Source organism: Octodon degus, unplaced genomic scaffold (genome assembly GCF_000260255.1).
Source record: "Octodon degus isolate 3935 unplaced genomic scaffold, OctDeg1.0 scaffold00214, whole genome shotgun sequence".
NCBI lineage: Eukaryota > Metazoa > Chordata > Mammalia > Rodentia > Octodontidae > Octodon > Octodon degus.
Genome location: NW_004524790.1, coordinates 1,229,210 through 1,292,402, shown reverse-complemented (window position 1 = coordinate 1,292,402; position 63,193 = coordinate 1,229,210). Strand labels below are relative to the sequence as shown.

Sequence of the window (63,193 nt, the reverse complement as noted above, 5' to 3'; positions counted from 1 at the left end):
GGAGGAGGAGGAGGAGGAGGGAGGAAGGGGGGGAGGAGGAGGAAGATGAAGAAGAAGAGGAGGAGGAGGAGGAAGGAAGGAAGGAAGGAAGGAAGGAAGGAAGAAGAAGAAGAAGAAGAAGAAGAAGAAGAAGAAGAAGAAGAAGAAGAAGACGACGACGACGACGACGACGACGACGACGACTACAATGACGACGACAGCGGCTCAGAGGCCAGCAGTGTGCCCCTGAGGGCAGTGTGTGAAGCTGTGAATGTGAAGCCAAAGGTGCGGTGGAGACCCCAGAAGTTTGGAGGAGCCAAGAACATGTATCATCTGAGGAAAACTGCAAGGAGGGAGCAGAGCAGAGTGGGCCCAAGAGGGAAACCGCGGGAGTTAGAACCACCAGCAGCGCCATAGGGGCAGAGCGCCCAAGCCCTTGGGGGTCACATCTTGCTACCGATTGCTTCAGATGCTGCTCACGGAAAAGGAAGGGGAATTTGGATTTTGTTTGGTCCATTCCTTTGTATCTCCCTATTTGTAAGTTTTGGAACGGAAATGTCTATCTTGTGCCATGGCCTGTTGGAAATATTTAATTTTCTTTTCACTGATACAGGGGATCACAGCTAAGAGTTTGCCTTACATCTCAGGGAGTTGGAGCTTGGGTATTTCAGCAATGCGGAACCTGTTAGGACTTTGGCAACTCTTTGAGATGGACTAAATGCCTTTTGTATAAAGGAATGTATGAATCTTTGGGGGGCAGGGGCCATGGTTTCTGTCTAGAGGTCCCCCTAAAGTCTCACACAGTCATGGGGTGGCTGAACCTAGAGTTTGTGATTGATTCATGGCCCAATGCTGGGATTAACGGTGGGTAGCCTGGATACAGTACAAGGGACAGAAAGAGGCTTGCCTCTCACTCCCTGGTTGATTTTGCTATCTGCTGTGCCAGGAGCTGTTCTATGCCATGCGCCGCCCTGCCTTGGAGCAGCCAATTAGGGACTGAAACCTCTACAAACTGTTAGCTAAATAAACCTTTCCCCCCTTAACCTTGGGTGTCAGGTATTTTATCCCATCAACAAAAAAAGTAACTAAGATGCACCCAAGACAGTCCTACTACCCCTGCTCTAGAAGCACCCACATACAGGGCATAGCACCCCTTCTCCATTCAGCCTCTGAAAATGACAGCCAGGCTGGTGGACAACACCTCCATGCCCCTTGGATGGGACAATCGAAGGCGCCCTTTTCATCCACACCCAGAGATCCCCAGGAGAATGGAGCCCGGACCGCCCATAGCACTGCCCTGTCCCTTCACTAACAATAAACTGCCTTCCTTGTCCTCCTCCTCCCAGTATCACTTCCTCCTTCCCTCCCACCACCTCCCAGGTTCACCTGCATCCAATTCCCCCCCCTTGGGCCTAAGTTCTGAAGAGCCCAAACTCGATGGCACCCATGGGCCACCCCTCCCCTATTCACTGGCTGCCACATGCCAAGCACTCGTTCCACGGGCTGAGGATGCCAGATGCTGAAAGAGACAGGCAACCCAACCGGGGGCTGTTGTAGTCTCCCTAGTCAGACTCTTGTGACAGTAGAAGAGACGGGTATCCAGATGCTCTCTGCAGTATGTGATTGCAAGCAGACCACCAGGGAATGGATCCCCAGGACCCACTGGGAAGAAAGAAAAAATGTCTTTTTGCTGGCTACTACCTGGATTTATTGTAGCCACAGCAGTTTGTCCCAAACTGACATCATTGTGTTCCTTGTTTTGTTCATGGGACTGATGTCTGTGTAGAACAGAAACTCTAAGGCTGGGGGGTGTGGCACTTGCCTAGGGAATTGGATTCTCAGCCCTGGACCGAACACGAACACACACACACACACACACACACACACACGTATTATACACACTCAAGTTAAATCCTGAATCCTTAACACTCAGGAGAGGCTAAGGCAGAAGGATCACTACCAGTTTGAGCCCATCGTGGGCTACACAGTGAGTTCAAGGCCAGTCTGAACTATGCAGTGAATACTCTCTCAAAAAAGAAAAAGAAAAAGAAGAAAAGACAAATAATTTGAAAGTGTGTTTTTGGACTGCCTGAAGAAAAAGTCTTGGTTTAAGGGATTCCTCAGTCCTAAAACTGTCCAGTCTCACAGCTGGGAGCAATTTCTTTCCCCCAGGATGGGAGGGTCACTCTCTTATCTACTTCTTCCATTAGTGAGAGATTTTCAGGCCATAGGTAGATTCAAACCTATGAAGAGGGGTAGTGGCACACACCTGTAATCCCAACACTTTTGGGAGACTGAGGCAGGAGGGTTGCTAGTTTGAATCCTGTGTGAGCAACTTACCAAGACTTTATCCATAAAAAATAAAAAGGACTGGCGATAGCTCTGGGTTCCCCAGTACCACCAAAACTTTTAAAAGTTCAAATCCAATTGCCTACAGGTGGACATGAATGCCTCTTAGCTCTGTGAGCCAGCCCAGTCCTAGGTGATGAACATCCAGACCTGGAAGCCACCTGCTCGGGGCAGGCCGGCGGGGACACTCGGGCCAGCACTCCACCGGAGCCCTAAGGCCAGCACAGGAGACAGGAAGCCCTTTCCTCACCCCACACGAGATCCTGGTCACCTGTTCTTCGACTGGGCTTGGAGGCCAGGTGGCGGCGCCTTAGGGAGCGAGGAAGGCTTCCACGCGCTCCCGACGCCGCTCCAAAGCTGCGCTCAGGTAGCTGTGGGAGCCCCGCACTCCCGCTCCTCCGCGTCCCCACCCCCTTGCTCGCGGCTCCGCAGCCGGGCTTAGGCCCCTGCCTGCGCGCCAGGAGGAGGGGGCGTTTCCACCTGGGAGCGCGGGGGCGAGGCGGGGCGGGCGTCCGCAAGGCCTTGGGGCGGAGCGGCTCCGCAGTCCTGCCCCGCCCACCCTGAGTCACCCTCTCCGGCCCGCGCCCGCCCTGGAGCTCTCCGGGAGTCCCGGCCGCTCCATACCCCGGGACACAGGAACTTGACTCAACATCCACCCCGCTGCGGTGAGTAGGGGCTCCCCACCCGCGGGGACGGGCCGGCTAGATGGGGGTCTGGCTGGAGCCGGGTACGGCCCGGAGGAGGATGGCTCAGGTGCGCCTGGCACTGGCTGGGCGACTGTCCCGGACACACGGGAGCTGGGGGTGGGGACAGGGGTGCACAAACAGGCCCCGCCTAAGGGGCACCTGCGCCGGGAGAGAGAGCCGGCAAACGGCAGAGGTCCGTGCTGGGTATCCCGACTTCGCTGCCCGTCCTGGGCTGGGAAAACCGCACCGACTTCTCATGGTGAGCACCCCAAACCCTCGGACCCCGCCCTCGGAATCCCGCTGTGCGTGAACTTCTAGACTCCGGAGTTCAGGCAGGGGCAGCTTGGAAAAGTGGCGGCCTGGCCAAGATCTGTGCGTCAGGGGCCACCCTCCCCGTGCCCCGTGCCTCAGTTTCCCAGTTGTGGAAAAAGCAAGGCTTGGACTTTGATTTGAGGCTGAAAAACTTGGCTACTTCTTGCTGCACCTTTAGCATGCAGGCCGTGGGTGGGTGATGGGCTGTGGGTGAGGAGGAGACTGGGCCAGAATCGCCCTCCACCTCCGCCTAAGCAGGAACTGGTCTGCCATGTCTTGGGAGGCAAACAGCTTGATGCCAGCCTGAGAGCGAAGTGGAGGTGAAGCGTAGATGGGGGAGGCGTGTGGTCCTAGGTTAACAGGGCCCCTCAGCCTGGCCTTCTGGAACACCCCTCCCAGGTTCTTCTGCAAAGACACTACACTTCAAGCACACCTTGATCCCAGCACTCAGGAGGCTGAGGCAGGAGGATCCGCAGGAGTTCAAGACCAGTCTGGGCTACATAGTGAGTTCAAGGCCAGGCCAAACTACATAGTGAAAGCCTGTCTCAAAAAAAAAAAAAAAAGCAAAGATGCTGTAACAGTAAGAAGAGCTTTTCCTACACAGACCAGAGTGGATGGCACCAGACAGACAGGAAGTGAAGGGTAGACAGTCTGGGCTCAAATGCCACCTGGAACTGTACCACATGTAAGTTATGCCTGTGCCCTCAAGTCTGGAAAACAAGAGCCCCAATGCCCCAGGCTCCCAAAATGGGAGCCGCGGCGTGGCGAGCACCCAGCACCACACTGAGCCTGGTGTCCATTGTTGCCCGCCCCTGCCCAGTCTTGGATGTCCCTTTCTCAGAGCCCCGCCACCAGTTCTGCTCAGACACGGGGTGGGGGCAGCTCCAAGTCGGTGGAAATTTAATGGTCGGTTTGGACGATCACATTTGAGTCATGGAGACAGTAATGATAGTCCCCCATGTCCTCCCCTGGCTCTATGTGTATACATACACCTTCCCCCGCGAGCCTTCGGCTGTCTTTATGGGACCTCCTTCCTGGGACTGCGTCCCTGGGGCCATGCAGGTGGGTGGTGGAGGTTAGACCATTAGGAGGTGGGTCCAAAGAAGTTGCTTCCAGCTTGTCTGTGTGATGTTTTTGCTGTCCCCCACAGTACTGCTTTTTTTCCTTTTGGATCGCTGAGGCTTCAACCCAGAGCCTCCTGCATGCTAGGCGAACACTCCAGTCTCAAATTGCCTTAAACTCACGATCCTCCTGCCTCAGCCTCCTGAATAGCTGAGATCGGAGGGTTTACCACTGCACTCAGCCCTGGCTTACTGTTTTTTGGTTAAAAGAAATCTACAGTGCCCCTTCAAAGTTAAAGGAACAGAGCAGTGGGCCAAAATGTTTCATCAAGGCCGCCCTGCGCAGCTGGAACTCAAAGCAGATGTTACACACACACCCCCTTCCCTCTGCTCTGTGCATGTTTGCACCGGCACCCTTGCGCATGCGCCCAAAGCCATGTTGTCGTGCTTCCCCCCCTCCCCCAGTCCCATTTGGTTGTCATGTGTGCTCATTCCCTGAGCTGGGCTGTCGTAGGCTTTTTCTACCAGATTAGACACTGGCTGGCAAGGAGGCCAAGCTCATTGTTACTTGGCTTTATGTGTAGCAGTGAGCAGGGGGGGACCATGAGGTATCCCATAAGAGATGCTGGATCCTGGGTGCTCCTTGACTACAGACACCCGTATTGAGACGCCAGCCTTGAGGGGCTGAGGGGTACAGTTATGTGGACTTCAGGCTTAGCCTGGTGAGCAAGGTCTGTGCTATGCAGAATGGCCCACGTGCCTACCTTGTCCGGACTCAGGAGTCTCCCCTATGTCTCTGGGAAACACTGGGACAGATATGGGGGCACAGAAGTGTCACAGCAGCTGGTTGAGGTTCAGGACAGAAGGGTGGGGTTTCCTCCTGTGGAAGAGGCCAGGCAGGCCATATGGTCCTGTGCCTGTGACCAAGGTGTGGCCAAGAGGCGCCTAGAAATCTGCCTAAGAGACAAGGGATGAGGCAGGGTGGAGCCTGGGAGCTGGCAGAGGTGGGTAGCCCATGCCCCCCCCCTTTTCTCCAGCCTGAATGAGCAGCCCAAGATCAGAAGTTGATGTCCTGAGAGTGCCATGCCTTCCCTGTGGGACTTGGGTTTAGCCCATCTGTAGCTGCAGTAACAATACCTTGATCAAAAGGGAAACCTGGGACGCAATGGGCTGCAGCCCAAGAGTCTGGCAGCCTCACGTGGTGCCAGCCGCCTGTAGGTGCCACTCTGAGGTTTCCTTTTGCAGACGCTCCACCCTTCACATTCCAACGCTCCATGCCCTCTCCAAGCCTAGGTGGATCTCAGATTCTGGCCTCCAGAACCCTCTGGTGGAAACTCAGGTGTCCTGGTCACACCCCCCAGGGCTACTAGCCTTCAGCACGGCCACGCCCTAAACCCTGGGGCCTGGGTAACCAAAGCACAGCCCCGCTCCAGCCGGCTTTTCCGGTTGGAGGTTGTGCCCAGAGTGCCCCTGAAGGAGGGGGTGGGGGCACACCCCCCCCCCCAAGTCCTGAGTCCTGGGACAGGCTCTGGTCCCGTGGGTTGACACCTGGAAAAGAAATCGGGATACCTTGGAGTAGGTGTTTGGGGGCTTCTGGCGATGCAGCAGGGGGAAGATCCCTGATTTTTGTTTTGTTTTGTTTTGTTTTTGGTGGACTCAGGCCCTTGCGCTTGCCAGGGAAGCACTTATTCTACTGAACCATCTCCCAGGTCCCTAGATCCCTGGGTTTTGAAAGGACACATGGGAAGCCAGGGACAGGGACAGTGAGCTGCCATGCCTCTCCTGTGCTCTGAGCTCCAGGCAGTTGGGCAGACAGGTGGGGACAGGGGCTCGGGAGGAAGGAGAGGAAGCAAGATCAGGAGAGGTGAGGCCTAGCATGGGACAGGCAGGCAAAGCTCGAGCTAAAGAGGAAAAGGGGACAAACTGTAGGTTCTGCCAGACTGTGGCTGGGCCAGAAGTGGACAGGGATCCCCAGGCAGAGACACTGGCAGATTCCTCGCGATCTCTCTGCATCCCCTTCTCACTGCTTCCAACAGACAAGATGATCCCTGTGGCCGAGTTCAAGCAATTCACGGAACAGCAGCCTGCGTTCAAGGTGCTCAAGCCCTGGTGGGACGTGCTGGCGGAGTACCTCACGGTGGCCATGCTCATGATCGGGGTCTTCGGCTGCACGCTGCAGGTGAGGGGTGGGGCCGTGGGGTGGGGCCAGCCTGCGGAATCCCCGAGGGCAGCGGCTGCCAAACCCCGCTGGGCCACTCCCAGCCCCCTTCCGGCCCCTCACCCACCACCGCTGGCAGCTGGCAGCTGCGGCGTCAGAGTCCTCCGCAGCGCTATGGTGTTTCTTACTATTTTTTTTTTTTTCTTGCTGGGGATTTCGGTGTCCTGGACAGGGTGGGAGGCAGCCCGGGCCTGCTGGGCAGAATCTTTTCAAAACTTTCTCCTGCACTCTTTTTTTTTTTTTTTCCATAATTTTATTGAGAGACAAATAGCAATGAGACAGTTTCAAATCAAACTGGTAGGACAGTTTCAATAATTAACACATTGCATACTCTCTTCCTAGTGGTTATTTGCTGTACAAGATTTTCCTGCACTCCTGACAACTCCAGATGTTCTGTCTTCTAGATAGCATGTTTTTTTTTTTTTTTTTTTTTTTAATGTATTTAGTACAGGGCCTCATTGCACACATCAGACTCAGTGATCCTCCTGTTTTCAGCCTCCCAAGCGCTGGGATTACAGGTGCAAGCCACTGTGCCCAGTCTCATTTGCTGTCTCAGCATGCTGGGGGATGGGGTGGGTAGCTCTAGCTCTTTTTTTGGTTTTGTTAATTTTTTTCTTTGAGACAGGATCTCACTAAATTGCCCAGGCTAGCCTTGAACTTGTCATCCTCCCACCTCAGCCTCCTGAGTAGCTGGGAAGACAGATGTGTACCACCATCCCTGGCTTAAATGTCCCCTCTTTGTAAGGACAGTTCCAAAGGATTAGAGCCTATCCTAATGGCCTTACCTTGACCCAATTACTTCTGTAAAGACCCCTTTTTTCCTATTTATTTATTTTTGCGGTACTGGCGATTGAATTCGGGACCTTGCACTTGTCATGACGGCAGGCACTTTACACCACTGAGCTATAACCCTAACCCAAGACCCTATTTTCAAATAAGGCCACATTCACAAGGTGGAGATTTCAACAACTTTGGGGGTGGGAGGTACAACTTGACCCAACTCCTATTTTCAGACAAGGACTGATGCTGAATTTTTAGCAACTGTTCCCCAAATCAGCCGGCTGCCAGCTATCAGGTTGGGGTTTCCCAGCTCCCCAGCCTCTCACTGATTTTGCCATCTAATACACAAACCATAACACCATCTTACCATCACCAGGTGACACAGGACAAGATCATCTGTCTGCCCAGTCATGAACCCCGGGAGAACTTCTCAGAGGCCCCATGCCAGCAGCTGTTACCTCGGGGGGTCTCCGAACACATGGGGGGCCTCCGGGAGCTGAGTGGCCTCAAGAACAACTTGGACCTGCAGCAGTACAGCTTTATTAACCAGCTGTGCTATGAGACAGCCCTGCACTGGTATGCCAAGTACTTCCCCTACCTGGTCGTCATCCACACGCTCATCTTCATGGTGTGCACCAGCTTCTGGTTCAAGTTCCCTGGCACTAGCTCCAAGATTGAGCACTTCATCTCCATCCTGGGCAAGTGTTTCGACTCGCCGTGGACCACTCGGGCCCTGTCTGAGGTCTCCGGAGAGAACCAGAAAGGCCCAGCCACTGGGCGGGCCACAGTAATCACGGTGGCTGCAGCAGGGACCGGGTCTGGGAAGGCAAGTGAGGGTGAGAAGGAAAAAGTGTTAGCAGAACCCGAGAAGGTGGTCACTGAGCCTCCAGCTGTCACCCTGCTGGACAAGAAGGAGGGTGAACAAGCCAAAGCCCTGTTTGAGAAGGTCAAGAAGTTCCGGGTGCACGTGGAAGAGGGGGACATCCTCTACACCATGTACATCCGGCAGACGGTACTCAAAGTATGCAAGTTCTTGGCCATCCTGGTCTACAACCTGATCTACGTGGAGAAGATCAGCTTCCTGGTGGCCTGCAAGGTGGAGACCTCAGAGGTCACTGGCTATGCCAGCTTCTGCTGTAACCACACAAAAGCCCATCTCTTCTCCAAGCTGGCCTTCTGCTACATCTCCTTCGTGTGCGTCTACGGGATCACCTGCCTGTACACGCTCTACTGGCTGTTCCACCGGCCGCTCAAGGAGTACTCCTTCCGATCTGTGCGTGAGGAGACGGGCATGAGCGACATCCCCGACGTCAGGAACGACTTTGCCTTCATGCTGCACCTCATTGATGAGTATGACTCCCTCTACTCAAAGCGCTTCGCTGTCTTCCTCTCCGAGGTCAGCGAAAGCCGCCTGAAGCAGCTCAACCTCAACCATGAGTGGACACCAGAGAAACTGAGGCAGAAGCTGCAGCGCAACTCTCAGGGCCGGCTGGAGCTGGCTCTCTGCATGCTGCCTGGACTGCCTGACACTGTCTTTGAGCTGAGCGAAGTGGAGGCCCTCAGGCTGGAGGCCATCTGTGATATCGCCTTCCCCCCAGGACTGTCGCAGCTCGTGAACCTTCAGGAGCTCAGCTTGCTGCATTCCCCGGCCAGGCTGCCCTTCTCTTCCCAGATCTTCCTACGGGACCGCCTGAAAGTGATCCGGGTCAAATGCGAGGAGCTCCGTGAGGTGCCCCTCTGGGTGTTTGGGCTTCGGGGCTTGGAGGAGCTGCACCTAGAGGGGCTTTTTCCTCCAGAGCTGGCTCGGGCTGCTTCGCTCGAGAGCCTCCGGGAGCTGAAGCAGCTCAAAGTGCTGTCCCTGCGCAGCAATGCCGGGAAGGTGCCAGCTAGCGTGACCGACGTGGCAGGGCACCTGCAGCGGCTCAGCCTGCACAATGACGGGGCGCGCCTGCTTGCCCTCAACAGCCTCAAGAAGTTGGCAGTCCTTCGGGAGCTGGAGCTGGTAGCCTGTGGGCTGGAGCGCATCCCCCATGCCATCTTTAGTCTAGGTGCACTGCAAGAACTTGACCTCAAAGACAACCACCTCCGGTCCATTGAGGAGATCCTCAGTTTCCAGCACTGCCGGAAGCTGGTCACGCTCAGGCTGTGGCACAACCAGATTGCCTATGTCCCAGAGCATGTGCGGAAGCTCAGGGGCCTTGAGCAGCTCTACCTGAGCCATAACAAGCTGGAGATGCTGCCCAGCCAGCTCGGCCTGTGCTTCAGCCTCCGACTGCTGGACGTGTCCCACAACGGGCTGCATTCCCTGCCACCCGAGGTGGGCCTCCTCCAGAACTTGCAGCACCTGGCTCTCTCCTACAATGCCCTTGAAGCCTTGCCAGACGAGCTGTTCTGCTGCCTCAAGCTTCGGACATTGCTCCTGGGCTATAACCACCTCTGCCACCTCTCACCCCTTGTGGCAGCCCTCAGGGCCCTCAGCCGCCTGGAGCTCAAGGGCAACAGGTTAGAGGTGCTGCCAGATGAACTGGGAAGCTGCCCAGGACTGAAGAAGGCAGGGCTGGTGGTGGAGGACACCCTCTACGAAGGGCTGCCCGCTGAAGTTCGAGAGAGGATGGAGGAGGAATGAAGTCGGGGAGCAGGCTGAAGAAGAGGACTTCGGATGCTTCCACCCCGCCAAGGGGCTCCACCAGGAGAGGAGGAGTGAATGTGTCAGCTTTGTGGGGTTCAGACTAGATCCTGAGACTGGTTTGTCCAGGGAGAGACAGGAAGCTGTGGATTTGGGGTGGAACTATGTGGAAATACTAACACAGCCATAGAACCCTCAGATCAAAGCCACACCTGTCTTTGGCTGGCTGGCCTGCCCGCCCTCCAGGCATTCCAGCTCCATTAGTGTTGTGGATGGCGGTGGGACCACATCCCACCAACCAAGCAGCCCACATGTGGTTCTCTCCCAAGGAGAGGACACAGACAGAAAGGACAGGGGTTCCCACTCCTCCATCCCCACTTGGATGCTTTTTTCTGACTTAGAAGTAGTTTGCTGCAGATCCCTGTACTTATGATTGGCTGTTCACCGAAATCCACTGAGGAGCGAGGGCAGAACAAAACATCCGACCCCACCCCTAAAAGACTGACTCAGGAGCTTTGGATGGTGGCCAGGAACCCGATTGTAAATAAGCATGCCCAATAACTCATGATGGGTCTTAGGACCACATGATGGCAGTGGCTGCCCTAAAGAGCACGAGTACCTGAAAGTCTAGATTCTGAGCCCCTTTAGACTTTGAGAATCTGATGGAAGCTGGGCACCTCCTCCTTCGGTAAAATGTTCATGCACCATACACACAAAACCTGCAGACCACTTCCAGGTGGTCCACAGGGCTAGCCATGGGCTTCCTAAGGTTGGCTGACTCCAGGTTAAGAACACCTGTCCCGTAGAGTACGTTTTTCTGGAGACAGTGCAGGGCTGTTGTCTTTTGGGTGTTCCCTGTGTGAGGGAACATACAGCAGTGGGCGCTCAATAAATAATTATGGGGTCGGGGATATAACTCAGCGGCATAAGTGCCTGCCTGGCAAGTGCAAGGTCCTGAGTTCGATCCTTGGTACTGCAAAATAAATAAATAAATAAAATTAAATTCTGATTTCTCCTGAGTTCAATCCCCAGTACCCAGTAACGCAAAAAAAAAAAAAAAAAAAAAAAAAATTTATTTTTCCAGGGTTAAAATCCCCCATCCCCATTAACAAAAAAAAAAAAAAAAAAAAAAAAAAAATCTGATTTCTTCTGCGAATGCCTCCTACTGGGCTCCATAGCAAGACCCTGTCTCAAAAACAAAACAAGAAATCTGCATTCCTTGAGCTGTGCTGATATTCTGGGGTAGGAGCAATGGCGATGCCGCATCCTAATGTCCCACGCAGGTCTGGCTGGCACAACGACCTTGACCTTCACGCTATCACGGAGCTCAGGATCACTTCACTGGATCCCCAAAGCCCTCTTTCCCACCAGCTCAGCTTGCCTGGACTGGGTGAAAGAGAAAGGGATTCCCATGGGTGCCCAATTATGGTGAGGAGGCGGCACCGCGCTGCCAGCGGGAGGTAAGGCAGCAATTAAGTGTAACAGGGATTTTAATATCCGAGGTGTGGAAGCCAGGGTGAAACCATCCAGGAAGACCGAGAGAAACCTGGGGATGCATCAAGTTGGAGACTTCAGATGACATGCCGCGGAAGGGTTGTGCCTGCATAGCAGAAGGCGCGCGCGGGACCCTGTCGGTCCGTCTGTGCGCCTGCGCACCACCACTCTAAGGTACGTGGGTTTCCACGCAGCGCCCCTCCGTGGCAGGGTCAGTCACCCACGCATGCGCACCACGGAGGTGTGGGGACTGTGGAGGCACTGCACGTTGCCAACCGCGAACTCTAGGTGGCATCGTCCCTCAAGCTGCACCAAAGCACGCACGCGCGGAGATTCGCACGCGGACGGGGCGGGCGTGCGTCGTGGGCATGCGCCTTGCGGGACTAGACGGAGGCTCGGTGGGGTCACCCGAGCGCAGGCGCAGTGCGGTGTTTGTCTGCCGGACTGACGGGCGGTCCGGCGGTGCGCGGTGGCAGCGGCGGCGGGGAAGATGGCGGCGTCTTCCCTGGAGCAAAAGCTGTCTCGCCTGGAAGCAAAGCTGAAGCAGGAGAACCGTGAGGCCCGGCGGAGGATCGACCTCAACCTGGATATCAGCCCCCAACGGCCCAGGCCCAGTAAGCACGGCGGCGTGGGGGAGGGGGCGGGCGGGGCGGGGCGCACGCCGCAACGGGCCCCGCCCCCGCCGCTAGGCCCCGCCCCCGCTTCCGGGGCGCTCCCGCTCTTCCAGTCCTCTCGCAGCTGTGGGCTCTGGGGGAGAGGGTCACGGTGACCCGGGGGGCGTGGGGCCGGCGGGCTCCTGGGAGGCCCTCGGGCGTGGAGGTGCTTAACAGCCCCAGGCTCCAGAGCCTTGTCACCCCGCCGCGGGGGACGACCCACCACGGATTGACCCGCCTGGTCGCTGCGATTGCGAGAGCTTGTCACCCGCGCTAAGCGGGACTCACGACCTCACGCCACCGTGACCGTGACAGCTTCCCGCAAATAGAACCACATCCCTTTTGACCTCCTGACTCCACTCTCTCCATCTCGGTGACTGTCAGCCATCGCCTCCACTGGAGACACCTGGGGGTCACAAAACTGTATATGACCTCACACATACTCCATCCTACCCGACCCGACCCGTTGGACTGATTCCACTATATCTGTTGGTCCATCTCCCCAGCTTGGAATGATCTTGTGATTTCGCTTTATAGACCCTTCCGCAGTCATAGTCCTGACCATCTCATACCCTTGTGAGTAGCTTGGGTACTATCGTGGAGGGGTGCGCAGCTCTCTAGCAATACACACCCACCTCCCAGCCTAGTGACTGTTCCCTTTTTCCCACCGGCACTTAGCCCGAGGACACTTGAAGCCAGTGTGAGTATATCTATTGTCCCTCTGCCCACCCCCAGCGTCCATACCCCTCTGTGCTGGTCTTCCCATCTTAGTGCCTGCCTCCCTGACATCTGGTCACCCTGGATCAACAGCTGGTGACATCTTGTCACCCCCTTCATACACATCTGGCCAGGGACCACTGTGACTACATATAGCTGCCTCGTTGTGCACCACAGACCCCTGTTCCCAAGTTTTCAGAGCTGAAGTGTGATGCAGTTCTTCTCCCCACAGACCCTGTGACCAGCCCCCCCATGACCCTTTCTGTATCTCTCGGCCCAAAAACTACCCTAGTATTTCCTGTGGTGTGAACCCGTGGCTAGTCCCGCATATTTAGACATTCTGTGGACTCTCTAGTGACCTCACCTGACCTCCCTGTTCCTGTTCACTCCCGTTTCCCCCTTTTGTGACTTGGGTCAGTTTCAGGGAGTCTCACATGGGCCCAGAGAAATGCTGGAGATGAAGCTGCTGTTGTCCGATGCTGCTGGGCATAGTAGCCCACCAAGACCTGGATGGTCCCAGCCAGGCTCTGCAGGGCTGCCCCCCTCAGCCTGGGACAGCTTGGGTCCTGGCATCCTCTAAATGCAGAGCCCTCGAGGGCTGGCGGGCCGAGGTGGGCAGGCCCAGGAGCCCCACAGGCATCTGTGTCTCAGCTCCATCCCGTCCTCCCTGCCCTCCCTTCTCTGTCGATTTCTACCCATCTCTGCAATGTGGTGTCTCATGCCTACCCCCCTCCTCATTATGATTTGATTTCTTTTCTGTTGGACGAACCAGCCATTTCTGTTGTGATTTATCGTGGTGTTGTTTTTTTTCTTCCTTTCCCATCCAGTTATTGTGATCACTCTAAGCCCTGCTCCTGCCCCGTCCCAGCGAGCAGGTACCAGCCTTTTTATCATCGCTGCTTGGACGTCTGCACCACTGACCTAACCGCTGCCCCGGCCGCAGAATGCCCTCCCTCCCCATGCTCTGTGTGTGTGCTGTCTGCTGTCCCTTTTTCCGTGAGAGCAGTGTGGACTCAGCTCCAGTCTCCTCTGTGTCCTCTCTCTTAACTCTCCACCCTCCCTTGGCTTCCGTTTGGATTCCCTAGAGGAGAATCGATGCCCCTAATGAATGGGGAGTCTGTCACCTGCTGAGGGGGCGTGTGCATCGATGTGTGTGTGTGTGTGTGTGTGTGTGTGTGTATAACAGAGACAGTGGGGCCTGGGAGGTGCAGGCCTACTCAGTCTGTCGCAGCACTTGGATGAGGGTCACGCCTGAGTGTTCCCTGCCTGTTCTCAGCACTGGGAGCACAGCAGTGACCAAAGAGGCCAAGCCACTGCCCTGGGTGGACAGTGAGCACATCCCTGTATAGAGGACAGAGACCACATTCTGCTCACTGGGGGGCCCACCGTGGGTCTCCGAACGCCTCCAGGAGAAATGGTCGTGAGGCCTGGGTCGACCCTGCTGAGGCTCTGTGCTGGCAGCGACGTGCTTTAGAAACAGACTTTCGGGGCCCTGTGGGTTCCTAGGCGGGGAGAAGTGCCTGTCTTGGCAGTTGGGAACAGGTCTGGCCATGAAGGTAGTTTTTGTGTGGCAAGGTAGGGTGTTTGTGTGTACCCACTCCCGTGTGGGTACACGCGTGAGCACGGGTATGTCTGTGTGATGGCAGGGGGAGGGGGAGGGCCTGGCTTTGCCTGCCTGTGTGTGTGCACAGGCCTGCATGCAGGAGTGCATGCCTGGTGGGCTGGTGGCTGCAGCTCCAAGGCTCCTGTGGGTGGCACAAGCCCCATGCTGGCTCGCATTCATTCATTCATTCATCCATTCGTTTCTTTTTACCTTTTGTTGTGTCACCTTTTTACTTTCTTCCTGCCCTCCTGAGCTGGTATGTGCCTTTCACCACCTCTGTGACCTCCGATTTCAGGACCTTTGTTTATCTCCATTGTTTTCCTGCTCCAGCCCCCTTGGGTCCCCACCATCTGTGGTATCTGGGGCTAGCAGCTTTTTGTGCAGGCCTGGAGCAGCCCAGGAGGCAGTTCAGGGAACAGACTGATAGGATGTGTCTGGTGACAAAGGGGCGGGCCTGGGTACCTGCCCTGCCAGGACAAGAGCTGAGCAGTTCCTAGAGAGTCCAGATGAAGGAGGGTGAGGAGCACAGCAGGTCCCTCGAGCCTGCAAGGGAGCTGTGCCGGGACAACTCGGCCACAGCAGAGCAGAGGTGCAGGGAGTGTCACCACACCTGCTGTCCTCTAGCCACAGGGCCAGGCTCTGCTTGCCTTCTCTGGTCCCAGGGCAGCAGCCCACCCAGGCCAAGTCTCCAGGAGTTATAGATGTGTGGTGAGACAGGGTGAGATGGGTATGGTGAGAAGGGACAGGTGTGGTGAGAAGGGAGAGAGCCCTGGAGAGTGGCGGGCTCTTGGGGTACAGACCCTTGGCGATGCTTCTCACCCGTGGCCTGGATACAGTGGACCCACAGAGGGCAAGTCCCTCAGGAGCCACACCAGCCCCTGGTCCAAGGATCCCCCGAACTTCTCAGGGAACCTGCTCTGCTGTCCCAGGCCCCTCTCTGGCCTGTCTTTGCACACTGCTCTGGGCGTCTGGGCCCCAGGCCTTGGCTCTTGTTTGTCTGTCTCCTGCCCCCCATCCCTAATGCTGCCTGCCTGTCTTGAGGTGCCTGCTGCCTGCCCACCCGCCCACCCACCCGCAGCATGTCCGAGCTGTCTGCATGCAGGCCGCTGGAGAGTACTGAGCCCTGCCTGACCTAGCACCCACTCCCTGCCCAGTCCTGCCCACCCCTGGCAGAGCTGTACCCTGCTGCCCCTGCCCCTAGGCCCCAGCTCTGCAAACCTGACTCAGAGGTGCACACAGGGCCCACCTGACGAGAGGGCTGCTCCCCCAAGCCTGACGCAGAACATGGGCGAGGCACCTGGAAGCCAGGGTCCTACATCTAATGTGTACCCAGGGTGGTCCTTGCTTGTGTTTGGCCACCAAGTGCAGTGCTGGCAGCAGGGCCTGGGTCTAGGCTGCTCCTGGCAGGCGTCCACCTACCCTGGCGTGGGCCAGTATGGGCACTGTGGTTGAGGGCCTGCTTCCCGGAAAGGGACAGCCAGGGAGGCCACCTGACCCAGAGCCCCCATCAGGTCCCCCTCCCCCCTTGTTTCTCTGCCAGTGTGAACTTGGGACAAGCCTTTAGCCTCTGGGGACCATCCCTCCCCTCCCAGCCCAGTCCATCTCCTTCCAGGTCAGCAGGACAGGAGGAGGAGCCCTAAGGACGGCTTGGGGTGGGAGGCAGACCCTAGCAGCAGGGCAGGGGGCTTTGCCAGCCTGGCTGATGGATATGGGTGGAGGGTGGGAGTCCCACTCCCCCAGATGCTAGGCCCAGAGCTGAGTCCAGCGGATGTTCACCCCACCACTCTGGTTCTCAACCCCTAGCCCTGCAGCTTCCCCTGGCCAATGATGGAGGCAGCCGCTCACCATCCTCAGAGAGTTCCCCGCAACACCCTACGCCACCCGCCCGGCCACGCCACATGCTGGGGCTCCCGTCCACCTTGTTCACACCCCGCAGCATGGAGAGGTGAGCTGGGTGCCGATCATCAGGGACAGGTGGGGAAGCACTGCTGTGCTGGCCCCTAGGAGTGTATGGAGAGGTCTGTGGGCCTCCAGGTCACCCTCCGGAGGCTTAGGATCCCCTCCACTGGCTCCACCTCTCTGTCTCGTAGCATTGAGATTGACCAGAAGCTACAGGAGATCATGAAGCAGACGGGCTACCTGACCATCGGGGGCCAGGTACCACTGCTCGGCGCCTGGAGGGGTGAGGGCCAGGTGGCTGGGACTGGGCTGTGGGCCACAGAAGCCCAGGGACCTTTTAGCCCGTGCTTTCCCCCCAGCGCTACCAGGCAGAGATCAATGACCTGGAGAACCTTGGCGAGATGGGCAGCGGTACCTGCGGCCAGGTGTGGAAGATGCGCTTCCGTAAGACCGGCCACATCATTGCCGTCAAGGTGACCCGAGGCCCCATGTGCCGGCCCCTGCCCCTGTTCCCTGGCCTGTGGCCCTGAACATCCTTCCTGTTGACCCTTCTGCAGCAAATGCGGCGCTCGGGGAACAAGGAGGAGAACAAGCGCATTCTCATGGACCTGGATGTGGTGCTCAAGAGCCACGACTGCCCCTACATCGTGCAGTGCTTCGGGACCTTCATCACCAATGTGAGCCGCCCCGGGCCCAGGCCATCTGCCCTGTCGTCCCTCCTCCTCCTCCTCCTCCTCCTCCTCCTCCTCCTCCTCGGCGCCCGCCCTCCGTGGGTCCTCTGTCACCTCTGCCCTCCCTCCGCAGACGGATGTCTTCATTGCCATGGAGCTCATGGGCACGTGCGCCGAGAAGCTTAAGAAGCGCATGCAGGGCCCCATGCCGGAGCGCATCCTGGGCAAGATGACAGTGGCGGTGAGCAGCCGGGCTCCCCTGCCGGGTGGGCGGCCCCAGGCCTGGGCCCCTGTCACGGTGCCCTCCCTGTCTGCTGCGCAGATCGTGAAGGCGTTGTACTACCTGAAGGAGAAGCACGGGGTAATCCACCGCGATGTCAAGCCCTCTAACATCCTGCTGGATGAGCGGGGCCAGATCAAGCTCTGTGACTTTGGTATCAGTGGCCGCCTGGTGGACTCCAAGGCTAAGACCCGGAGCGCTGGCTGCGCAGCCTACATGGCGGTGAGCAGGCAGGCGCGCCTGGTGGGTGGGCCAGCGGCTGGAGGCTCCCCCTACCCTCATGCATCCGCTGCTCCCCCGGCAGCCCGAGCGCATCGACCCCCCAGACCCAACCAAGCCCGACTACGACATCCGGGCTGATGTGTGGAGCCTCGGCATCTCTCTGGTAAGTTGAGAGTAAGACCTTGTGGGCTGTGGGGTGGTTCGGAGAAGGGCCAGTGCCCTCCCCACGCTGCCTAGCCCTCCCGTCTCCCTCCCAGGTGGAGCTGGCTACAGGACAGTTTCCCTACAAGAACTGCAAGACGGACTTCGAGGTCCTCACCAAGGTCCTGCAGGAGGAGCCCCCGCTCTTGCCCGGGCACATGGGCTTCTCAGGGGACTTCCAGTCCTTCGTTAGAGACTGGTGAGCACCCGCCGGCCTGCCCTCTGCTCAGGAAAGCCCGGTGGGCTGGGGCCAGCAGGGGGCCACAGATGGGCTGCTCGAGTCCTGAGAGGTGCACACGCACTTGTGGCCCTGTGTGTCCTGCTGGGGTGAGTGGGGTAGAGCTACAGGGGCCCACCATGAGCCCCAGTGGGGACCTCACATCTCAGTTCAGCTGCCAAGCCAAGTCTGCACCTTGCCACCCAAGGCCAGGAGGCTGTGGATCATGCAGCCTGGCAGGGGCCCTCACAGCATGGGGCCTGAGGACGCCGGCACAGTGTGGAAGATGCCTGCTTACGTCTCTTCCCTCCCTCTTTCTCCAGCCTTACTAAAGATCACAGGAAGAGACCAAAGTATAATAAGCTACTTGTGAGTATCAGGGCCCCTCTGTGCCACTTGGGAAGCCCCCCAGGCCTGAGGACAGGCCAGGAAGGGACACCCTTCATCCTAAGCTCCCTTCGGGCCCACAGGAACACAGCTTCATCAAGCGCTATGAGACACTCGAGGTGGACGTGGCGACCTGGTTCAAGGACGTCATGGCGAAGACCGAGTCCCCGCGGACTAGCGGAGTTCTGAGCCAGCCCCACCTGCCCTTCTTCAGGTAGCCGTGTGGCGGCGGCCAGCCCCACCAGGCCAGGGGCATGGCCACCGGCCTCTTCCTGCTCTGGCCTCCCAGCTGCCCGCCAGGGGAGCCCCAGGACCTGGATGGCCACCGAGGGCTGAGGACAGAAGTTGGGAGGTGTCCACCACCCCGATGCTCTGCCCCCAGCTGTGGACACATAGGCCTGCCGGGCTTCAGCCCTTCCTGCTCCCGGTCAGCCAGCCGTGCGCTACCTGGACAGACACTGTGAACGGCAGACAGCAGGCCGCCCGCAGACTCACTATTTATTCAGTTGTAACCTCTGGGCTGGGGCGGCCCTTGCCAGGAGAGGCCCCCTTGCCCCGTGCCCCTGCCCCCACTCGCTCGCTCTCTCTCCCACTGCCTTCCCTTCAGCGGCTGGCTTTCCCAATTCTCCTGGCCCAGGCCTGGGCTCAGCCAGCCTAGCCGCTTGTCAGAGCCCAGGGTCTGCCTCAGTTTCCTCCAGTCCTTGGCAGGAGAGAATGGCACTCTTGGACTGTAGCTGGCCTGGGACTGGTTTCTCTCTTTTTCTCTTTGATCTCAGGGGGTCTTTTTTGGAGTTTATTATAGTATCCTACTTGGTGGGGTGTTTTGGGGAGGGGAGAGGAGAGCTCGTCCTCTTGGGGTGTGTTGGTACCTTCAGAAACTTTTACCAAAGTCACGTATAGCTGCTTTTGGTGGGGTGCCCACCAGCTGCCCTCGGGCATTGGGGGACAGGGGTTGGGGCTGGGCCACTGCTCCTTGTCAGCTGCCCACCTGAGAGGCCCAGGGTGGTGAGGCTCCAGGGCACCGCCTCCTGGGGCTGAAGGCTGGGTGCAGCGCAGCTCAGGGTGAGCTGAAGCGCTCAGGTCGGGGAAAGGGGGCCTAGGTGCAGGGAGCTCTGGGGAAGCTGGGCGAGTGGCATGGCAGGTGGCGAGGAAGCGGCTGGAAGGACTTGGAGATTGTGAGGGTGGGGTGAGGAAGTGGGTGAGGGCTGAGGGGAGCAGGTGTGTAGGTCTGAGCATGTGTGATAGCGACAGGGCGGACGGGAATGAGGTGGCTTCCCCCACTGTGGATCCAGTGCCCTTCAGTTTCCCTGGAGCGGGCTGCCAGCCCCAGCCTGCCCGGGAAGGACCCAGTGTCCACCCAAGGGGGCCTGCTACTGTGGCTGAGCAGGAAAGAGTGTGTTTCTTTTTTGTTGGTAATGCATGCAAATCAAGAGGACAAGAAAACAAAAAAAAACAAAAAAAAAATATATAAAACCACAAAAACCAACGCCAAAGGTGAGGAACCTTGCTGGATGTAGCTGAAGCAACATAGGCGTAGATGACACTATGGCCTGTTACCTATCTTACTGTTACTCCTACTATATTCACAATGCCGCATGTTTAAAATGTAATCAAGGTCGTCTTCTCTACCTGGAGAAGCCACCTTCTGCTCCCATCTCCTTTGTGAGGGGGTGGGGTCGACCCAGCGAAAGGCCTTGGAGGGTCACTGGAAGGTTGCTCTGCTGGTCCCAGGGCCAGCTCTGGCCTGAGGCTGGGCTGCCTGGTTTCCTTTTTATTTAACTTTATTTCCTTTGGTGTGAGTGTGTCTGCCCAACCCCCACCCTTCAGTGTTAAATGGGAGCCTGGGGGGACCCTCTTCTGCCTCCCTCCTTTCCAAGATCTCCCCTGTCACCAGCCATCCCTCTGGACCAGGCAGAGGGCAACGGGTCGGCAGCGGCCTGAGGTGGCCTGGCCCAGTGTGCTGGCCTATGGACCCTCACGCCGCCAGTATTGCTCTGTCCCTTTTTAAAACAAGATGCCCTCGTTTGTAACTCCGTAGATGCTTGAGAATAAAGCCCCTCCCTTTTTGTCCGAGTCTGTGGTGCATCCTCAGCCTGGCAGGGAGGAGTGGGGGATTGCCCAGAGGGAGAGCTGAGGCGGCCCTGGGTGCTGCCCAGGGTGTTTATAGTGATGAGACCTTCCTTAGGGACACCTGTCCAGGCGTCTCAAGTGCCCCTGGAGAGCCACGGTAATCCCTGGAGGCCTTGGGTGAGAGCTCTCGTGTCAGCGCCTCCGCCCCCGCTCCCTGCTTCCTGGGCTAGCTGGCTCGCCAAGGCCAGTGCTCCCTGCCCACCTGCAGAACCTGGGTGCAGCCCACGCAGGTGCCTGCTGCTGCCCGCAGCACTCCGACCTCGGCCCGCGCAGCATGTTGGGCACCGTGTTCCTGCTGGTCTTGCTGCCTGGGACTTGTGCTGGGCCCCTTGGTATGTAGACGGGAGCCTGCGCTCCCACCCTCAACCTCCTTTGTCAGATTTACTCTGTCTGCCCTACCTGGACTGGGGATAGGGTGGGGTCGCTGCCTCAACTCCAGGTGGGAACGTACCTCGAGTCCCCAGCAACCGCCGTGGGACAAAGGCTGTGTGGATGAGGGCGCCTGTACGCATAGTTTCCCGATCTGAATGTGGAGATGCTGTATGACAAGGACCCTAGCTGAGTCCCTCTTGAAAACTGACCTCTGGGGGGGAGGTTCAGGGCCTGCTCATGCGCACACGCGGTCGTGGAAGACTCCTGACCTCTGATATTGCTGCGGCCCCGATCTGGAAGTGAAGTATGGTCCCTGACGAACTGAAAACCCCGCACCTTGGGGTGTGCTGGATTCCAGTTGTACCCAGAAGAGCCTCTAGGTTGTCATACTCCTGTCCCCTTGATGCCAGCACCCACATCCCCTTACCAAGGTGGCCTCCAAGCCTAGTACAGTAAATCTCTTGAGCCCGACCTGGGTGAAGGCGAGCGCTCTAGTTCCATTGTGCCTCACTGGTGCGCCATGTCGTGCTCCTCAACTCCTTACTCCCCAGGACTCTCACCTGCTCTGCGGGTGGAGAAATAAAAGGTCAGGAAAGGCAGGATCCGCGCCAGGGCGGACAGCTGTGCGTCCTGGCCTCAGCTGCTGGCCTGGCTGGGACCTCTGGGGGTCGCTGGATGGCGCAGCCTGGTGACACCACCCAGTGGGGATGAATCGGCCACCAGAACCTCATCCCAATGCGGGGGGGGGGGGGGGGAGCTGGGGGAGGGGAAGGGTTTCCCAGAGGACCTTGGGAGCGCGTCCTCCTCTAAGACTCCTCCTATCCACACCGCCAGTGCCCCCGTTTTCCGGGACACCTGGGCCCTGGCTACGCAGACCCCTGTTTCATCTGGAGCTGTCAGATGCTGAGGATGCCTTCCCGCGCCGCGGGGGGCCACTTGAGGTGCCGGCAGACAGCCAAGTGTTCGTGCAGGTGCGGCGCCAGGGTCCCCGGTGGAGGTGGCTGGGGTAGGGACAGGCCTGGCTGACCTGTCTCCTGCCCCCAGGCGGCCCTGGCCCGGCCCTCTCCGCGCTGGAGCCTGGCCCTGCACCGCTGCTCGGTGACACCGTTCTCGCACCCAGCGCCTGGGCCAGCCCTGGTGCTGCTGCGCGGAGGATGCCCCGCCGACACTTCAGTCACCTTCCCGCCGCCGCTGCCGCCAAACCCAGGCAGTGCCCGCCTGGTGCGATTCAGTTTTCGCTTGCGCCCGGTCTTCAACGCCTCAGTGCAGTTCCTGCACTGTCAGCTGAGCCGCTGCCGCCGCCTCCGGGGAACCCACCAGAGGCCCTCACCCCAGACCCCGCAGCCACCGCCGTCGCGGGTGCGCAAGCACAGAGCCGGACATCTGTTCAAGCTGGGGCTGGGCCCTAACTCTCTGGCAGCGGGAGGGAGGAGGTTCCCATTTGGGGGCCCAAGACAAGGGTCTCGGGGGCGGGAGAAGACACCGAGTCTCAGGCTGGGGTCAAGGTGCTTAGCTCCCTCAGCGACCCATGGCATTCCTCGGTGGAGGAAAAGCGACGACTGGATTCCCTCGTGCCCAGGGCTCTAGGACCCTTTGGGTGGAGCTCTGAGGTTGCTCCACAGCTGGGAGGTTGGGTGGGTGAAGTATGCCAGGGGCCAGTCTGGGGGCACCTGGGATGGAGGCTTCATGGGTTAGGTACTGAGTGGCTCTGGCTTTTTTTGAGGGGAGTGGACCCCAGGTCCTACCTTGCGGCCTTCCCAGCCCTTTGATCAACTGACTCACTGAGACACGGACCTGTTAACCCTGCCAAGGAGGTTACCCAGGCTGGGCTCAGACCTTCGGCCCATGGCCTGACCTCTGAGGTCCTCTCAGGCTGGGTACCAGTTGGTTACTTATAGGCTGAACTCAGGGACTCTTAAGGAGCCAAATTTCCAGGACTCCCATGGTGGCCTCCTGGCTGCGGTGGGTAGCTGGGCACTTAGGCCTCTTAGGAGCCCAGGAGACCAGACCCAGGATCGCTGGACCGTGACCTCCCGGCCATCCCCTTCCTCCAGTGTTGGCCTCAGGATGAGGCATGCACGGGCAGCGGCGAGAGCCTCGGCGCTGACGGCCCCCACCTGCACACGCTAACACTGCCCATCGTGGTCACCGTGCCGCAGCCGCCCCCCAGTACGCACTTGGTCCTCCTCCCAGGATGCCCTAGGGCCAGGGTGGGCATCAGGATCCTGGGTCCAGATTCAGCGTTGCCCTGCCCCACACAGGGCCACCCAAGAGCCTCCCGGGGAAGGCAGTGCGCTCTGAGCCACCCGCGCCTGCGCCCGCAGCCCTGGAGCCCGCCCCCGTGGTAGCGCTGGTGCTGGCGGCCTTCGTTCTGGGCGCTATGCTGACTGCCGGGCTCGGCCTCGTGTGCGCGCACTCAGGTACCGACCTCTGCCTGCCGGGTCCATCCCCTCGCGTTCTGGAGTCTGTAGACTCAAAGTAGACCCAGAGTCGCTACGATCCCAGCATGCTGGAACTGCCCATCCCTAGACCAGACTCAAGGTAACCTGCAGGGGGCGCGCTGATCCCAGCGCAGCACTCCATCACAGCCACACTCCCTTCCAGCGCCCGGACCCCCCAGCCAGCCGGCCAGGGCTTCGCCCAGCGGTCCCCAGCCGCGGAGGCCCCAGTGAGGCAGGTAAGAAAGGGGTGGCGCGGGGTGGTCTGGAGCAAAAGCTGAGGCCACAGATGATGGTGAGGACTCTATAGCTTCACCCGCATGCTAGGAACGTGCTGAATGATGTTACACACATAATCCTAACAGCCTACAACTAGACACTTATAATCCCCTGGAGAGGAGAAAAATAGAGGCTCTCCGTCAGTGTTCTTGTCAAAGGTCAAAACAGAGCCAGGAGCGATGCTGCAGGCCTGTGACTGTGGTACTTGGGAAGCTGAGCAGGAGAATTTCCAAGCGTTTGAGGCCAGCCTGGGCTACATAGTGAGTTCAAAGCCAGCCTGAACTGCATAGTGAGACACTCTCTCAAAACAACAAAAAACCTGTCATATTTGGTTAGTGGGACTCGAAATCAGGGACTAGGGTCAGCCTCAGATATAAGGCTTTAAACCTCAACCAGGCACTAGCTAGGTGAGAATCTGAAGACCCATTTCCCCCTCTCATCCTGGCATAGACTGATGAAAGCTCCCCGCCCCCCCGGAAGGCTGGGAAGGCAGGGAAGGCAGAATCCTGCCTACTCTCCCCTCCCTTCCCAGCAGTGGCAAACCCCCACAGGACTGAGATGCAGCAGCCAAGCCGTGGCTTCAGACCAGGCGGGCCAGGACCGGGCTCACTGCCTTGGAGGCCACACTCTGAGAACACAACCCCTTCCTCCCTTTCCACCATCTCACCTGGGCTCAAAATAAACCTCTGGACTAAGCCCGCTACGTTCTGGTGGAGTCAGTGTGTGATGGCATGGGTGGGGATGCTCAGCAGAGTTCCTGGGAGCATGAGGTGGGGGACCTTGGGGCTGGGAAAGGTGTGGGCTGGAGGGCTAGGCCTTGGGGATGGCCTGCTAGCCCATAGCTCAGCGGCATTTTGTCCCAAAGTGATGCCCAATCCTGCCCCTTTAAATTTAAAGTTAGGGGCTGGGATATAGCTCAGGGGCATAGTGCCTTCTTGATAAGCACCAGGTTGTGAGTTCAAGACCTGGTGTGTGTATGTGTGTGTGTGGGGTGTCTGCTTCACTTGTGCTGCCAGTCTGTTTTTTGTTTTTCTTCTTTTTCCTTTGGAACCAGGAATCCAAACTCAGGCACTGTGTGGATGAGTGACATCCGCAGTGCCTCGCCTTTATTTCTCCAGAGGTGACTCCCTTCCTTCCTGCCTCTCCCCACTCCTGCACCAGCCAACCTGCCTCATCCCCCTTCCACAAGCCTGGCTTCTCTGATGACCATTTCCTGCCTTCCTCAGGCCCCTCTGTCCTCAGGTGTCCCCACTGATCTGATACTGCTACACTCCTGTCTTCTTGCCTCATCTAGTAGTCCCTTAAATCCCTCCTTGCCTAGCATAGTGGTACACACCTGTAATCCCAGCATTCAGGAGGCAGGAGGACCACCATGAGTTCGAGGCCAGCCTGGGCTACACGTGGCATCAAAGCCAGACAGAACTGTGTAAGGGAGACGCTGTCTAAACAACCCAAGCAAACAGATCCCTTCTGCCTGAGCTCCTCTCTGCTGTGTGCACAGGCAGGAGACCACAACCCCCTTTATAGAGGAGGAACCTGCAACTTGGCAAGGTTAAATCACTTGCCCAAGGTCGCCAGGGCTCTGTGACCGCAGGGCTCAGGCTCCTGACCAGGGCTGGAAATCTGTCTTTAAAAAGCAGAGCACACAAGGGCCAGCGAAATAGCTCAGTGGACTGAGCACTTGCTTAAGGCAAGTACAGGGACAGGGCTTTAATCCCTGGCACCACATGCCGCGCTAGCCCCACCTCCGGCACTGGGGAGGCTGAAACAGGATCACTACCGAGCTGTGAGACCCTATTTTTTTTTTTTTTTAAAGCAGAGCACACAGTAAGACTTTCATGAGACAGCCGGGCATGTGGGCTGAGCAAGAGATGGAAGGTCAGTTCCAGCTCATTAATGAGATACAACGCAGGCCGAGGGGGGGTCTCATGCGCCCTGCTTCACTAGCGCTGCCAGTCTCCCTGTTACTTTTTCCCCCCTCTTTTTTTTTTTTTTTTAAATCAGGAATCTGAATTCGGGACCCTGCGCTTGCCAGGCAGGCGCCATGTGGATGAACTATATCCCTAGTTCCTCCCCTTTATTTCTACGGAGCTGACTCCTTTCTGTCTACAAAGGCAAAGGCAGAAGCACAAGCGCGAAAGCCACGCCCTCCTCTGCTTCTGCCTTCGCACTGTGCTTACTGGCCTCGGCAGCTTCCGTAGCTCCGCCTATCAGGGAAGCGGCGCGAGACCAACGGCGCCTCTTGAAAGCAGCATGAAGCCACCGCAGCGGCGGCGGTCGGCCCCGGCGCGCTATCTAGGTGAGGTAACCGGCCCTGTGCCCTGGAGCCTTCGTGAGAAGCGCCAGCTACTGCGACTACTGATGACGCGGCGGGGCCAGCCGGAGCCCAGCGCAGCCGAGTTGGCCAGGGAGCTGTGGAGCCGGAGCGAGGCTGAGGTGAGCTGTGGGTCCGACCACAGAAGAGAGGCTGGGGGCGGGGCCTGCCGAGGAGTGGGCGCGGCTATGTGCACTGGGGGCGAGGTTGGGGCGGGGCCCCTAGAACCAACCAACGTCGGGAATGTGAGTGGGCGGGGCCATGGTGGGCGGAGCCACGTCGGCCGCCTTGGGCGGACTTGAGGATTAGGGTCGTACCGGGCGGGGGCGGGGAAGGCAGGGAGAGGCGACCTGAGCGTGACAGGCTCTGGGGCTGCGGACCCTGTGCTTTCTGGCCGGTGGGAGTGAGTAAAGAGAGACTTAGGAAGTGGGCGGAGTGGAAATGAGCTGGTTAGTTCGAAGCGTCTGGCCAATACCTCTTTGGGTAGTGGGTCACACCCTGCAGTCTATCTCCCACATCTCTGAGCTCACAGCTGGCTTCCCACTCTCCTCCCCAGATCCACGACTTCCTGCAGCACCTCAAAGGCCGAGTGGCCCGCGAGACCAGTCAGAGGGTGCATGCAGGTGGCCCTCAGGGTCCAAGGCGCTCACAGGCGCAGATCCTGGCCCCCATTGAGGTGAGGCGAGTGGGCAGGGGAAGGGAGGGGGTCTGCGGGTCGGGACCCCCAGAGGCCAGGGTTTGGGGGAACCCCGGGCTGCCCGTGTCCCTCTGGCTTCACCCAGGTGTGGACGGATCTAGCCAAGAAGATAACAGGCCCGCTGGAGGAACCTCTGACGGCAGCCTTCTCTCAGGTACAGCCCTCCCTGGGCAGGCCAGGGGGGCCCCAGGAGAGAGAGGGTTCTCGAAGTGGGCTGGGGGAGTCTGTCAGTGGTAGAGCACTTGCCTATTGTGCACAAGGCCCCGGGTTTGGACCCCACCACTGCAAAATCCCACATCCTAAAAAAACAACAACATTGTCCTCGGGTTCTTGCCAGCTCTGTGACCCTAAAACTAACCAGCCAGCCCTTAGACTCCTTGAGCCTTAGTGTCCCCGCCTGCCCATCACAGGGTGTCCAGAGGATTTGGTGAGAGTGGGAGGGCGCACTTTCTTTGCCTGAGGGCTGTACCTGTTTGTCTGCCAGGCGCTCACCATTGCAGCCACAGAACCCCTCAGTCTCCTGCGCTCCAAGCCCCCGAAGCCTACAAAAGCCCGAGAAAAGACACTGCTCTTGAGCGCCGCCAGAGGGCAGGAGGACCGCACCCCTGAGGCCTCGGGTCCTATCGCTGAGGTTCCTGGCCCCACACCCACCCTAGTGGCCTCTGGTCCCTCCCCTAATGTCTGTGACCTCTCCTTTGGCCCTACACCTGATGTCTCTGTGGTCCCTACCCCAGTGCCCTTTGGTTCTGTCCCTAAGGCTTCTGGCCCCGCCCCCGAGGTCCCCGGGCCTGCCCCTAATGTTTCTGGCCCCGTCCCTGAGACCCGAAGCTCTGCTCCTGAGGCACCTGCTGAGTCCCTGGCAGGCCTCCTCCCTGAGGGAGACTTCACCGTGGACTTCGAGAAAATCTACAAGTACCTGTCTTTCTCCTCCCGGAGTGGCCAGGGCCCAGAGCTCTCTGGAGCTGGTGAGAGGGATGGCGAGGGCAGGGAGTGCATGATGAATGGTCCCAGGCACCAGGTCATGCCCTCCACTCACTGCTGTCCCTTTCCTTTGTCACCAGAGTCAGCTGTGGTTCTTGACCTGCTCCTGTCACTCCCGGAGGAGCTGCCCCGCCTCCCCTGCACAGCCCTAGTTGAGTACTTGACCGAAACCTATGACCGCCTGATGGCCCCAGAGCCCAGCCCCTCTGGTGGGTGCCCTGGGCCCGGAGCTGAGAACGAGGGTACTGATGCCAGTGTGCGTGAGGAGCCCGGCCTGGCCTCGCCTGGGTCCCCTGAGCACAGTGTGCCAAGTGCATTGAGATCGAACTGGCAAGCAGCAGGTGTCTGCCCTCTGAACCCATTCCTCGTGCCCCTGGAGCTCCTGGGCCGGGCGGCCGCCCCTACAGTGTGAGGGCATGGCAGTGGCAGATGCAGAGCCCTGGACCCCAGGCTGGCACTGGATTGTTGAGGACAATCTTGAAGGTGGATGAAGGACCCAGTTGTCAGCTGCAGGTGCAGAACTTGGATGCTGCATGCAGGGGGTTGGGAAGTGGAACACCAGTGGTGCAGGCTTCCCAGGGGCAGCTGGGCAGCTGGGTCATAGGCCCGGGCATCAGGCGACAGATGGGCTGGTCCCCAAGCCCAGCTGTGATTGCTCTCTGCTTTTGGGGAGCAGAGCAGCACCCCCACGCACCTGTGCTTGGGCGTACCCCATCTTCTTTCACCTTTCTTGCACCTGGGGGCCCGCTGCAGCTGACTGCGCCTTGCCAGGCCCCTCCCGGACTCCCATCCATCATCTGGAATAAAGTTCTCTCTACTTTCCTTCTTCCTATGATCTAAAGGTTGGGAGGGTCATGGAGTGTCACAGCTTGGGGTCACAGAAGCAAAAATTGCTCCTTGGAATGTCTTTGATTTGGTTATGAATGTCCTTTGACTGGTTGGCAAGGGAAGAGTAGAGCCGGGCACAGCTGGCAGGGACAGATGTCAGACAGGTTTTCAGAGCGGGCCAACACACACTAAGGCGGAAGGCAGAAGCCAGTAGAGATGGAGGCCACCAGATGGGAGAAGCCAGAGCCAGGCTCGAAGAAGGATGGGGGAGGGGCAGCAGGAAGCTGAAGGGTCCCAAACCCCTAGAAGTGGGGACAACGAAGGCAGAGCCAGGTAGGGTGCCAAGTCCTGGGTCCCCAAGGCCCCATATTCCTGGGGCTGCTGCCAGGCTTCCGGGCATGGAGTCGGAGGCAGGTCTGAGACCAGGGCTCTTGGCAAGCCGCATGTCTTCCCACGGCCCGCCTTCCCCCCGGCCTAACTAGTCGTTTGAGGGTAAATTCTGTCCCCAGCCAGCGCCTTCACACAGCTTTCCTTTTATAGAAACGCTCGCTTCTCCCCACACGTTGCACACGGCTCCTCTGGGGCACACAACACATCTCCCGGGCTGGCGGTGGAGTGCAGCCAGCCCACACCGTGCTCGCGGCGCGCAGTGCCAGAACCACAGGTGCCAGGGCGCACGCAAGGATGGGCGCGGGAAGTCGGGCTCTTGGAGTCAGTCTATTCCAGTCCCCACAGCCCGCAGCGCACCTCAGGTCAAGGCAAATGGGAGCGGGGAGTCTCAGCTCGTGTAGAATGGGGTGGGTGGGGGTGATCAGCTACCCCCACAGAGCTGGTCGACAGTGCGCACGCACTGGGCAGTGGTCAGAAGCCAGGCCTGCACCCATTTCCAACTAAACAGTAGCCCTGCTCCTAAGGGCACGTCGTTACAGCCGCCCAGACCTCAGTTCCCTTGGCCTGTGATACGGGGACACTCAAGGGGCCTGGCTCATTTCCCCATCCCAAAGAGGAAACAGGCAATGAAGAGGGGTGCAACCTCAGGACACTGCTTGGCATGCAGTAAGCGCTCAATAGTAGCTTTTATTATCACCACCAACACGATCATCACTTAGAGACAGGGCGAAGGGGAGCGGAGGGGTGTGGGTATAGCTGGGGAGGTGGTGGGGCCCATGGAAGCAGAGGTGTGCCTGACCTGGGGGCAGAAGGCACCGCGCGTCTTGGGGGCACAGCAGCCACGGTCGCTCTTCGGGGTCCGGGTCTCAGGTAGGATGTGTAGGGCATTATTGGATGCAGAGTCCTGCCCAGCAGGACGCAAAAACAGGCTCAACACTCAGCCATGGAGACGAAAATGGGAAAGAGGAAAGAGGGGGAGATAGCACGTATCCACTCCCAAGAAAGGATGCACGGCACTCATGCCTGGCACAGGACAACAGCAGAGCCACTTAGAAGCTGGGGTGCAGGGTCGGGGCTCAGAGTGTGCACAGAGGAAGGGAAGGGCCTGACAAAGGCACGAGGTGGGGCTCAGGCCCGGCCGGGGGGAGATGGGCGGGCCGAAGGGGCTGGGGTGGGCCAGCTCCTAAAGCCGCCCGCCCGGGTTGGGGCAGGGCGGGTCCTGAGCGCAGACCCCGGCCCGTCACACCAGCGCGTAGTCGAACTGCCCGCGCTCCAGCGCCTCCTTGTGGTCGGTCCAGGATGAGGCGGGCATGCGGCTGTAGGGGTCCAGCAGGATGCGCACGCAGCGCACCATCAGCAGCACCAGCACCACGAGCAGGCAGAGCACGAAAGCGAACACCGTGCGCTGCTCCGCGTCCAGGCCCGCACCCACCGGGGGCCCTGTCGACGGCGGCAGCGGCTCCGGCGACAGCGTCCACGTCGCACTCATGGTTCACATTGCCGCACGCCCTGCAGAGGAGTAAGGGGCCGTCCGGGCGGGAGGCTGAGGCGTCGCCCCTTCCTTCCTGTGAGCCCCGCATAACCCGCACCACCCGCACCACCGTCCCCCTCCCTGGGCGACGCCCATGCCCGGCCCGCGTGCTCGCAGCCACTGTCACGCAGGGACCAACTCCGGCTGTGCGGGCGGGCGGGGGGCGCTGAGCCAGCCCGAGAGCCCCAACCGCCCGGCCCGCGTCCAACAGGTGCGAGCGCGCGGCCCGCTGCCAGGCGGCACGGCCAGGTCGGGTCCCGGCGGCCCCCAACTCGCGCGCACCCTTTGTTCCCGGTCGTCCGCCCCTTCCCCCACCGCACCGCCCCCGCTCTGGCCCCGGCGCGCCCCTCACTCTGGCCTGCACCGCACGCCGACGGGCTGCCTGGCGGCCGCGCTCCCCTCAAGACCGTGATGGCTTCACGCTCGGCCTCTCTGCAGGATGGCAGCGGCAGCGGCGGGCCTGGTTCAGCCCACCCCACCCGCCCCTGGAAGCAGCGCAGACCGAGGCGGGCGAGGCGCGCGCCAGCCCGGGCCGCCGCGGCTGTTCCCATGGTGACGGGGGCGGGGCCGCGAAGGGGCGGGGCCGCGAGGGGGCGGAGGCTGTGCAGGGAGCGACCCAGCCCTAGCGCAAACTGGCAGAGCCCACGCCCCAGCACCTGCGACCGACACAGGGGTGCTCCACAAGTACCAAGGGGTTCACCAAGGCTGCCATTCCCCCGCTACCAGCGCCTCGTACGCCCTCGGGCTGACCTCCGAGCCGCACGCCCATTCTCGGCGCCAGACCCCTTACCCACTTCCTGAACACTGTTCACGTGGGTGTCCAGGCTACCCCAGCCCAGAGGACCCTCACTCCAAAACACCCTTAGGCAGCACCCCCGGGCAGATCCCTACTTGTTGGTCTCCTCCCAGCCCCCTGGCAGGGTCCCGGCCGGAGGAAGGCGCCCCCCCCCCCAGCTGGGCTGTGCGTCCAGCTGACCTTGCCAGCTGGCCCCGCCCACCGCCCCCTGGACGCACATCAGACCACTTCACACAGCCTGGCTGTCTGCACTTTGGTGTTTATTACTCCCAAATCTCAGGCTTACAGGAAGTAAGAGCACTGAAAATAAAAACGTCCTAGAATGGCCTGCTAAGGCTCGCCTGCCACCAGCCTGCCCCGCCCCACCCGGGGAAGTCCTGAGGCTGGGGCCTCTGGCACTGTGTGGCCATCGCCTTGGTGTCCCCGCAGCCCTGTGCAGAGCCTCTGTCCCTGCTACCGGGCACCCTCAGCAGCCCGGCGCCTTCCTCAGCCAGCTGGCTTGGTGGCTGCCACGGAGGACAGTCCTGTCCCCAGAGGTCTGGAGTCGCTGCGGGTGGTGCCCGTGGGCACCTGCCCCACCACAGACCAGCCCTGGAGCTCCTGGTAGGGCCGCTGCCTCAGAGGATCTGCTCAGTGCTGGAGGCAGAGATGTCCAGGAGGCGCCAGGCTGCGTAGGGGTTGAGCTCCTCCTGGTCCCGGCACAGCGCCCACACGTACAGCATGCGCAGCACCTTATCCTGGGGAGACGCGGGGAGGGTAAGTGGCTGTGCTGGGAGGTGGGGCTTGAGCCGGGGCCTCCAGCGCGGGGCAGGGTCCTCATGCAGTCCTCCTACCTCTGCCTAAGTGCTGGGAACACAAGTTTACACCAGGCTGGGACCAAGGGTGTCTACATGGCAGGGGGACTCCAGAGCTCTGGGAGGGATAGGGGCCTAGATGCCTGGCAAAGTCCCCCTAGGTCACTACTCTGGACTTGGTAGAACTACACAGGGTGGCTGGTCTCTGCATCCCTGGCTCTGAGGTGGGTCGCCCACTCACCGGGTCGCCCTCGACCACCTCTCCCTTGGGGTTCCGGATCACCATCACCAGCTGGGCCTGGAAGGTGATGATCAGCACCGGGCCCTGCTCCATCATCTTGCCCATGGCCAGCTGCAGGACAGTGGGCGAGGACATCATATCAGGGCAGCCCCGGAGGTGGACACCCAGGGCCGCATCAGGGTGGGCCAGGCAATGGCACAGCTGTGCTGCCACGCCTGGCTAGAGCCTGCCCTCTGTTACTAAGTGGCCACCTCTGGTGCCCTCCCTCCTAGTCACCCCCCAGACACTCACGTCGATGTTGTCAATGTCAAGGATGTGGGAGTGGAACTGGAGGCCCAGGGCCTTGGCCTGCTGGATGGGGTGGGCCAGCTGGCTGTATGTCTGCAAGGAGAGGCCATGGGCTGGGTGGGCAGCTGGGCGGCCAGGCCCGCACTCGACTCCCCACGCCGCTGGCACCCGCCCCCAAATCCCGGCGCCTGGGAGTGCAGTGCCAGCAGCAGCTGCAGCAGCCGCCAAGAGCTCCGGGCCAAGTACAGGGCAGGCGCCACCCGGCTGCCGGCCTGGGCTGCACATTAGCTTCTCATTATGGGAAGAGCAAGAGCCGGCAATGGGCCGCGCTAGCACCAAGTGGTGTCAATGGGCCGAACAGGGCTGTGCAGGCCCTGGCTGACCTTTGGTGCCATGTCTGCCTCCTGTGAGGCCCTGAACTGGAACCCAGCACCTTTTCTAGGCTGTCCTCACCTTGTCTCAGAGCCCACCCCAGCAACACCCTCTAGCACGCTGTCCCCAAGCGCAGGCACGGGGCAGGAGCAGCCTCACAGGATTTCAGTGTCCCCTCTCTGGGACTGAAAAGGCACTGTGGATGGGAGATACTTTCTCAGAACAGCGACTGTAGAAATCACTCATCCACCAAAAATAAATCCAAGAGCCAGTCTTGCTCTTTTTCCTTTATGGTTCTAGGGATCAAACCCTGAGCTTCACCACACTGAGCTACCTCCTGGCCCTTACGTTTCTTTTACATTTTGAGACGGGAATCTCAAATTCGTGATCCTCCTCTCTCAGCCTCCCAGATAGCTGGCATGACAGGCAGGCGCCACCATACCTAACTCACCTCTGTTCAGGGGTTCAGGGTCTCACTACTAGATCACACTCACAGTAATCTGCCTGTTTATAGCCTCCCAAAAGCTGGGATTACAGGCACGCGCCATCACACCCAGGCTCAATTGCTGTCTCAGCGGCCCGGGAGTGGCCCACACAGCAGGCCCGGGATCAAACCCCCACCCCTGCTTGCAGGAGTTTTAATCTGCTGAGCTATTTGGCCAGCCCTTAAGCCCAAGGCCTTCACACTCAATTACATCCCTAGCCTCTTTCAAAATTGTACGTCTTGAGGCCCTGTCTTCCTAAGCTGCCCAGGCTGGGCTGAACTTGCCATCTTGCTGCTCTGGCCTCCCGGAGCACTAGAATTGCAGTGGTCAATTTCAAGAACACCTCAGCGGAAGCAGCCTTCAGCTGCATTTCTAGGGGTACCAGCAGCTCTGGCAAAGATGACCAGCCACGGCTTAATGGTGGCACCAAAGAAAGAAAAGAAACAGGACACAACACAACTCATAAATGCCTGCTGGATTAGTCACCATGCTGGAGAGCATTTAAAAAGAAAATCTGACAGAATCTTCTCTGCTTTTTCCAAGTTGTTAGCAGTGCGTGCGATAGAAAGAGCCAAAAAAAGGCTCTGGCTGTTTCACGCAAAGAAGCTGGGCAGAGAGAAAAACAGCGCTGCAGGGAGCGGCTCGGGTGGAGCGCAGCGCAAGGCACGGGGCCAGGCTCCGCGGGGACAGGGAGGCTGCCAGGAACAGGCCCGGGGCAGACGCCTGCCGGCCACCTCACACAACAGCTCTTGCAGTGCGTGGCTCAGAGAACTGAGCCCAGCTCTGTCACCACTCGACTCGTCACAGGACTCCAGGAAGCAGCCATGGTCCCGTCAGGACATGCGCTGCTCTCCTGGGCCGGCTGGCGGAGGAGGCCACAGGCTGCTCTGATCCGTGCTTCAGGATCTGGCAAGAACAGCTCCGGGGTCAGTGTACCTTTTGCCTCTGCATGCAGCTCACCCTCAGCAACCCCATACCACAGGCATGGAGGTGCGATGCTGGCTTGGGGACACAGGGTGGACCACGCTCAGTCCCCAGGAAGAAATGGTACCCCGTCCTCACCCCCACGGTTACACGCTGACCCTGCCTCCCTCTCCCTGGCCTGACCCCAAGCTGTCTGTACCACAATATCCCTATTCCCTGTGGCCACCTGCACCAGAGCAGAAGTCACCCCAGAAACCTCACCTTCCTCTGAGCTTGAACCCTTTCCCCCTGTGACATTCCTTGACTAAAGCTATTTTAAGGTGAGGCGCTTCGGGGAGGAACACCCAGGAAAACGTGCAGCTCTGTGATCCTGAGCTGTCCCTTCGGTACGACTGAGGGGAGGGATCTTATTTTTGGCAGTGCTGGGGATGCCTCCCAGGCTGCACGCACACCGGGTGCATGCCGTAGTTTTGAGCTGAGGTCTGAAGCTGGGCTAACGGGTGGTATTTCTGGCTGGGGTGTTATCTCTGGAAGCAGAGGACCGGCTGTGTGCCCACAAGCACACACAAAGGTACCACGGGCTGACCGGGTAGGGGGACTATGGGATGCTGGGGCTCACCCCCACCCCACCCTCAGAGCACGCCCGAGAATCCTATCTGTGACTGGTGCTGGTGCCAGGGATGGAGGCCTGGCGCCCAGCGTGCATTAGGCATGCCTGTGCTGTGACACCCCCAGCCCTTCTGGGATTCTTTTTTTTTTTTTGGTGGAAAAAAGAAAGAGAAAAACAGTACTCACAGCTTCATAGCACCAGTCTTTGAGAATATCGAGCTCTCCAGAAATCATGGCCTAAAAAGGAAAAGCAGAAAGACTAAGTGGGAGAAGGAGAGTAGGCTTGGAGGCAGGAGAAATGGGGCAAGGGCTCCTTTCCCGAGCCCCTGGTTCTGGGCCAGGAGGCATGGGGGGGTAGGGGGTGGGGAAAGAGATGCCGCAGCACTGGGCTGGGAGCAGGATGCACACCTTGCCCTGAGCCAACGCGGGATCCCAACCTTGGAGCCTGATTCTGGCTCTTGGGGCCCCACGTGCCCTGCCTTCCTGGGGACAAGGGCCTGGAGGGCAGAACCAAGATAGCTCGTCAGCACAGGGGGTGTGGGATGCACGCACAGAGTCAGGGACGTGGCTGCTCTAGGAAGGGTGACAGGAGTCAGGAGAAGGGCAGAGGGCAGGAAGGAGCCAGAGCCCATGGGGAAAACTGGCCAAGCCAGGGCTGGTAATGCATCCAGGCCTGGGGTAGCTGAGCAAGACTCCCAACACTCACAAGCCACAGGGGAACAGGGTCGTTGACCCTAGATATCTGGGTTGCCAGTGACAGTGCCCTCCCCAACTCAGAGCACTGCCCCCAATGCCAGAAAGGCTCCAGCTCCCAATGACCAGCCCAGGGCCAGCGCTGCAGGCAGGCGGGGAGTATGAGGGCCCAGACCAGGCCATTCCAGGCAGCAGCTGCCTGAGTACATGGGAAGAGGAGTCACTGCGGTCAATGGCCACGGAAGGGGAGATGCCCCAGAACGCTGGCCCAGCACGCCCAGGCCACGGAGCCCTCCCAGCACCAGGGGAAGAAACAAGAAAGAACCTCCAGAGCCCCCTCGCCGAGCCGATGCCTATGCGCGGGGCTGGGAAGTCTGTGAAAGGCATGGGCACAGCCCATGGGGCAGCTGCAGCCAGGTGAGGAGCCAGGAGTGGTGCTGTGTGCTGGGGAGACATCCCTGGGGAGGGGGCCTGCAGGGCTCAGCTGGCACCTCCAGGACGTTGGGGATGATGTCACTCTCGCACTGCTTCAGGAACCGGTCTTTGTCAAAAGCTGGGTCCACACGCAGGATCTCAGTGAGCACCTCCGACATTTCCGTCTTGGAGAACAGGCCCCCTGCACAGCCAAGGCCTGGTGAGTCTAGGGCCCACGTCCCCTCCCAGCACCTCCCAGACAGTATGGGGCAGCCCTGGGACAGCACTGACCGAGCACATCGGTGACCCTGTCAGTCAGGGCCCGCGACGCCCGAATAAGCACATTATCACTCTCATCATACTTCATCTTCATCTCGAAGAAGCCTGCAAGGTGGGGGCAGGTGCTGGAGGAAGGAGGGCCCCTCTTGGAGGCTGTCTGACTCCACAGCCTCCTGGGGCTCCTGTGGGCCTGCGAGACCCACCCAAGGGGGCTGGCCCAAGTGGAGACCCTGAGCTACTTCCTCCTCTGTGCGGGGGACACTGCCTGCCCACCTACCTGGCGAGGCCGCAGACACCCTGGGCCGTGGCCCCAAGGAGGCTGTGCAAATTACGGGGTGCCCCACTGGCTGTTGCTGCCACTACAAAGGAAACACAGGCCTCTAGTGGTACTCCGGGGACAAGGGACAGGGCGTGTAGCCTGTCCTCCTAGCACCCACCCAGCCACAGGGCCTCGGGCTGTCTGTGCCTCTACCAGCTCCAATGGTCCTAGTGCCCCAATGTCCTAGGAGGGAGCCACTGCCTGGCACCTTTGTGGCAGAATCTACAGCCATCAGCAGGTGGCCCCAAGGGGGTTAATGGCTCTTCTAGACCCTCATTTCCTCTTCTATGAAGTGGAGACCCGTCCAGGGGCCCGAGAACAGCGAGGCAGCTACACTCACGGTTGAATACCACATTGTTGTCCCTGAAGTCCTTCCACTGCTGGTACCACTTGGAGTCCTTGTGCAGCACAACCCCCAGGGCCTCCCTGGAAGATGGTGGGCATGAGGCACAGCCCCTGAGCCCAGGGCCCTGCCACCTCCCGTTCCAGTGTGGGGTGCAGGAGCCTACGCATTGGGTTCAAACACTTTCTCTTCTTTGAACTTCTCTCCTGCGAACTCTGTCCTCTTCCTGAGCCGCTCAGGCCTGCGGTAGGGCCCTGTCTGCCCCAGCACGCTCTCATCGATCTCTTTCCTCACGGACTCCACGCCCTGCCGGACAGCAGTCGCCTGGGTGTCCAGCCCGGCCCACCATGACTCTGTCCCCAACCTGGCCCACTCACCTGGGATATGGCCTTGAAGGCCGCCGTCCTGCCCAGCTTCTCCCCGCCCTTGGACACGGACTCAGCCGACTGCTTGGCCGTCTTGGCAGCCTCCTCTACCCCCTCCTTGATCTTCCTGCCCAAGTCGCTCTTACTGACTTCGTCGAGACTCTACTGAGACAAGATGAAAGGTGGTGCTCGCCCACACAGCACCCTAGAGCAGAGGGCGCCCCTGGAGATCACTGCACTTGATTTCAGGGGCACTGGAGCCCCAGGTCAGGACTGGAACTGCCTATCGCCAGCACTGCCGGGTGCGGACAGGGGTGGGTCTGTCCGAAGCAGCCTCCCTTCTGTTTAGGACACACTCTTGCTGTGTAGCCCAGGCCAGCCTTCGACCTGTGGTGCTCCTCACACCTCAGCCTCCTAGTGCTGAGCACTGAGATGACAGGCGTGTCATCACCACACCGGGCTTCTCTGCGCCCTGCAAGAGCCTCACACGGGCCACCCTCCCTTGACTGAGGAAGATGCGGCTCCTCTCCTTCTGTTTTTGACCAAGAATAAAAAATCCTCTTTCGCTTTGTGTGGTGCACAAGACAGAAGCCAGTGCGCAAGTGCTCCCCATAAGCCGCATCGCAGCCCCAGCGCATCGCCGCCCTTCCGCGAGGGCACAGTCTGACTGGCCAGGTCTGACCTCCCTGCACGACTCCCAGTGTCTTGCTTCCTGCACCTCCCAGGTAGGTCCAACCCTGCAGAGCCAATGTCTCTGTCCCCAGTGACCCCAGCCATGCCCGACCATTACCTCCTTCACCGTCCCTGTGAGCTGCCCCAGCTTCTTCCTGATCACCTCGCTGGTGCGCACTGTCTCCGACTCAATGGTTTTCTGAAGTGAAGAGCATCGTTTCTTCCCTCAGACAAGGCCGGAGACCCAGAACCCCAAGTGCCAGCAGGTGGAGGTCTCCCAGCAGCTCCGCCTACGAAGAGGCTCCTGCGGCCCCCATGCACCTTTATCTCGGACCTCACTCTGCCTAGCCCGGGCCACTCAGTTGCACTTTTGTTGTTTTGTAAGTAGCAGTCTGGCCTCAAGGATGTGTTGATCCTCCTGCCTCAGCCTCCTCAGTGTTGGGACAAGCATGACCTGGCTTGCAGGACAGGTGGCTTGCAATCCTACCTTGACCCCACCCAGCCTTGCCCCACTGGCCCTCAAAGACCTCTTGCTTAACGTTGGGCACTTGGAGGGCAAGGCCTCGCCTGGTGCCCAGCAACACCGGGCAGCACTGGGTACGCAGTGGAGCTGCGGTTTCCACAGGGCCCTTAGATGGCGCACATAAAACGGCTGCCAAGCCTGGTCCAGAGGAGACTGTGGGAGCAATGAGTCACGCTGGCCCCGTGGCCCACTTCCAGCACCGCAGCTCCGCTGAGGAGTGGGCGTTATCTGGTGCTGATATGGACCCAGTGGACCTGGAGGCCGAGACCCCTCGCAGCCCACAGGGAGGCCTGGCCCACCACCTCTGGGTCCCCGCTGCTATCTTGGCGCTGCTGTACCTGCACCCCCAGGCTGCCCTGGCCCAGGAAGGCCACCAGAACCAGGTTCTGGGGGTGGGGGGGGGGGCAGGCGCACTCACGTATTTCCTCCGAGCTTCCTGGAGTGCATCGGACTCTTCCAGCTTCTTGGCCTCATCTCGGAATTTTTTAATGCTTTCCTTCATCTCTTTGTTTTTGGCTAATTCTTGTTTGATGTTGTCAAGTAAGCCAGACAGAAAGCCTTTTCTGTTTCCGGAAGAATATGATTTGGACTAGAAAGGGTGTGAATGAAAAGAATCAGAGAAGATACTCGGGGACACCCGGGAAACACCTGCTACTCGGCGGGACTACCAAGGATGCTGAACTTCATTCCTGCTGCTGATGCAGGGTACAGAGTGGCTGGTTCCTTTATTACCCAAACAGAGCATGCACTAGGGAAGCACCCACTGGCAAAATGCGCAACAGCCCTTTACACTGAGCTACATCCCTAGCCCTTGTAATTTTTGAGAAAGGGCCTCACTACATTTCCCAAGCTCAAACTTGTTACTCAGCCTCCCACAGTGCCGAGATTACAGGTGTGGGCCGCAACGCTGGCTACAGTCAGTGCTCCGTGTCCTCAGGTTTCACATCCTGGGATTCAACCAAGCACAAACTGGAAATGAGGGGAAGAGTCATACACTGGGTGTGATGGCATGCACATCTGCAATCGGCAGTGCTCAGCCGGCTGAGGCAGGAGGGTCGCCATAAGTTTGAGGCCACCTTGCTGTACATACTAAGACCCTATCTTAAAAAATACCTCCCCAAATTGGTCCACTCTAAGCATATACAATCTTTTCCCTTGTTATTTCCTAAAAAATACTGCGTAACAATATTCAAAATGCATTCATACTGTATGAATATGAATTATGGGAAGATATGTTTGGGTTGTATGCAAAGACTAAACTCTTGTGGGTTTTTTGTTTTTTGAGATAAGGTCTTGCTATGCAGCCCAGGCTGGCCTTGAATTCATGGTGATCCTCCTGCCTCAGCCTCCTGAGTGCTGGGCTGACAGGTGCGCGCCACCAGGCCTGGCTAAAACTACACTGTTGTGTACCGAGTACCTGGGCATTAGGAGCAGATCCTGGATCTGCTGTCCAAGGGACACTTAATATCCTGCCAATGGGAGTATGATTCAGCAATGAAGAGAAAAGAACTCTGAAGCCACAGAAGAACTTTTAATGCATATCACTAACTAAAGAAATCACTAAGAAGAGGCTACATGTTGCATGATTCCAACTACTGAACATTCTGGAAAATCCAAAAAATGAGAGACACAGGGGCCGGTGAGATAGCTCAGTGGTCTGAAGCGTCTGCTTAGGCAGCTAAGGCAAGGGTGGGGCAGCACGACATGCCACGTCAGCCCCCGCCCCCTAGGGAGGGCTGAGCTGGCCACAAAAAAATAAAGAAATAAAACAACCAAAAGACAGTAAGGTGAGTCAGGGGCAGGGAGATGGCTCAGTAGAGTAAGTGCTTGCCTGGCAAGCAAAAGAGCCTGAGTTCAATCCCTGGTTCCGCAAAAAAAAAAAAAAAAAAAAAAAGGTGAGTGGCTGCCAGGGGTTGGGGAAGGAGGACAACTGCTGGTACACCAGGCACCATTCAGGCAGTGAACTACTCCGCATGCATCTGTACCCTCCTTCCTCACTCGCAAAAACCCGCCAAGTGACAACACCAGGGTCAGGACATCCTGAGGTACTCAGGGATTCTACTAGTAACACTGTGTCAGTGTTGGCTCATCTACTCTAACAAAGCCTTCCCTGTGTCCAGACCCCAACAGAAAGGAGACCTGAACTTTCTGTTCAATTTTTCTATAAATTTAAGCTTGTTCTAAAATGCCTATAGGGCTGGCCAAATAGCTCAGCACATTAAAGCATGTGCAAGCAGGTGCAGGGGCTGGGGTTTGATCCCCAGGACTGGCGTGCCAGCCCCACCCCAGGGTGCACTGAGATGGCAGTTGAGACTAGGCATGGTGGCGCATGCCTATAATCCCAGCACTTGGGAGGGCGTAAGCAGGAGAATCACTACGAGTCTGATCTAACAACCAATCAAACAAAAATACAAATAACTGAGATTTTGAATTTTAAGAGGAAGAAATGATCTGTGTCTGAGGTTACAGACATGCTAATGACCCAGATCTATCATTGTATGTTGTATATGTACAGTGAGATGTCACTCTTTACCCCTTAAATATATACATTCAATTATGTGTTCGTTCACAATAACATAGACACGTTAAGAAAAAAAGACTCAGGGTCAGATCAAACTAAACTCAAATCTTTAATTCATCATATGTGAGATGAAAATTGTCAACTTAAAAAAAGAGATAGAAACTGTGTACAGGGCACAGGCCTGTAATCCCAGAGCTTGGGAGGCTGAGACAGAAGGCTCACCAATTTGATGCTAGCAGGGGCTATGTAATGAGTTCAAGGCCAGCCTGAGCCACACGGTGCGATCCTATGTCAAAAATGTAAAAAGAGCGAGCAAGCAAGCAAAAGAGCGAGAAAGAGCACTTGCAGAACAACTAAGACAATCAAGTCATTTAGAAGCAATCAGGGGAGGTTCTTTGGTTCTTTACCAGCATCTAGGGTAACTGCCTCTCTGGCCATAAGGGACAACAGCACCAGGGTGCCATTCCTCAGGAGGGGTCTCCAGGCCTCCTGCCAACTGGCAGCAGGCCCCTCACTGCCCACCCTGAGCCAGCCTTTCTCCAGGAAAAGGCCAGGTGCTAAGACCATCAAGAGTTCTGTCAGGGACCTGGGAGATGGCTCAGTAGAATAAGTGCTGGCCTGGAAAGCGCAAGGGCCTAAGTTCAATCCCCATATCTGGGAAAATAAAAAAAAGAGTTCTGTCAGGGGCTAGTGAGATAGCTCAGTGTACTAAGCACCTGCTTAGGCAAGCACAGGGACCAGGCTTTGATCCCCAGCACCACGTGCTGCGCTGGCTCCATCCCGGGCACACTGAGCTGGCCACCGAGACTGGGCGTGGTGGCGCAGGCCTGTAGTCTCTGTGCTGGGGAGGCTGAAAACAAGTGGATCACTACAAGTCTGACCTGCATAGTGAGAGCCTGTACCAAACACATTAAAAAAAAAAAAAAGAAAGAAAAGAAAAAAAAGTTCTGTCCCTCACACCAGTCCTGCCACACTCTGGGGCTGCAAACCAAGGATGACAGGACGGGACAACCAAGGGAAAGCACCCCAGGACCTGATCCACACCCACAACAGCCCCAGGACAGGACGCAGAGGTGTTCAGCTGCCTGCAAGGGCAGTGGAGGAGGGGACATGGGTTGCTCCAACCCGCCATTTCAGGGTTTCCTACGTACCCCTCTCTGAAGGCCCTGGATGTAGAAGGCCCATTTGAGAGGCCCTGGGCAGCATGACCAATCATCTCAACCCTGCCTGGCCCCTCCCGGGTCTCCTGCTTGCCTCTGGGCCACTCACCAATAGCAGCTCTCCACCTGGCCAGAGTATCCGATAGGCTGCACCACGGGGCAGGCTGTGGTTGGAAAGTAACTGGATTCCAACCCCAAGGCATCTCTAGTAGAGAGAAAAGAAAAGGGTCCTCAAGCAAGAGGGTGACCAGCAGGATCAGGACGCTAAACCTAAGGCTCACTTTTAACTCATTTGCTCGATCAGATCTCGCTCCTGCTGTGTGCTAGGCAATCCGCCATCTTCCCAGTCTGAGAAGTCAGTGAAACCTGGTGGAAAAAGCGCCCCATCTGCACCTCTGGGGCCTATTCTTGCCTTCGAAAATGGGGTGGGGGATAGGAAACGTCCACCTGCCGGTGGGGCGCAGTCAGGCACAAGCCTCTCCCACGGTGACCAGGCTCCAAAAGCTACAAATCTGAGCATTCTGAAGCAGAGAGGCGACTACTGTCCCAAAGACAACCCTGGAACAAACTTGAAACGTTCAGGCCAAGCTCTGGGCAGCATGCAGAACGATTCGGAGCAGTCACCTTGGCAGTGACCCCGAGAAGCTCCTGTCAAAGGCACTACCTTCTACCAAACCGAGAACTTAAGAGCTCGGCCAATCCTGTGACTCTGTCCCGTGGCTCTCGGCCCAGGACCTCGTGCACTTAAGTCAAATGGCCTACGGGAATCACTCTTCCATTTTCTGGGCCCTTTCGCCCTTTCCCTATGCCAGCTCTGGGAACCACAAACAACACCCTAAACTTACACAGGCAGCACTACCACCTGTTTAACTGGAGGGTAAGTCTTGGAAGTGCAAACACAAACGGACCAAGAAAAAAAAACAAAAAAACCCAAACAAACCATGCATTCTGATTCAAAGACATCTACCTCCCATCATTCACCTTCCCGTGAGCTACCTTCCTTCCCCTTACGTCTGGCTCTGGAGTCAGGCTTATCCGGGCTTTGGTCCAGCTCTGGGGCTGTGTGCAAGTTGCTTAACCTTTCGGCTCCCAGTTTCCTAATCTGATGAAAGGGGGCCAAGCACCAGCAACACGCACTACTTTCCGAGTGTGTATCTCACACACGCTGAGCCCCCGCCACTCTTGGGCACCGAGAGCCCCGGCTCTCAGCCTCCCGCCCCTTCGCTCTGAGCGCCCGGGGAGGCGAGGCAGTCTACGCCTTCCGTGGAGGACACCCCATTTAAACGTGAGCTGTGACTGTCACGGGTACTTCCTCCACGGGGCACGGCCGGCCCAGCCACCCTGCCCTCGCCCGGATACGTGCAGTCTCTCCAGGCGGCAAGGGGTGCCGGGCTCCCCGCCAGGCGCCGCGCCACCGCGCCCCCAACTCTCCGCCCGGCGCGGCCCTGCCTCAGGCCTCACTACGTACTCCCCACCTCGTCCCAGCTGACCCAGTGCCCCAACCCCGTGCCTGCCGCGGAGGCCAAGCGAAGGGCCACGGAGCCAATAGCCTGAGGACACCGAGGAGGCCCGGGAGGCTGCGCGCCCACAGCCTCCGAAACGACCCCTGCCAGTCCCGCACTACGGCTCACCCGCGGACAGCGGCACCAGCCGCCGCGCAAGGTTGCCGCCGCCATGTCGGAAGACCCCGCACGACCTTCTCGCGGCGCCGCCTGATGACGTCAGCGGCCTCTTCTGCCTGGCGCGGAAAAGGTGCCCCGGAGGGGCGGGGTTCAGGGGAGGGAGAGATCTCTGATTGGGCAGAACTTATGGGAGCTTGGCTTTTGATAGGGCAGATTTGGAGATGAGCTGGGCTTATGATTGGGTATCATCTTAGCGGCGGGCTCTGCCACGAGGCTACGACCGGTGGTTGAGCGAGATTACGAAGCGACTGGGTCTGGCAGGAAGTGAGTTCAGCCCACACGCGCAGTATCGCGTGGCTAAAGTAGTCTGGAGGGACCACCGAGCTTTCTCGAAAGGTCGGGTTCAGCTGCGTTCTGACTTTGATGTGGATTGAACTCGAATGATCGACTCTATTGATAATGGCTGTGAGTGACCGGCAAGCAAGATGCTCCAAGAGGAAGAGTAGAGGAGCCCGCTGTTGCGCAGCAACTTTGCTGTTGGTTCTGGCCCTGAACAAGAAGTGGACGCTGCATCCAGGCTGGCTGTGGGCCCGTCCTCTGTCGCATCAGTGTAAACTGACACATGGCCCTCTAGTCTAGATTTGTTGCAGCGGGCTGCTGGTTTTCATTTGGCGGATGTCGCCTCCAAGTGGAGGTGCTTTGATCTGCAGTTGCATGTACTGATGATCCAGTGCCGTGGTTGTTTGCAGGACCTAATGATCACCTTCCTCCGGGGAAGGTAGTACATGGACGTAACACATCTTGAGTCTTTTTACTTCCTTCCCTCCCACAGTGAATTTTTTAAAAATTACTACATTAAAAGACACTGCCACAAGGCATAGTGGCGCATGCCTGTAATCCCAGCAGTGGAGAGACTGAGGCAGAGGGTCACCGTGAGTTCGAAGCCAGCATGGACTGGAGGGACCACCGAGCTTTCTCGAAAGGTCGGGTTCAGCTGCGTTCTGACTTTGATGTGGACTGAACTCGAATGATCAACTCTATTGATAATGGCTGTGAGTGACACCCCAGTCCAGCATGGACTAGAAAGAAAAAAGCGCATTCCCACTGATCTCACGCCAGATGCTCCCTTTGGCTTTGAAAACACATCCCGCTGTCTTTTACAGTAATATTTACAGTAATATAGTAACATAAAAATTGTGGGCATTCACCTTATTCTGTGCTCAACTAGCGTGCACATCTGTGCCTTCTGTTGAAGGCTTTGGTGTTCTTAACCTCTGATGCGGATGCGTGGGACTCTTGCCTAAGGCTGCTGAAGAGAGGAGGCTCCACCCTGAGGTTGCGTCCTAGGTACAGGGTCGGCCTTGGGGACCACTGGCCACCATTGATGTGGATTCTGAGCACATAAGGTGTCTTCACTTGGTGCACAAACACACAATTCCTGTGTGTCAACGAGGCCGTTCCTTTCCAGAGCCAATAGTTGTAGGTGGTGGCTTTTCTCTAGAGCAGGCATATCTGTTAAATTTTGCTAACCTGTCCAAGAGGAGCAACTGCACCCTCCCCTGTGGTGCTGGGGATTGAATGCAGAGGCTTTTTTTCACTGGGTGAGGCCGCTGCTGAGCCTCGTCCCCAACCCACATCTATCTTTTTTAGTATAGTTGTATTTATTTTTGGTTTTGAGACAGGGTCTTGCTATGCTGACCTCGAATTCGAGGCGATCATTCTGCCTCAGCTTCCCAAGTGCTGGGATTCCAGGGTGGGCCATTCTGCCCAGCTCAGTAGATTGATTTTAAGAGGGAGGCAGCATGGCCCTGTGGAGCAGGCATTTCGTGACTTCAGGACTGGATAATAATTCACCTCTAGGTGGAGGCGCTTCGCTCTGCGGCTGCACGTGCTGATGAGTCCTTCCCTCAGCAACTCCACTTCGAGAGTGGAGAAAGAAAAGGCTCCCACTAAGACTCTGGGGCCTCTTTAAGGGTACTAGCAGCTGGGCCCACCTGTAATCCCAACTCTGGAAAGCTGAAGCAGGAGGATCAAAAGTTCAACTCCAGATGGGGCAGACTTCTGTCTCCAAATGAGAAAAAGAAATTGCCAGGTGGGGTGGCATACACGTATAATCCGAGCACTTGGGAGGCTAGGGCAGGAGGATCACCGTAAGTTCAAGATCAGCCTGGGCTACATTGCGAGACCTTGTCTCTAAAATTTTTTAAAAAACAATGGCTGCAATATGCTGAGGCTCAATCCCCCATACTAGGGAGTAAAGAGGAGAAGACTAGTGAAGCAGCTCGGGTGCAGAGATTTGTTGAGAGGGTCCTGCCAGGAAATACATTCTAGTTGTCATGGAAACCGTAGCACTAGACAAGGGCCCTGGGACACTGCATCCAACAGGCACTCCCAGCCTAGGCAGAGCAGCGTCCAGGAGGCCAAGGAGGGCGGCTGGAGGGTAAGGCGGGTGGGACCAGCGGTATGGGACACTGCTCAGGCATGGGCAGGACAGGATCTGCATTTGTTTGTTTTGTTAACTGGTCTCCCAATTTTTTTTTTTTTTCCGGAACCAGGGTTAGAACTCAGGCCCTTGCGCTTGCCAAGGCATGAGCAGGACAGAACCCACTCTGTGATACAGAAGTCCTTGGGGAGATGAGCTGCGGGCTTTTGGTAGAAGAGAAACCAGACTGCAAAGGGTTGAGAATGTTTTCCATCCCGAAGGCTGGCCAGTTGGCACATTCTCAAGAACTTGGCAGTGCTTTTTGTTTGTTTCTACAATTTGACGCAGAGTCTCACTACACAGCTCGGACTCCTAGTGATCCTCCTGTCTCAGCCTGTCCATTGCTGAGATTACAGGTGTGCACCATCACACCCGGTTTCAGTAGCCAGCACAGCACGTGGTGCTGGGGACTGAATCCAGGTCCTGTGTTTGCCAGGCAGGCACTTAGACCGCTGAGCTATCTCTGTGGCCCAAACTTGGCAGTTGTTAAACACAGCTGATACTTAACATCTGACAGTAAAACTGCTGTCAAATGGATGCTATCAGAACAAGGGTAATAGCCCCAATTCCTCATTCCTTGTCTCACTACATCTTTAACAGTCCCAGCAAGGACTCCAATCCATGATTCCCACCTCAGTCTCCATGGGTGCTGGGATTGTAGGTGTACCCCACCATATCCTGCACTATCTGTATGCATGAGCCTATTTACAGTCATGTGCCACATGTCACTTCAGGCATTGCTATATATGTGATGGCCACTAATCCTTTTAAGATTAAGGTCATTTTACTTTAATCCCTTTAAAATTTTTTTATTTTTTTTATTTGTGTGTGTGTGTGTGTGTGTGTGTGTGTGGCCAGCTCAGCCCACCAGGGGGCGGGGCTGGCTGGCATGTGGTGCTGGGGGATTGAACCGCGGTCCCTGTGCTTTGCTGAGCTTGTTCTAAGTAGGTGCTTTAGACCAGAGCCATCTCACCAGCCCTTTTTTTTAGTTTTTGCATTGTTGAGATAGTCTTTTTATGTTGTTTACGCTGGGCTTTTCTTTTTCTTTGTTGCACCAGGGACTGAACCCAGGATTCTGCATTTGCCAGGCAAGTGCTTATTCTCCTGAGCTATCTCCCTGGCCCTGGGCTTGAACTATGTAACCTAGGCTGGCCTACAGGTCATGGTGGCCCTGCCGCAGTCTCCTGAGTGCTGGGATGGCAGGTGTGCACCACTGCATCCAGCTAGTTTGTATTTTGTGACACAGGGTCTTGCCTCAGGTTCCTGAGGAGTGGGATGACAGGTACCCACCACAGCAGCAGCCCATGTTTTTTACCTTTTATTACTGTTTTACAGCATACTTCTTCCACTTGTATAAACACACTGCACACAGTTTGCTGTATTGCTCCTGCAGCAGTCTCATTACGTCGGGCTTACCTTTGGCAGTCTGGCTTCCCTGTCACTCTTCCACCAAAAACCCACAGCTCATCTCAAGGACTTCTGTATCACAGCATGATTGGTCCATTCCAATTAGGTTTAAATACACTCTATAGGGCTGGGGAAGATAGCTCGGCAGTCTAAGCGCCTGCCTGGCAAATGTAATGACCAGGGTTCAATCCCTGGTACAGCATGTTGTACTGGCCCCAGAACCCCGGGCGCACTGTGCTGGCCACCAAAACCAGGCATGGTGGTGCACGCCTGTAATCCCAGCACTGGAGAGGCTGAGACAGGAGGATCGCTACTAGTCCTGCGTAGTGAGACCCTGTACCAAATAAATAAATTATTCATAACTAAATACACTATATAAGCTGGGTGTGGTGGCACATCTGTATTCCCAGCATTTCAGAGGCTGATTTTGAGGCCAGCCTGGGCTACACATGACTTTGTCTCAAAAAAAAAAAAAAAAAAAAATGCACTGACGTTCACAATGAAGACTGTGAGTGATGCGGGCCTCAGAACATGCCTCATCCATCCTTCCACACTGTGTGACTGTGTGGTGTCTGGGCTGCTATGTCTCTTAGCAGTTCAATCTTCGATGATGCCTTGTTAGTGCAAATGGCCACAGTGAGAATATGGCCACTATGGTCACAGCACGCACTGCAGACCCTGGGCTTTTTCACTTTTTGAGACAGCTGGGTATTAAACCTTTCCCAGCACATCAGAGGTTCAGATGGTAGGGACAAGGAGCACATGTGTATGGGGCAAACCCAGGACCTTTTACCCTACTAACCTATAGCACCTTTTTATTTTTTTTGCGGAACCAGGGATATAGCACCTTTTTAAAAAAGCTTTTATCAGTGCACATTTGCAGTATATGATTACATTCCTGCGAGGATTGGTGTACCCTTACACAAGAGTTCATTCCTTTTTCATTGCTTTCCTGCCTCCATTTATTTACTCACACTCTATTTTATTCAGACTCTGGGCCTCCTGTGCAAGAGACCATGTGACATTCAAGTTTGTTGTCTGCTGTGCTCTCCAGGTGTTTTCCTACAAATGACTCAACTTTGTCTCCTGCACCACAGTGCTCCCTTGGATGGAAGTACCATTTTCTTTGTCCACATTGGCCACTTTTAAGATCTAGCTCTTGTCTTGTGTTGCTGTAAACATGGACATGCATGGATTGATGGAACATGATTTTTTAAGGCCAGGTCTCATTATTCAGTTCAGGCTGGCCTTGAACTCACTCTGTAGCCCACACTGGCCTCAAACTTGCATGGATCCTCCTGCCTCAGCCTCCCGAGCTGGCCTGAGGTCTCTTTCAGAAAGATGCCTAGGACAACAGCTGGGTCGAGTGGAATTTCTAGTTTTAGTTCTCCAAGGAATCATCCTGATTTTCACAGCGGCTATACTAGTTTACGCTCCCACAACAGTGGCAAAGGGTTTCCTTCTTCCCCACAGCCTCACCAGTATTTATTTGATCTCCTGATGACAGCCATTCTTTCAAGAGTAAACTGGAACTTCAGTGTTATTTTAATTTGCATTTCTCTAATGGCCAGTGATGTCGAGCATTTTTTCATGTATTTATGCACCATTTGTACTTCTGAGAAGTGTCTATTAAATTTCACTTCCCCATTTTTTTAAATGAGGGGGTTATTTTTTGCATTATGTATTCTAGGTATGAGTGCTCTGTATGAGTAGTCAATGGCAAAACATTTTTCCTATTCTGTAGGTCATCTCTTTACTGTTGGTCTTTTGCTGTGGGGAAGCTTTTTAATTTGGTATGCTCCCAGTATTGATTCAATTTCTTGTGCAGCCAAGGGTCTGGTCACAAAGTCTTTTCCTATGCCTATGACTTCAAGAGTTTTACCTTTATCTTTTGGCAGGTTGTTTCTGTTCTAACATTTAGCTCTTTGATCCCACCCCAACCCTTTTGGTACCAGGTCTCACCACACAGCTTGGACCTGTACTGATCCTGTTTTCAACCTCCACAGCGCTGGGATTACAGGCATGCGCTACTACGCCTGGTCTTGATGGCCAGCTCAGCATGTGGGGCTGGTGTGGCATGTGGTGCTGGGGATCTAGGCCTGCTCCCTGTGCCTACCAGGCAGGAGCTTAGTCCACTGAGCTATATTGCTGGCCTGTATGACCCATTTTTTAAAAAATTTTATTTGTGTGTGTGTGTGTGTGTGTGTGTGTGTGTGTGTGTGTGGCCAGCTCAGCCCACCAGGGGGCGGGGCTGGCTGGCATGTGGTGCTGGGGGATTGAACCACGGTCCCTGTGCTTTGCTAAGCTTGTTCTAAGTAGGTGCTTTAGACCACTGAGCCATCTCACCAGCCCCTCTGACCCATCTTGATGTTAGGTTAGTACATGGTTAAATCTATGGGTTCAGACTCAATATCTGCACATGGATAGCCAGGTTCATCACCATTTCTTAAAGCATCAATCTTTTCCTCCAGTGTATGTTTCTAGCAAAGATGAGATAGCTGGGGCATTTTTTTTGCATCCTTAATTCTGTTCCACTGATCCCCTTGTCTGTTTCCCCACCCCCACCCCCCCAGAACTGGGGATTGAACTCAGGCCCTTGCACTTGCCTGGCAAGTGCTTACTCCACTGAGCCATCTCCCCAGCCCCCTTCCTTGTCTGTTTTTGTCCCAGTATTTTATATTTTTGAGACAGGCTCTAAGTCACTGAATTATCTAGGCTGTGCTCAAACTTGCAATCCTTCCAGAGTGCTGAAATTACAGCTCACTGCCCAGCCTAAAACTATTTTGGGTACTGATCCCCTTTGGCCCCTGGGGTCACTCTGGTATTGGGAGCTCCCCCACTGTCCTGGACCCGTAAATCTCCAGGAAAATGAAGACACAGAACACGTGCACATCACCCCCTCCCTATGCATCAGCCCCTGAAATCTGTGTTTGAGGCTCTCTTCCCCTCCCTCCCCCCACAGTACTAGGGATTGAACCAGGGATACTCAGCCACTGAGCTACATCCCCAGCTTTTTAAACATTTTTTTCTTTCAGAAAGGGTCGTGCAAACAAACAAACAAAACAAAAAAAAAGAAAAAAAAAAGAAATAAAAGAAAAAGGGTCTTGCTAAGTTACCCAGGCTGACCTGGGCTAATGCAAATGGTTAAAGCTTTTTTTAAAAAATAATAATAATAATTTTAAGACATATTTAAAGCTTATTTTTAATAAATCACGTTTCCAGAGCAACATGTAGTATGGCAGCACACTTGCCATCCCAGCATTCAGGAGGTTGGGGCAGAAGGCTTGCTACGAGTCTGAAGGGAGCCTGGGTTACCCACTGAATTCAAGGCCAGGACGGACTACGCAGTGAAGACCTAGTCTCACAACAACCAACCACTTTTCATGTGGGAAGGTCCCCCCTCTCCCCCACTGGGGACTGAACCAATAGCTGTTTGCACTGAGCTATATCCCCAGTCCTTATTTTTAAAGTTAAATAGGCTCTTGCCAAGTTCACAGGCTGGCCTTGAGCTTGCAACTGAGGCCTGCCTCTACCTGAGTGCTAGAACCACAGGCGTGCGCCACCATGCCTGGCTCAGTGTGAGATCTTGACTGGACGTGGCCCAAGGCGGTTTTCTGTGAGGGTTGCCATGCATCCTGGCGGCTTGTGTGCCACCTAGTGTCCCTATTATACTACTGGCATTTGGTGACAATGCAGCTGTTCTCTGGGATGCAGTAGTGCGCAGAGCACATGTGAATCAGGTAAACACAGGCTTGGCCTTCACACCTGAGCCCAGCGCTTCCGAGGCTTCTCAGCTCGGAGTTCCAGGGTCGTCCTGAGCAGCTCCAGGCCTGTAGAAGCCTGTTCTGGGCCTGCTGCCTCGCCTAGGGCTGACGTCCCTAAGCGTCATGCTACTGACTCCACTCAACAGAGAACACAGCACCAGTGTGTCCTCCCAACAGCTCCATCAGCTGCCACTCTGCCCACCCCAAGACCCTCTTCTGTGTGCCGTCCTGGCTGCCTCATGCAGGTGTGATTCTGCTCCAGACTCTGGGAGCCCTCCTCCTGCTCTCCTGCATCCACTCTCTGAGGCCTCCAGCAACAGCCTCAACATGAGAAGAAACAACGAGGGCACAAGGTAGAATTTTAAATTCCACGGTCCACAAGGAGTCCAAAGATAGATGGAGATAGGAGTGCATTTCCCAGCAGATGCCTGGACAGCTGCGGGAAGGACCCTGAAGGGGCCAGGAAGTCAGGTGGGGTGGGGTGGGCAGGGGATTGTGGGCAGGTGGCAGCCTGGCCCGAGATCCTTACGCTCCTAACCCTTGGTGTCCTGCCTCCGACTGAGCTGGAGTCAGACTTGCTTCCCCAGCCCCAAGGAATTTAGTCCCACAGCAGGCTCCAACATGGGCAGAGGCAAGGAGAGGCCAGGCTATGGGAGTGCCCAAGGACTGGGACCCTGGGGACATGGCCTCTGAATCTCCGACTTGTGAACTCAACCAGGATAGAGGAAGAATATGGGCAGTAGCAGGTGGCCATGGGAGACCTGGCGGCGGGGCACACTGGTCTGCAGGCTCTGTCCCTCCCTACAGTGCCAAGGCCGTGGGCTGCGTGAGTCACACATGATCACCCCTACACCATCACATCTCAATTGTCCCACTTCATTTATTACCAAAATATCACAGAATTCCAGTCATCGGTAACATACAGTTGAACACGAACCTGATACCTGCAGAAGGAACCGAGTGCCGGACAACTGAGTCTTTTGGAATCATCAGTTACGCCCCAAACCGTCATCACTCCATACTTCAAAAATACGCTTTTGAGAGCTTTGGAAACTGAATTAAAATGTCTACACAGCTATGAACAATTGTTTAATAAAACTTTTTCATGTTTCCATTACATGTAAATATATCAATTTGGCATCTCTATAAAAACTCTGAAAATGGTGCAAAAGTTTCATTCTCTTTGAGAAAGCCATTGACAAAAAATATTCACACTTCACTAAAATTTTGAAAAATGGTCTTCTTTCAAAGCTTATTAATCTGAAATCTTCTGGATTATCAAAATCTAGGTTTGCTTTTTCCTCCTAAAACACTACAGAACATTTATTCACAAGAATTTAAAGGAAAAAATAAAAAGGCAAAGGGGAGATGGAAAACTTCAGGGTCTGTTTCCCTTTTTCTGAAAATAATTTTTTAAAAAGCTACTTACATAAGCATCCTCAAAAGAACACAATGGGATTCATTTTATTATTGACTTTTGGACAGCAGTGTCAGACTTTATTGAAAACAAACCGATGTAAAAACAAAGTTAAAATGAAAAATGGTACCTGAAAATAAATTATTTTATATAAAACAAATCAATAACTTAAAACACACTAATATACAAAATGTCTAGCCATCCACTGTACAACATGGGAATCAGTTGGTAACACCCACCCCTCCCCCAAGCAAGCCACTGTCAACGGAAGTCACCGGGAGGAGGTGACCTCAAGCAGCAGAGGGGCAAGCTGCTCTTCAGGGGAGGGACACGCAGTCCTCGCGCCCCACCAGCCTAACAAAGGTCCCTGTGTTCAGTGACTTACAAGTTTCTCTTTTTTTAATGACTGACAACACAACAAAAACTTGGATCACTGCAAGGTCGTGGGACTGTCATACAATCACTAGAGGTCAGGGCAAACAAGCCTCGTGTGGACTGAGACTCAGGTTCCACTGCGCTGGTGAGAACGTGCCAATCATCAATGCCACTAGGCAGAAAGCACAGCGACCTCAGAGCTGTCTCAGGAAGCCTGGGGGGACAGGAACCCCCCCAGAAATGAGGAAGCCTGGGACTCTCTCCTGAGGAGCTGCCTCCGGTTCCAGGAGGTGAGGCGGGTCTTGGGAAGGCAGGAAGAGAGGAAGGACCAGCGTCTCCCATGGACGGAGGCCTCCACAGCTTGCACTTGCCCTCTGTCTGAAGCAGGAAGGCTGGCTGCCCAAGCACGCGGGAGTGAAATCAGGCCGAGCGAACAGTGGGGAGATGTCCACTTCCATTCTCAAGGCCAATGCTGGACCAACACAAGGCAAACCAGAGTGGCAATTCATTGCTAATAACTGCCTGCCTTGGGGTTCATCTGTTTCTGGGATCCAGCAGGGAAACCCTCAACTGCCAGCTCTGAGGTCCCCAGGGCAGCTTGGGTCCATCCCTGGGCACCCAGGGTCTCCTGAACTACACTAAGTGTAGACTCTTAAAGGTTAAGGCAGTTGCGCTCGGCGGGAGAGACCTACCTGTGGCAGGAGGCAGCCGAGCTCACCCAGCACCACCTGCACCGGCCCAAGGAGACCGGCTCTCACCTAGGAAGGTGGCGGGCACGGATGGGGAAATCAGTCCCAGTAGGGGGACATGAAGTGCAGCCAGCACAGAAGGCCACTGCTTGGCACGATACACTGAAAAGTGTGGTTGGGCCAGAGCCGCGTGGGGAGAAATGGACAATTCAGCTGGAGCTTGCTTCACCAGCTCGGAGCTGCTGAGCGCATAGAAGTGCCAGGGAAGGTCACTGAGTCAGAAGAGAGCTCAACCACAGCCTCACTGGAATTCACTGAGCAAATGCCGGACACATTATCATCTACTCTTCATTCTCTTCCATCAAAATCCCTCAATATAAGGAGAAGCACTCATTTCACTTGATATAAACACAATGGATCTATGCAGTTTTTAAATGGTTGCTTTTTGGTCATGACTTTTTTTTTCTTTGCAGTGCTGGGGATGAGACCCAGGGCTCTGAGCATGCTGGCAATCGTGTGGCAATGAAACAGCCCCAGCCTTTGGGTTGTAATTTCTAAGGCAGGGGCTCTGCTCTTTGTAGGGTCTAGAGGAGACACAAGAAATTCACCACCCATGGCCAGCATTGAAGCCTTGGTGGCAAACTGCTTTCCAGGAGCACTGTTTCAAAAACAAAGCCTTTCTTCCATACCCTGGCTTATCTGGGGTCTTGGCAAGAGGCTGTTTACAATGGAGCTCAGCTGAAATGAGGCTTGAGTCACTCAACTGAGAAGCTCCGGGGACTGTGCTGACCACCCGGAAGCAAACCGATCCACCGAGGCACTGGCTGTGAACTCACCAAGCCCTCCACGGTCTGTGCCTGTGACGGGAACCTCTGCAAGGATGGGACACTGGATGCAGGCTGGCAGGAATGCGCAGGAGTTAGGGGCCCATGACGGAGGATTTGGGACCCAGAGACCCCCTTTCCACATGAGATGCCGGCTCAAGGAACCCATAAGGCCTATTTTCCAGCAAAACACTCAGTTTTGAGGGGAGGGAATGCTCTGGGGAGACAGAGCAGGGCCTACTTATGTTGGATGAGGCCAGGCAGGGCAGGGTTCCTGGGGAAGAAGGAAGTGGTCCCACACAGCAGTGGCCCACTCCAAGGAGACAAGGTGCAGTGCACACAGCAGCCTCTGTGACACTTGAGGACAATGTAAATGGTCCCTCTAGGTGGGGTGAAGGAAAGGGGACAAGGGACAGGGAGCCTCACACTGTCAGAGGTTCTGGAGACATAGACCTGCTCTGGAGATGGCTGCACCTGTTACTTGTTTTTCCACTTAAGTAGCTTGATAAATAGATAAATAAATAAATAAATACATAAATAAATAGACAAATAACGCTGTCATCCTATGACACTAAGAACTAAAAAAACCTGTCATTACATGTTTGACATCTCATGTCATGGCTCAAAGTTGCCAGGACTGAGCATTCCTCGTGTGGTTACTTCTCCAACCTGACCGCGTCCCAAGCTGCTGCTCGGGGTGCGCCCTAGCTAGTAGTCTCTTCCTACCAGCTTCCCAGAAGAGCCACCTTTCTGTGGCTGCCCAATCCTATACCACGGTTTCGAAATGCTTTTTCTTCCAAGGTAAGTGCTTGTTTTGTAAGATCTTACGACCCCTCCCTAAATGCTGGGCTGTCTGTGTCTTCCCTAGCCAAAAAGAAAGAAAAGGTAAAACAAAAAACAAAACAAAACTCGAGCAAAACAAAATCAAATTTAATGGTCTTAAATGCAAAAGTAAAAACAAACAAAAAACACAAAAAAGCAAAAGAAAATTAACAGAACAGAACAACCCAAAATGTCAAGGCAGTTATGAAGAGAACTTTTGAGGGTTAATCTTTAAAACTACAAATCAAAGGTTTTTGTTAATAGATAACTGGCAAGAAGTAAGTTACTTTTCTGCTGAGTGTCCATACGAAAGCAAATTTCCAAAACAAAATCCAACTAAGATAGAAAAAGGCCTAGCGCTCACAAGGAGGGATGCGAGAAATACAATGCTCAAATGTTTATGTGTTATTAAAAAATAGAGCTATCTTATGCATTCAAGCTGTGTTAAATGCTCTTGGAAACTGGAGAAATCACTGTGAACAACAGGATCCGACGAGTGGGGCACCGTGCATGCAAAGTGTGGACAGAAATCAGGATGGCAGGGCGGCGACACGTCTTCAGGAGTGCCTGGAGCTCAGGGCTGACTCTGGAATACACTGGAGTTTCCCTGAAACTCTTTGGTCCGTTCCCATGGATGCCCGGCCCAGGCCAGCGTGGCCCCCCTCCCTGGTGGTGGCCCGTGGCGGGCGGGGTCACTGCCACTCCGAGGACCACTTGGCAGAGCCTGGGACCCAGTTAGCAGGAGGTGGCAGTGGGACTCACTTGGGAAAGCAATTTCCTGTCAACCAAAGCATACACTGCTTAAGGTGTTGAAGCAGTTGAGAAAGCGCACACTCGGCATCTGTCTAACATCTTTAGATTAAAAACTAAAACTGAAAGCTCACTTGTTTACCCAGTTTGTGGAGACATCGAGTGAACGAGTGTTAGACAGCCTTAGATAAAGCATGCTTCAGTTGCACCTCCACCCAGAGGGACTGGCTAGTCAACGCAGTCTGCTTAGGTTTCTGTTTAATATATATTTTAAAGGAAATAACTTAAGAAACTTAAAATTGGTCTAACATTGTGGGATTTCAAACATTTGAACATGTTGGTTGCATCCCAGAGTATAAAAACCTTTTCACTTCTCATTTAGACTAAGACAAACACTTGTGAAAATTGGCGCAAAATGAGTTGTACACTAACAAAAAAGTTTCAACTTCTTCACTCTTAATTATCTATTCCGTACAAAAAAAGCATGAGCGAGTTATTTGTGGGACTTGTTGGTTTTGAAGGAAACCTGTAAGATTTTGTCCCCCAGGCGGTAGCCATTCAGACTTGCTATGGCCATTGCAGCTTCTTCATAGTTTGTCATGGTTACAAAACCAAACCCTTTGCACTTGTTGGTGTTGAAATCTCGAATCACTTTCACATTGGTAACGGCGCCAAAGGGGCCAAACATCTGCCAGAGGATCCCCTCATCAGCATCTTGCCCGAGGTTGTAGATGAAGATGCACCAGCCTGAAGACGCGTTTCCTGGGACATTGACACCAGAAAGCCCACTCATGTGATCTACACCCATGGGGGAGAACCTAGCGAACAGAGAGCACAGCGTTCAGGTCCAGGTTGTGCAGGCTGCCAGCACCCGGGGGGGGGGGGAAGGGGTGAGACACACAGCTCGGCACACATGCCCATGCACGCTGGCCCCTTTTGGTCCTATAGCTCTACTGCTGGCCTATACCAAGGGCCTTGCTGACTTGGAAAGGAAACTTAATGTGCTAGTGAGGATGGGATACCTGCTGGAGACAGGATTTTTTTTTTTCTTTTTTTTTTCTTTTTTTTTGTGGAACTGGGGATTGAACTCAGGCCCTTGCACTTGCCAGGGAAGCGCTTATTCCACTGAGTTGTCTCCCTGGCCCCATGGAGACAGGATTCTTGTAGCACACGCCATGCCTCTACTGCGTATGCTTGGTGAAAGGTTCCAGGGCCTTCCCTTATTTAAGAGATGGCTGCCTCTTTTTTTTTTTTTTTTTTTTTTTTTATTTTAGCCAGTATTTTAATTTACATTTTGAAAGGATTTTAATTTTTTGGTGGAATTTGTAGTGCAAGTACTATTGTTTTTTTTTTTTGTTTGTTTTGTTTTTTTTTTTTTTTTTTTTTTTTTTTTTTTTTTTGGCTGCCTCTTTAAGGTCATTTTACAGGTTAAAGAAATGCCGGGGCTGGAGAGATGGCTCAGTGGTCTAAAGCACCTATTTGGAACAAGCTTGGAAAAGCACAGGGACCACGGTTCAATACCCCAGCACCATATGCCAGCCAGCCACGCCCCCTGGTGGGCTGAGCTGGCCACACACACACACACACACACACACACACTAAATGTTAAAAAAAAATTAAAAAAAAAAAAAAAAAAGAAATGCCTAATGTTCTCTATGTGTCCATGTGGGGAGCAGAGTCCACTCTTCTTCCAAACAGCACCTTCCCCCTCATCGCGACCCTGCACCACTAGGGCCCCTACAGGGCAAGGAGAACCCCCCCTCCCGCCCCCAACAGCTCTGGGCCAGCTGGAGATGTCCTGTAAGGACAGCACCAACAGCCGCAGGCACCCCACTCAGCTGCCACACAGAGTTTGGTCTACAGCCACACTCTGTTATTCTGGCAATCCTGCAAATAGAGGCTGAGGCAGGAACACAACTTAGCGTGGTCCCACTGCCTTCTAGACACGTCATAACTAATAAGCAACAGACTTAGGACCAATTAAGAATATTTGAGGAGGATGAGGCTGGGTGTGGTGTGCACACCTATAATCCCAGCCCTCAGGATGCTGAGGCAGGAGGATCCTTGTGAGTTTGAGGGCAGCCTGGGCTACAAACCGAGCTCAAAGCCAGCCTGAATTACATAGTGAGATCCTGTCTTCACAAAGACTAAAAAACAAACAAGCATACCCAAAAAAATAAAAAATAAAAAACCAACACAAAAAAAACCCCAGTGAGTTTAAGTCAGCCTGAACTATATAGCAAGACTCTATCGCAAAAAACAAAACAAAAACCAACAACAAAAAACCCATAACGGCCAGCCAGATAGCTCAGCAGTTTAAAAGTGTCTGTTTAGGCAGACACAGGAGCAGGAACTGGGCTTCAATCTCAGGCCTGCCATGCCAGCCCCACCCCCGGGGCCTGTTGAGACAGTGACTGAGACTGGGCATGGTGGCATGCACCTGTAATACCAGTGCTTGGGGAGACTGAAAACAGGAGGATCACTACGTGTCCGATCTGTGTAGTGAGACCCTACAGACCCTGCACTAAATACGTAAAAATAAAAAGACCCCCAAATCCCACAAAAATCAGCTTAACTAGCCAGCCGCACCAGGAAATGAGTTGGTGAAGTGACTCAGTGGCTTACAGGTGACACAGAGGCCAACAGGTCACATTAATAGCCATGGTCTATGGGAAACTAAATTGAGCTAATTTTTAAAGAGAAGTAGAAGAGTGCTGCCTTTCCGGTCCCAAGTACTCAGACACCTCCCTTATGCCCTGCTACTGCACTAGGCCCACCCTACCCCCGGCTCTTCATGTGTGATTCAATCCACATCAATGGAAGAACACAGTAAAGAAAACCTGAACATGTATGGATGTTCCCCCTCGTTACCATCCCCTGGACAACACAGCAGAGCAACTGCTCCCAGGACAGCACTATATTAGACACGGTACATCAGCTAGAGATGACTGGGTCTACAGGGGGATGTGCACGGGCACTATGCAAACACTACGGTATCCTATAGAGGGACTCGGCATTCTGGGTTTTGCTATCTTTTTGGTTTTGTAGTTTTTGAGACAAGGTCTCACTAGTCCAGACTGGCCTCAAACTTGCAGTGATCCCTGGCAACAAAAAAAAGAAAAAACCCCAGCTTGGGTGAAGATCAGCTCTCCCCTACACATCCTTGGGCAGGTACAAAGTGGTCTTTTACACCCACAGCTCTCCCGGTGCTGCTGGAAACCAAACAGGCCATGCCTGAGCACCCTCCTGAGAGCCTGGTCCTGGCGCCACCGCTGTACTTCCAGTGAGTCCTCCTCTGCAGATGCAAGGTCAGCCCTGCATTCTGCAGTCAGCAACTCAGCAGACTGAAAATACTACGAAAACGCCACACCTGCGCTGAACGTAAGACTTCTTGTCACTGTCCCTGAAATGCTACGGTGACAATTTAGGTAGCACTCATGCTGTACAAGGGAGTACAAGTCACCCAGAGACATTGTGGAGTCCTCAGGAGGGTGTGCATGCGCTGCATGCAAATGCTATGCTACTTCTAGGGCCCTGAGCATCTTGGGATTCTGGTGCCTGACAGCCAGCTGTGCATGGCTCTCATAGAGATGCCTTTCTGACAGAGGTACACAGGCATCTCAGACTAGCTAAGCACACTAGGACGTTGTGTTTTGTTTTGTTTATGCCAGGATGTTCTACTGGCCAACTACCGTAGTGTGACCAAGGCCTGAGGAGCATGCCTGGCCTGGAAAGGACACAAGTGGTCACCTACAGACTCACCTGAACCTCTGTGCCTGGTGGTGCACGGGGCCCCCGAAGCGCCTCGCGGGCGAGTGGTACAGTTGCGAGAGGAGCGCCACGTTTTTGTTCTGGTTGGGATTGGCTGCGAACTTCACTGTGATGGGCTCAGAGGAACCTGGGGGTTTATGACCATTGAAACTGGTAATTGCCTCTTCTGCTTCTGACCGTTTGTCAAACCGGATAAACGCAACCCCTCTGGACAAACCTTTTTAACAAATCAACAAAAATGGAGTTAGGGGGACAAAGTCGAGGACTTGTAAAACTGAAAAACAAAAGTAAAGTCAGTCTACTGTGGTTCAAACTCGACATCTGGTGAATGAAATAAACAAGAGTTAAACCTAAAGAAAAAATAAACAAACCAATTAAACCAAATAATTAATGACTGATAAAGATTAAGGTTTCACTGTTTCTAGTTGAAGAAAGGACGCCGCAGTCTCAGTGCTCACGGTTATTGTGGTGATGAACATTGCAAATAGTTTCTCAAATTTATTTTAAAAAGAAAGTAGGAGCAGGTCACATCTAGTGCTTCTCCTCACTCATGGGGCCACACTGTAGGGCACAAACGCACTGTGCAGGACGGATCCCAGGGCCAGTTCTTGAGCCTGGCAAGCCCTGCTCCAGCTGCTATCTGAGGGCTCATGTGAGCAGCCATGGGGTGGGCCGCAGGTGCCTGGGACCCCACAACGGCTCCCCTACCTGCCCTAGGGGTGTAAAGACCACTTGGAGCCCTGCCTGCACACCTTCTCCTTCCCTCCAAAAGCACGAGAAGCCTGTAGCCAGCCTTCCTCCAGCCCTTCCTGCCCCAGCATGCCATTCATTTCTTGGAGATGCTGCTGAAGATCTCAACGCCCAGCTGCCCTCACAAAGAGGCAGCCACTGGCCTTGCGGCAGAAAGCTGTCCAGGCAGGCATCGCCGAGTGGAACCTACTGCAGACTCTCTGGGCAAGTCAGGAGTCCTTGCGGCGGGCCCACTGGGCCTGGTCCACGCCTACCGGGGTTGTCCTTCTCATGCCACTAGACTAACCAGTGGACAGCACACCCCATTCGCAGCTAGCACCAATTCCATCAGCTCGGCAGACTGCCCAACTCAGTGGGGCAGTTGCAGTGGGGAAGAGCCAGGATGCCTACCCATTCTCCCTCTAGGCCCAGGGTGGGGGGGGGGGGGCATGCACAGACTCGGCCTTGGGGAACATGAATGGACTAAGGGCTGGACATGCCCAAGGCAGAGAGGGTGGGCCAATGAGCCGGCTGCATGTGCTGGGATGAGATGGGGTGAAGGTGAGGAGGAAGCCTGGAGTAGAGGTGCAGAGACCAGCAGGCAAGGGGCCCGTGTGACACCTCTGGGCTGTGATCCCACCTATGACCTAGAGAGGCTTCCCTTTCTTAGCTTCCGCACCCCCATCTCATGGCCACCAAAGGCTAAGTTGGGGTTTCTCTCTTTCAGCTTGCAGTGAATAAAAGAGCAAAGCAGGGCAACGCAGGGCCTTGGGTGACCTGCTGAGAGTGTGCTATCAATTGCCCCCAAGGCCACTTCCCACAAGGTCCTCAACTGCCCGTAACTATGATACCCTAATCCCATGTGAACAGACACAATCCAGGGGTCCACAGCTGAGGACTCTCCTTATACTGTAACAGCACAGGCTGCAGGCCCCACCACTGTGCTCCAACTGCATCCGGCTGGCCCCCTCATACCCCCAGCACAGTGCTCTCCAAGCTGCCCCCGGGGACCTATGGTGGATGAAACAGGCATTCTAGTGTCCCCTGACCCAGGTACCTACAGCTAAATAAGGTTAGACTGGACCATATGTCTAGGCACCATGACCAGTTCAGACCCTGAGCTCACTGTTCAACTCCAGGGCAGAAGGAATGCCCTGAAGCACACTGTGGCAGAGGTGGCTTCTGGCTGTTCATCGGCGTGTGAAGCCTGGACCCCTTGCTGCGGCCCACAGGGAGCCAGCATCACTCCTCTCCCCAGGCCCGTGTGTGGCCAGCTGGAGGGCGGTGTGTGAGGTGGCTTCCTGGTCTGGTTTTCCCCAGAGGGTTTTGAACAAAAACTGCCTCAGAGAAGTAAAACCTGGAGAAAAAGAGATTGGTATTTCATGTAGGGAGACAAAAAGTCATCAAGTTGGTAAAGGCACACAGTTTCAGGAGGACTCTGCAAGGTTTTTATTTTGTATAGTGTTTTTAGATTAAAAGCAGAGACCAAGAAGTGGCACAGTCTCCGCAGGAGTGAACTATGAATTACGATCATGAGCAAGGAACCTAAAGTTGCCCGGTGTGGCTCCGGTGTGTGATCCTGCCACACCTGCCTCAGCATGAGAAGATTCTTAGGTGAGCTGTGCTGGCCCGCTGGCTGTGTTCCGAGCTGGCCCTGAGGCGAGTCACAAGTAACTCTTCTGGCATAGACCAGGAGGTATCCACTCTAGAGCAAGGGCAGACTGAAGGACCTGAGTGAGGGACCCCACACCACACCACCACAGCCCACAGCCCCAGCACCCGGCTTCAGGCCACACCTGGAGCTCCGCTTTTTTTTTTTTTTTGCGGAACCGGGGATTGAACTCAGGCCCTTGTGCTTGCCAGGGAAGCAGTTACTCCACTGAACCATCTCCCCGGCCCCCCTTTTTTTTTAGATACAGGGTCTTGCTACATAGTTTGGGCTGGCCCTGTGCTCACTTCTCTAGCTCCCAGGCTCATCCTGAACTTGCAGCGATCTTCCTGTCTCAACCTCCCGAGTGCTGAGATTACATGTAGGCGCCACCACACGAATTCCAGGGCCAGCAGGGCATGTGGTACCAGGGATCAAACTCAGGACCTTGTGCTTGCTAGACAGGCGCTTAATGTTGCCGAGCTATCTCCACAGCCCAATGATTTTAAACACTTTTTTTTTTTTTTTTGTGGTACCAGGGATTGAACTCAGGACCTTGCACTCGCTGGATAGGCACTTATGCCACTGAGCTATCTCCCTGGCCCCCTACACCTGTAGCTCTGTACCTGCCAAGGCCCTGCCCCCAGGCACCATACTCCAGAAGCCCAGGGAGCCTCAGCTTGACGGCAGTAGCCCCTTCTCTCTCTGGGTCCCAGCCCAGGATTGTGGCCTGGTGCTTCCACGTAGAGCCGTCCCGGCTAGGGGCACATGCTGCATGGC

At 55.8% G+C, this 63,193-nt stretch overlaps 7 protein-coding genes across 13 annotated transcripts in view; 4 read left to right on the top strand and 3 right to left on the bottom strand.

Annotated features, from left to right (window-relative positions):
- The first annotated feature begins 2,906 nt into the window (after positions 1-2,906).
- Positions 2,907-10,982, top strand: Lrrc8e (leucine rich repeat containing 8 VRAC subunit E). 4 transcript variants are annotated; one of them, XM_004644886.2, is made up of 3 exons: positions 2,907-2,993; positions 6,424-6,566; positions 7,762-10,982. In XM_004644886.2, the coding sequence occupies exons 2-3, from the start codon at positions 6,429-6,431 to the stop codon at positions 10,009-10,011; spliced, it is 2,388 nt and encodes a 795-aa protein (XP_004644943.1). In that variant the 5' UTR covers positions 2,907-2,993; positions 6,424-6,428; the 3' UTR covers positions 10,012-10,982. The 4 variants fall into 4 exon arrangements, with proteins under 4 accessions (XP_004644943.1, XP_023560836.1, XP_023560837.1 ...); XM_023705068.1 differs by lacking the exon at positions 2,907-2,993 and adding an exon at positions 3,164-3,273; XM_023705069.1 differs by lacking the exon at positions 2,907-2,993 and adding an exon at positions 3,948-4,011.
- Positions 10,983-11,829: 847 nt separating this feature from the next.
- Positions 11,830-20,428, top strand: Map2k7 (mitogen-activated protein kinase kinase 7). 3 transcript variants are annotated; one of them, XM_004644884.2, is made up of 12 exons: positions 11,830-12,119; positions 13,703-13,750; positions 16,282-16,423; positions 16,569-16,635; positions 16,737-16,850; positions 16,935-17,054; positions 17,182-17,289; positions 17,371-17,550; positions 17,633-17,713; positions 17,808-17,950; positions 18,292-18,337; positions 18,439-20,428. In XM_004644884.2, exons 1-12 carry the CDS (start codon positions 11,996-11,998, stop codon positions 18,571-18,573), a joined length of 1,308 nt encoding a protein of 435 aa, XP_004644941.1. In that variant the 5' UTR covers positions 11,830-11,995; the 3' UTR covers positions 18,574-20,428. The 3 variants fall into 3 exon arrangements, with proteins under 3 accessions (XP_004644941.1, XP_004644942.1, XP_023560838.1); XM_004644885.2 differs by lacking the exon at positions 13,703-13,750; XM_023705070.1 differs by lacking the exons at positions 11,830-12,119; positions 13,703-13,750 and adding an exon at positions 16,025-16,090.
- A 949-nt stretch (positions 20,429-21,377) lies between these two features.
- Positions 21,378-24,251, top strand: Tgfbr3l (transforming growth factor beta receptor 3 like). The gene is made up of 7 exons (XM_023705126.1): positions 21,378-21,428; positions 21,640-21,828; positions 21,902-22,216; positions 22,912-23,026; positions 23,119-23,277; positions 23,462-23,534; positions 24,107-24,251. Exons 1-6 carry the CDS (start codon positions 21,378-21,380, stop codon positions 23,527-23,529), a joined length of 897 nt encoding a protein of 298 aa, XP_023560894.1. The 3' UTR covers positions 23,530-23,534; positions 24,107-24,251.
- Positions 24,252-25,798: 1,547 nt separating this feature from the next.
- On the top strand, positions 25,799-28,388 carry Snapc2 (small nuclear RNA activating complex polypeptide 2). Its single transcript, XM_004644931.2, has 5 exons — positions 25,799-26,010; positions 26,445-26,564; positions 26,671-26,739; positions 27,070-27,550; positions 27,647-28,388. The coding sequence occupies exons 1-5, from the start codon at positions 25,828-25,830 to the stop codon at positions 27,976-27,978; spliced, it is 1,185 nt and encodes a 394-aa protein (XP_004644988.1). The 5' UTR covers positions 25,799-25,827; the 3' UTR covers positions 27,979-28,388.
- A 1,052-nt stretch (positions 28,389-29,440) lies between these two features.
- On the bottom strand, positions 29,441-30,843 carry Ctxn1 (cortexin 1). The gene is made up of 2 exons (XM_023705141.1): positions 30,668-30,843; positions 29,441-30,293 (listed from the first exon to the last, which is right to left on the bottom strand). Exon 2 carries the CDS (start codon positions 30,271-30,273, stop codon positions 30,025-30,027), a length of 249 nt encoding a protein of 82 aa, XP_023560909.1. The 5' UTR covers positions 30,274-30,293; positions 30,668-30,843; the 3' UTR covers positions 29,441-30,024.
- Positions 30,844-31,335: 492 nt separating this feature from the next.
- Timm44 (translocase of inner mitochondrial membrane 44) lies at positions 31,336-43,828 on the bottom strand. 2 transcript variants are annotated; one of them, XM_023705145.1, is made up of 13 exons: positions 43,745-43,828; positions 42,223-42,318; positions 38,851-39,021; positions 38,028-38,108; positions 37,250-37,399; positions 37,039-37,178; positions 36,870-36,955; positions 36,223-36,315; positions 36,009-36,133; positions 35,011-35,061; positions 32,438-32,527; positions 32,147-32,296; positions 31,336-31,848 (listed from the first exon to the last, which is right to left on the bottom strand). In XM_023705145.1, the coding sequence occupies exons 1-13, from the start codon at positions 43,787-43,789 to the stop codon at positions 31,729-31,731; spliced, it is 1,398 nt and encodes a 465-aa protein (XP_023560913.1). In that variant the 5' UTR covers positions 43,790-43,828; the 3' UTR covers positions 31,336-31,728. The 2 variants fall into 2 exon arrangements, with proteins under 2 accessions (XP_023560913.1, XP_004644939.1); XM_004644882.2 differs by having other exon boundaries at positions 31,337-31,848; positions 32,147-32,257.
- Positions 43,829-52,464: 8,636 nt separating this feature from the next.
- The window catches only part of Elavl1 (ELAV like RNA binding protein 1), a 36,878-nt gene continuing 26,149 nt past the window's right edge, over positions 52,465-63,193 (bottom strand). Inside the window, exons 5-6 of the mRNA XM_004644881.2 lie at positions 60,028-60,253; positions 52,465-57,083 (exon numbers count right to left, since the gene is read on the bottom strand). Of these exons, the coding sequence (XP_004644938.1) occupies positions 56,759-57,083; positions 60,028-60,253 (551 nt within the window). The 3' untranslated portion in view covers positions 52,465-56,758. The remainder of the gene's footprint in view (positions 57,084-60,027; positions 60,254-63,193) is intronic.

Excerpts from the sequence above, each read along its gene's own strand:
- Lrrc8e (XM_004644886.2), top strand. The coding sequence starts at position 6,429 with ATGATCCCTGTGGCCGAGTTCAAGCAATTCACGGAACAGCAGCCTGCG. Across the intron at positions 6,567-7,761 it reads TCTTCGGCTGCACGCTGCAG|GTGACACAGGACAAGATCAT; the intron begins GTGAGGGGTGGG and ends TACCATCACCAG.
- Map2k7 (XM_004644884.2), top strand. The coding sequence starts at position 11,996 with ATGGCGGCGTCTTCCCTGGAGCAAAAGCTGTCTCGCCTGGAAGCAAAG. Across the intron at positions 16,851-16,934 it reads GCCACATCATTGCCGTCAAG|CAAATGCGGCGCTCGGGGAA; the intron begins GTGACCCGAGGC and ends ACCCTTCTGCAG. Across the intron at positions 17,714-17,807 it reads GGAGCCTCGGCATCTCTCTG|GTGGAGCTGGCTACAGGACA; the intron begins GTAAGTTGAGAG and ends TCTCCCTCCCAG.
- Tgfbr3l (XM_023705126.1), top strand. The coding sequence starts at position 21,378 with ATGTCGTGCTCCTCAACTCCTTACTCCCCAGGACTCTCACCTGCTCTG. Across the intron at positions 21,829-21,901 it reads ACAGCCAAGTGTTCGTGCAG|GCGGCCCTGGCCCGGCCCTC; the intron begins GTGCGGCGCCAG and ends TCCTGCCCCCAG. Across the intron at positions 23,027-23,118 it reads CGTGCCGCAGCCGCCCCCCA|GGCCACCCAAGAGCCTCCCG; the intron begins GTACGCACTTGG and ends TGCCCCACACAG.
- Snapc2 (XM_004644931.2), top strand. The coding sequence starts at position 25,828 with ATGAAGCCACCGCAGCGGCGGCGGTCGGCCCCGGCGCGCTATCTAGGT. Across the intron at positions 26,011-26,444 it reads GGAGCCGGAGCGAGGCTGAG|ATCCACGACTTCCTGCAGCA; the intron begins GTGAGCTGTGGG and ends TCTCCTCCCCAG. Across the intron at positions 26,565-26,670 it reads AGATCCTGGCCCCCATTGAG|GTGTGGACGGATCTAGCCAA; the intron begins GTGAGGCGAGTG and ends GGCTTCACCCAG.
- Ctxn1 (XM_023705141.1), bottom strand. The coding sequence starts at position 30,273 with ATGAGTGCGACGTGGACGCTGTCGCCGGAGCCGCTGCCGCCGTCGACA.
- Timm44 (XM_023705145.1), bottom strand. The coding sequence starts at position 43,789 with ATGGCGGCGGCAACCTTGCGCGGCGGCTGGTGCCGCTGTCCGCGG. Across the intron at positions 36,956-37,038 it reads AAAGTGTTTGAACCCAATGC|GGAGGCCCTGGGGGTTGTGC; the intron begins GTAGGCTCCTGC and ends ACCATCTTCCAG. Across the intron at positions 31,849-32,146 it reads AGGTGGTCGAGGGCGACCCG|GATAAGGTGCTGCGCATGCT; the intron begins GTGAGTGGGCGA and ends GCGTCTCCCCAG.